The sequence below is a fragment of the Thalassophryne amazonica genome, chromosome 12, assembly GCF_902500255.1.
Source record: "Thalassophryne amazonica chromosome 12, fThaAma1.1, whole genome shotgun sequence".
Taxonomy (NCBI): Eukaryota; Metazoa; Chordata; class Actinopteri; order Batrachoidiformes; family Batrachoididae; genus Thalassophryne; species Thalassophryne amazonica.
This window is the reverse complement of record NC_047114.1, coordinates 98,383,020-98,455,108: the sequence shown is the minus strand read 5'-3', so window position 1 is coordinate 98,455,108 and position 72,089 is coordinate 98,383,020. Positions and strand designations below refer to the sequence as shown.

General features: G+C 42.7%; 1 long non-coding RNA gene across 1 annotated transcript; it reads left to right on the top strand.

Annotated features, from left to right (window-relative positions):
* Window positions 1-46,138: 46,138 nt before the first annotated feature.
* On the top strand, window positions 46,139-63,867 carry LOC117522238. Its single transcript, XR_004564183.1, has 3 exons — window positions 46,139-46,151; window positions 51,212-51,216; window positions 63,748-63,867. It is a non-coding gene; the product is annotated as an uncharacterized LOC117522238 (long non-coding RNA).
* The last annotated feature ends 8,222 nt before the right edge of the window (window positions 63,868-72,089 follow it).

Here is a 72,089-nt window from a genome sequence, read left to right as displayed (position 1 = left end):
GTCTGACTTCTGTCTTGACTCTTGTAGAGAAGAATAAACAGAAGCCACAAACGCTGGAGTTTTAAACCTAACCAGACCCTTCCTACCGGGAGGCAGACTGCTATAGGCTAGTGCCTAAACAATAGTTCTAATTAGCACCTATTGTGCTCGAGTTAGCACCCTCCTAATGACAGGGCAGCTGTCCCTCCTAATGATGGGACAGAAGCCTCTCCTGATGGCTCCCTTGACAACTCTCCTGATGACGTGAATGACTCATTACCATGAACAAAAGACTGAAACTGCTTTGACCTGAGTACCCCATTGTAAACAGGGGACCAGTGTTGCCACATTTACTTTGAAAAAGTAATCTAATTACTGATTACTGATTACTTCTTGAAAAAGTAACTTAGTTACTTTACTGATTACTCAATTGTAAAAGTAACTAAGTTAGATTACTAGTTACTTTTTTAGTTACTTTCCCCAGCTGCCGACAACAACCCTCTGCCACCTCAACATGACAATGATACTTGTTTTGCCAAAACTCACTTTATAGTCACCCTTTCTTGACTTTAATGAAAATAAAAACTTGTTTTATAAAAAGTAAAATAAAGACCTCTTTCTTGACCTCATATTTAACTGTTGACAGCACTGTAACAGTAAAACCTGCAATTTCTAACCTACATTGTTTATAAATGTAACTATTAGATTCTTTCTAACATTTTTCTAACATTTAAATTCTCTGTAAACATTTTACTTGTCGAAATTATTATTATTCTAAGTAGTATTAGTAGTTGTAGTAAAAAAGGCTTCAAAACTGGACCTTTAATCTAGGGGTGTTGTGGGGGGGCACATCCCTGCCCCACACCCCCATTCAATCTGGATTTGCCCTGCTTTGGCGTTTGAGCATGAAGAATGGATAACATTTATTTATGCAGAAAATATGACCAGATTTGCAGGTAAGAAAGTTTTATTGCGTTTTCGCATCATGTGGTCCTCAGAAAGAGAGTTTAGGTGCATTTGAGTGGAAAATAGTTTTAGTTGTTGACGCGTCGCGGAGGATCAGCTGTTTTTAACCAGCAGATATGGAGGGGCTCAGCTCAGAATTCTAAATAAAGGAGAAAAAAGCATAAAAATGTCTTTGTAAAGCTCAGTGCAGGTGTGCTGTTGTCACCGCGCTTTAAGAGGTGAGGACGAGTCGTAGCTGCTGCAAAAAAACGCGGATGAAAAGCTCACAGCTCACTTAAAGTGTGTAGTTCAGTCGAACCCCGACCCCCTGCCCACAGACCAAGTTTAATGCTGCTGTCGACCCACAATGCAAAAATTATAGTAACGCAGAGTGACTTGGAGAAGTAACTTTAATCTGATTACTGATTTGGAAAGATTAACGCGTTAGATTACTCGTTACTAAAAAAGTGGTCAGATTAGAGTAATGCGTTACTAAGTAACAGGTTACCAGCATCACTGCAGGGGACAAAGCGTGTCTCAGACCCCCTCCCCGGTTAAGGCTGGGTTTCAACTGTTTCACAAAGAATGCCTCCTTGACACCTCTCTCAAACCATTTCTTCTCTCTGGCTAAGATTTTAACTTCCTTGTCCTCAAACGTGTGGTTAGTGTTTTTAAGGTGGAGATGAACTGCAGACTGAGGTCCACTGGCGCCCTCTCTGCGGCGCTGGTATAGCCTTTTGTGTAACGGCTGCTTAGTCTCACCTATGTAGTGTTTGTTACAGTTTTCCTGACATCTGATAGAATACACTACATTGCTCCGTTTGTAACTAGGGATCCTGTCCTTAGGGTGAACCAGTTTCTGTCTCAAGGTGTTAACTGGTTTAAAGTAAACTGGGATTTTGTGCTGTCTGAAGATCCTCTGTAGTTTTTCCCCTACTCCTGCTAAATAAGGGAGAGACCCTCCTCTTCTTCTTGTCTCCGTCTCCTGTCTGTCTTGTCTCTTTGTTCTCTGGGACTTCTGCACTTTGTCCAGGGACCATCGTGGGTACCCACATACTGCGAGGGCTTTCCGGACAAGATGTTGTTCTTTAGCCCTTCCCTCTGCAGTTGTGGACACCTATAGGGCTCTGTGTTGAAGCATCCTGATCACCCCGAGCTTGTGCTCAAGGGGGTGGTTTGAGCCAAAGAGCAGATATTGGCCAGTGTGAGTGGGTTTTCTGTAAACCCCTGTCTGGAGCTGCCCGTTCTCTCCAATCGTAACATCACAGTCCAATAAGGCTAAATGGTTGTTTCTGGCATCCTCATGTGTGAACTTGATATTGGAATCCACCGAGTTGATGTGCTCTGTAAAGGCCTCCACTTCCTGTTGATTGATTTTAACCCATGTGTCATCGACATATCTGAACCAGTGACTGGGAGAGATGCCCGTGAACGACTCCAAGGCTGTCTTCTCCACTAGCTCCATGTACAGATTGGCCACAATGGGGAATACCGGAGACCCCATCGCACAACCATGGATCTGCCTGTAGTAATTCCCCCTAAACAGGAAATACGTGGTGTTAAGACAGATCTCCAAGAGTTGGCAGATGTGGTCTGGTGTGAGTTTGGTCCTTTCAGAGTTTCAAACTATGCCATTTTGGAATCTTTGTGATCAGACAAATAATGTGGTATAGTTTTCAATGTCATTGGCGCATTTGTAAATTTTGACCCCTGTGTAATTCTTCAGTTGAAAATTTAGGTGGCTAATGTGCTTTTACAAAAGAGTAATGTCTAAGGAGTGTGTGTGCCAATTTTGGTGCTTGTTTCCAGAAATGAACGATTGTTACAGTTATCTGCTCTACTATTATAGGGTCTTATGATATGGTGAGTTAAAAGATGATAAGATGTATTGTTTCAGAGTTCCTGTCTACACTAACGGGTTAGGATGGATGAACTCACCCACATCTGTGTCGAGCCCGAGGCTGTTGGCACTGCAGGCATTACGGGCTGCGTGTGAGTTTGCGCCACGTACTGTGTGAGAGTTGTGCACACATTAGGACCCGGTGTGCACAAAGGAGTGTGTTTCCCTTGTGACACCTGCTGGGTTCTGCACCGCTGCCGGCGAGAAACGTTTTTTTCTGCATCCTCCTGTCCCCTTTAATAAGCCAATCAACGTCTTCCTCTCTCTCTCTTCTTCCTCCACAGGGTCACGTGACTCTGCCATCCTGCTCGCTCGCCCACAGCTTGTTTTCAGTGTGGATTCAGCAGCACCTCCTTCCTCTCTCTGTCTGCCATCCTGCCTTCCTTTCCATCAGCTCCCATCTCTCTCTCTCTCTCTCTCTCTCTCTCTCTCTCTCTCTCTCTCTCTCCCTCTCTCTATCGATTACCCCGACAAGGACATTAGGCCTCATGTATGATGTTACACACAGGAGCGAGAGAGAGAGAGAGAGAGAGAGAGAGAGAGAGAGAGAGAGAGAGAGAGAGCAATGATAGATTTAAAAAGGATAAAACACCAGCACACACACACACACACACACACACACCACACACACACACACACACACACACACACACACACACACACACACACACACACACACACACACACATAAAATTTCAGTTCCTGTTTGTAAAAATCTTTGTTCCGTCCTCTGAAATGTGCAGCTGTGTTTTGATAAAACGTTCATCCTTTCTGGGATTTTTACAGAATTGTATGAGATTAAAAAAGAAAGAAAAAAAGATGCTCTTTTTCTAGTTAGTGGATAAAAGAATGTTTCTGAATCAACCATCAGATTTTGTCGTTAAGTTATAGCACATCCAGAAAATATTCACAACGCTTCACTTTTCCCACATTTTGTTATATTACAGCTTTATTTCAAAATGGATTAAATAAATATTCTCCCCTCAACATTCGACTGTACCCCATAATGACAAATTTATTAAAAATATAAAACAAAGAAATCACACGTACATATGGATTCACAGCCTTTGTTCAGTACTTTGTTGATGCACCTTTGGCAGCAATTACAGCCTCATGTCTTCTTGAATATGATGCCACAAGCTTGGTGCACCTGTCTGTGGGCACATCGATCCATTCCTCTTTGCAGCACCTCTCAAGCTCCATCAGGTTGGATGGGGAGCGTCGGTGCACAGCCATTTTCAGATCTCTCCAGAGATGTTCAGATTCAGGTCTGAGCTCTGGCTGGGCCACTCAAGGACATTCACAGAGTTGTCCTGAAGACACTTCTTTGATATCTTGGCTGTGTGCTTAGGGTCATTGTCCTGCTGAAAGATGAACCGTCGCCCCAGTCTGAGGTCAAGAGCGCTCTGGAGCAGGTTTTCATCCAGGATGTCTCTGTACATTGCTGCATTCATCTTTCCCTCAATCCTGACTAGTCTCCCAGTTCCTGCTGCTGAAAAACATCCCCACAGCATGATGCTGCCACCACCATGCTTCACTGTAGGGATGGTGCCTGGTTTCCTCCAAACATAACGCCAAAGAGTTCAATCTTTGTCTCATCAGACCAGAGAATTTAGTTTCTCCTGGTCTGAGAGTCCTTCAGGTGCCTTTTGTCTAACTCCAGGTGGGCTGCCATGTGCCTTTTACTAAGGAGTGGCTTCTGTCTGGGCACTCTACCATACAGGCCTGATTGGTGGATTTCTGCAGAGGTGGTTGTCCTTCTGGAAGGTTCTCCTCTCTCCACAGAGGAATGCTGGAGCTCTGACAGAGTGACCATCGGGTTCTTGAGACCCTCCCTGACTAAGGTCCTTCTCCCCCAATCTTTCAGTTCAGACATGCACCAGCTCTAGTTAGAGTTCTGGTGGATCTGAACTTCTTCCATTTACAGATGATGGAGGCCACTGTGCTCATTGGGACCTTCAAAGCAGCAGAAATGTTTCTGTCCCCTTCCCCAGATTTGTACCTCGAGACAATCCTGTCTCAGAGGTCTACAGACAATTCCTTTGACTTCATGCTTGGTTTGTGCTCTGACTGTCAACTGTGGGACCTTATATGTAGACAGGTGTGCATCTTTCCAAATCATGTCCAATCAGCTGAATTTATCCCAGGTGGACTCCAATTAAGTTGTAGAAACATCTCAAGGATGATCAGTGGAAACAGGAGGCACCTGAACTCAATTTTGAGCTTCATGGCAAAGACTGTGGATACTTACGTACATGTGATTTCTTCTTTTTTTTTTTTATAGATAAATTTGCAACAATCTAAAAAAAAAACTTTTTCCACATTGTCATTATGGGGTATTGTGTGTCGAAATTTGAGGAAAAAAGTTAATTTAATCTATTTTGGAGTTAGGGTGTAACATAAGACAATGAGGAAAAAGTGAAATGCTGTTAATACGTTCCCTACAAATGTATAAACTATGACAAGAGCAAGCCAAAGTAAAGGTCAAACAAGGTCGATGTCCATTGGAGTCTATGACATTTGACATATGTTACCCTGTAACATGCTAACTAAGCATGACGGATAATAATTTTTTTTACCAAAATTGGAGCAACTTTAACTTTTGACCCCTGTACAAAAACTGAAACTGACCATTTTTGCTGTTTTTACCTCATAACGCCAGAACATTCAGTCGTAGATATTCCAAACTATACCTTTTTGGAATTGTTATGATCAGACGAATAATGTGGTGTAGTTTTCAACATGATTGGAGCTTTTTTGAAATTTTGACTCCTGTGTAATTCTTTATTGACCCCTGTAGGTCATTAGAGATCAGCTCCAGGATGGCTCCATAGCTGAACATAACATTAGTTAATTTAGAATATGTGTGTCAAATTTGATGCTTTTATCACAAAACACACAACTGTTATGGAAATTTTAGTTAAGCTGCTCCACTACCACTGCTGTACAGCGTCTGCTCAGTTTTAGTCTCCTCACACCTGAGAACATTCTTTCATCTATTCTATGCACAGACTCTTAAATGGCAGCTGTGGCTTCCCTCACTCGTCCCCTTTGTGCAAACTCAGGATTGTATATACAACCCCAATTCCAATGAAGTTGGGATGTTGGGTAAAATGTAAATAAAAACAGAATACAATGATCTTCAAATCCTCTTCAACCTATATTCAACTGAATACACCACAAAGACAAGATATTTAATGTTCAAACTGATAAACTTTATTGTTTTTGTGCAAATACACTAAACAAAAATATAAACGCAACACTTTTGGTTTTGCTCCCATTTTGTATGAGATGAACTCAAAGATCTAAAACTTTTTCCACATACACAATATCACCATTTCCCTCAAATATTGTTCCCAAACCAGTCTAAATCTGTGATAGTGAGCACTTCTCCTTTGCTGAGATAATCCATCCCATCTCACAGGTGTGCCATATCAAGATGCTGATTAGACACCATGATTAGTGCACAGGTGTGCCTTAGATAATCCTTCTGTTCCTCAAGTCATCCTGCATTTCAACAAATACTGACAAAATGCATGTAAACATTTGATCTTCCAAAAATCTGAACAAAGGTGTTCTGTTGATTCAATCCTGAACAATAAAATAACAAAGACACTCTGTTAAGGAAATAACCAGTACATCCAGAAAGTATCACAGCACTTCACTTTTTCCTCCGCGAGGCGAGGCATACAGCATCCATCTGTCCGTCTGTCTGTCCATCCATCCATCCATCCGTCCGTCTGCAATTCATTCGCCACAACGTAGCTCGGCACCTATTGCTCGAAGAAACTTCATATTTGATGGTACATGCCTTGGAGGAGTACTTCACATGGGTTCGAAGGCCAGTGACCTTGACCTACTATTCAAGATCACCAATGGTCACAACTGTCAAATCCTTCGCCTGAAATTTGTTCGCTGCAATGTACCTTGGCACCTATTGCTTGCAAAAACTTCATATTTGATGGTACATGCCTTGGAGGAGTACTTCACATGGGTTCGAAGGCCAGTGACCTTGACCTACTTTTAAAAAATTACCAATAGTTGCATTTGTTCAAAGGCTACTGACTTTTTAAGGTCACTGTTGGCCACATCCTCTAAATAAATATAATGTCAGTCTCCAGTTTTTCCACTGTGTATCCCGGTTTACATCAAACACATGAGGGTTCAACCAAATACCTACCCCACACATGTACATACTGTATTACTGCACTTTACATGGAAAATAGTACTGCGCATGGGGCATTTTGTGATGAATGTCTCCAGTTTTGTATGTTTTTGGTGCCATTTTTTTATTTACTCAAACCTCTACACACAACACCTCATAATGACAGTGTGAAAAAGAAAGAAAAGAAATCACATGCACATAAGTATTCACAGTCTTGAAGCTCAAAATTGAGCTCAGGTGCCTCCTGTTTCCACTGATCATCCTTGAGATGTTTCTACAGCTTAATTGGAGTCCACCTGGGGTAAAGTCACATGATTGGACATGATTTGGAAAGACACACACCTGTCTACATATAAGGTCCCACAGTTGACAGTCAGAGTACAAACCAAGCATGAAGTCAAAGGAATCGTCTGTAGACCTCTGAGACAGGATTGTCTCGAGGTACAAATCTGGGGAAGGGTACAGAAACATTTCTGCTGCTTTGAAGGTCCCAATGAGCACAGTGGCCTCCATCATCTGTAAATGGAAGAAGTTCAGATCCACCAGGACTCTTCCTAGAGCTGGCCGCCCGTCTAAACTGAGCGGTCAGGGGAGACAGGCCTTAGTCAGGGAGGTGACCAAGAACCCGATGGTCACTCTGTCAGAGCTCCAGCATTCCTCTGTGGAGAGAGGAGAATCTTCCAGAAGGACAACCATCTCTGCAGAAATCCACCAATCAGGCCTGTATGGTAGAGTGACCAGACAGAAGCCACTCCTTAGTAAAAGGCACATGGCAGCCCACCTGGAGTTTGACAAAAGACACTGAAGGACTCTCAGACCAGGAGAAACAAAATTCTCTGGTCTGATGAGACAAAGATTGAACTCTTTATATGTGGTTAAGTTTGTTTCCGGTAATTTATATGTGGTTAAGTTTGTATCTGGGTAGATTTTCAGTTTTCTTTTCATAACTTTCCTGAGCAGCCTGGTGGTGCAGTGGTTCGGGCTCTGGTCTTGCAACATAAAGGTGGTGGGTTTGGTTCTGACCGTGTGTGTGTGTGTGTGTGTGTGTGTTGTGTGTTTCCTCAGAGTGCATCTCGTTTTCTTCGGTAATGAAAACATGGACATGAGGTTGATCTTGTACTTGGTAGATTGGGTTTGCCGCTCCAACCTTTTAATAAATAAATAAATACTGCAACTTCAAGTGTTTGCTCAATCAATCAATCAATCAATCAATCAATTCAGAGATTTGCTTTCTCTTTCAGATCAAATAGTACAATTTTTATATTACAGTATAAAGCCAGATTTATTTATTTATTTTCTTTTATGTCATCCAAATAGTTTTCAGACCTGGAAGAGACTTAAAAATACATCCATGGAAATCAATCAATCAATAATTGGAGCTCTGACCATATGCTGTTTGCAGCACCTTATTTGACAAACATCACATTTCACTACTTTTAAGGTGTTACCAGATTTGTGTCAGATGAATCACCATGGACAACAGTCACTTCAGAGTTCCTGCAGCTGTACTGGTGCCAACAGGATGTGGATTGGTTCAAACCCTGGCCGGGGGCTGCTCAGGGGATTAGTAGATGTTCTCAGACTACACCTCAATCTGCTTTAGTTGTTGTACACTCAAATAAGGAGGTTGTCATTAAATTCAGAGCAGATGCTGCGATCTGCTGCTGAAGTATTAAAAAAATTCAGTGTGGCTCTTTAGTATCACCTAGTGACAGCAGGAGGCAACTGCAACTACAACATCCTTACAAATGTCTACAACATGAAATGTAAATTTCTAACTTTGCTAAGATCAGACCCTGAGACACGACATGTCGTTGGCTGAAGCTAAAATCCGTTGAAGTACAACCTCCATGACTTGGACGTCTGACCAGAACTCTGTTGAACTCTGAGCCAGATGATCCTGATCACTTGTCCAGTTTACATTTTGGTGCAATCCTTTTGGAATGGACTCCTGTCCAGAGATCTGACAATCTGTCTGGAGATGTGCTAAACCTCCTGCAGAGGAGGAGGTCTTAGTTTGGTGCGCAGACAAGGGTTGGAGTGGTGTCCACACCATGGTACTTTAGAAGAGCAGGTGGTACTTTAGAAGAGCCGGTATCCTCACGGCACTCGGACCAGGAATGTAGAGGTGCAGGAGTCTTCAATAGTCCAGTGGGTCTCCACTGGAAGACAATCTTCCATGAGATGATAGATCTCCGTAGCAGATGATCCTCTGCCAAATGACTGCTTTATTTTGACCAGTGCAGCTGAAGTCAGTTCTTGTATCTAAATGAAGCACTAAAAGATCAGCTTCCCCCCCTCTCATCTGTCCTCCTCACTGAGAAGGACGGCCCGTTCTGTGTCAGGTTGGAGCTCAAAGGTTTCTCCATTTAGGAAAAACTGGGCTTCTGTTGACTGTAGTCTGACTCCACTGCTGCTCAGAGGGCCATTTTATGCTCTGAATGTTTCTTCTGGAAAGAGAAATTCCTGCAAAGGATGTGGTGATGTGTGGATCGGCACATGGATCAATGAGCCTCACCGGATAGAAAGGAACTGACAACACAACAGACGGCATGACTGATTTAATGCCAGATCCCAGAGTCCCCTCTGAGCACACTGACCCTCCAGCTCCTTCTCACAACCTCAGCAAAGTCAGACCTGAAGGTTCCAATGGAGATCTTCAAAATCGAGCCCACGTCTCACAACCGCAGAGTGGGACTGGAATCATGACGACCACGAAGACTCATCCTCCTGCAAAAATATCAAACTGGACCAAACACCGTCTGTCCGAAGTCAGGTCAGGTCAGGTAGGTCAGGGAACATGTGCTGGTGCCGCAGATCGCCATATCCACCACACAACAGAACCATCTTGGGTCCTGGATGGCAACCATACAGGCAGACAACTGGTCCATTCGCATTTCTCCAAAATAACCATCGATCTGCTGCAGTCAGGTGAAACGTGGGCGTAACCCAGAAACAACCCACGGTGCAAAAGTAAACATCATGTTCAGGGTCACATCATGACATTAACAGGCACTTCTTCTCTTCTTCTTCTTGTTACGATGTCGTGTGATGATCCGTACAAGTCGCCTTAAACTGGATCTGCAGCTGACGCGGGGTGTGTGTGTGTGTGTGTGTGTGTGTGTGTGTGTGTAGATCAGCGTGCCATTCAGAGTCTCGAACCTTGTTACTGTACTGAGCGCACTCAGTGTAAACCCGCCCCTCCTCCACACACACACACACACACACACACCACACACACACACACACACACACACACAACACACACACACCACACACACACACACACACACACACACACCACACAACACGAGTGCAGCCATTAGCCGTGTTGAATTATTGATCTGTGTATAGTGTTATGATGTCATTGTGTGTGTGTTTGTTGATGGATCAGTTGTGATTTTGGGGCACGTGATTTGTATTTACAATAATTCTTTATGTTTTTGCCTCTGGTTGTTTGTTTGTTTGTTTGTGAACAGCCTCTAAACCACAATTTTTCATATATCATTATGAACTTTTTACTGAAGATTCATATCCTGATAGGCAAGAACTGATTCCAATTTCAAGGTCATAGGTCAAAGGGCAAGTCAGGAAAAATCTTGGAAAACTGGAAAAATCCCTTTCTTTAATATTGAACAAATTGTGAAAATTTCATAACTGTCAAAAAAATATCCAATTTCTTTCATATATGAGAGTGTTATTTAGGATGGAATCCTACACTAACAAAGGAGAACAAAGGTCCAAGTCTTAGGGTCCTGGTGCTTCCTGTCTCACTGTGTGGATGTCAGACTTGGAATCTAACCAGTGTCTTAAGTTGATGTCTTTGGTTCCAGGTCTCTGTGGAGGATCTTTGGCTCCTGCTGCAATGACTTTGTGTCCAGTGAACGGTTCCTTCGTGAGGCTGAGCTGAGGAGGATCACTGATGCTGTGAGTGAACATCAGACACCACATTTAGTCCATGTGGTGAGTTTCTCTGGACACCATCTGCGACACAGATGCCTCAGTGTGGAGGACCCCAGAGACTGGAGAAGACACAGAGGTGAAGATGAACTGGTTGCCTACCTGGGTGGTTTCCATTCAGGACCCAGTGTGGTTCTGTGGTGTTGTGGATGGAGCAAAAGCCAAATGCTCCCAGACTCTAAAGTTGGATTCTTAATAAAATAATAATTTTTAATACAATCTCTTTCTCAAATTCAACATATTTAAGAAACAAACAAACAAACAAAAAATGATAGTTTTATTCACGCAGTCCCAAATTTGAAATTCTGAATTTTAGATTTTTTTATTTTTATTTGACAATGTTTCATCAATTTTATTCTTTTTTTTTTTTTTTTTTTTTTAACAGTTTCCCGGGGTTCGTCGGGTCGTCGGTCGGTCTGTGATTCCACTTTGACTGACAGCTGCTGTTTGGAGCCAACCGGGTCATCTTTCATCCTCTGCCGCCCTCTGCTGGCAGAACATGGCTGACAGCTCAGTCAGTTTCAGACCTGAAGATTTGTTCTCGTCTTACAAACAGAAGGTTTTTGTGATAAAACTGTCTGAAATGAGCAAATAACATCTTTATATTTTTGGATATAAATATATATGCGGATTAAATTTTTTTAATATTATTTATTTTATTCTTTTATGGCATCACATGACCACAGCAAAAGCACCTTAAGCTTTTCTTAAAATGTATTTATCTTTAGGTTTTAGGGCTACAAAAACAGTAATAAATACATAATTAAACAAATCCCATATCAGTAAATACTAAGAAATGCAAGTTAAATATGCAATTTTCTTTAAATTGCATTTATTATATTAAGAAATTTTAAAATGCTGCAAATAAAATCAGCAGTGAGTTAAAAATCTAAAATAATAACCTGAATATTGGGGTGTAAATACACAGTAATAACACATGAGAGCAGGTGTGCTGCACATCACCGCATCTACCACATCACAAACCATCTAGGTCCTGGATGGCAACACATGAGCAGACAACCAGTCCATCCACACCTTTCCAAAGTAACCATCAATCTGCTGCAGCCAGGTGACATGTGGACGTGTTCTTGTCCTTCTCCAGTCCTCTGGGGTCCTCCACACTGAGACACCTGTGTCCTGGATCGTGTCCACAGAAACTCATCATATGGACTAAATGTGGTGTCTGATGTTCCCTCACAGCATCAGTGATCCTCTCATCTGAGTCTCACTAAGTAACTGTTCAGTGGACACAAAGTCATTCCAGCAGGACCCAGAGATCCTCCACAGAGACCTGGAACCAAAGACATCCAGTCCTCACCTAAGGTCACTGGTTAGAGTCAAAGTCTCACAACCACACAGTGAGACAAGAAGCGCCAGGACCCTGAAGACTTGGACCTTTGTTCTCCTGCAAAGACATCAGCATCATGAAACACCTTTGACCTTTGACCTTGTGAATGTATAAGCTCCTCCCAGGCGTCTCTGGATCTGAAAGCTCAAGGACCCAGAGACATGAACGTCCCTGCTGAGATCAGTGAATGGCTACAAATTCAACACTTACACCACATATAGAGACACAGGAAGTCCCTGAAAACCCAGATCTTAATCTGGATCCAGGACGAGCACTGAACAGAGCAGAAGCCGGAATACATTCTGGACAAGTGGGAAAATGTCAGAGTTTCTGCTCCGACTTCACAAAGCTGCATCTGATGTCTGAATTCAGGAAGTCATTGAAAACCTGAATCTTGATCCAAATTCAAACAAAAATGACTTTTAGTAGTACTCCGTGAGAATCCTGGACTCTCAGACAGAAATACTGCACAGTATGAGTAAACACTGCACAGTATGAGTAAACACTGCACAGTATGAGTAAATACTGCACAGAATGAGTAAACCTGCACAGTATGAGTAAATACTGCACAGTATGAGTAAACACTGCACAGTATGAGTAAATACTGCACAGAATGAGTAAACACTGCACAGTATGAGTAAATACTGCACAGAATGAGTAAACACTGCACAGTATGAGTAAACACTGCACAGTATGAGTAAACATGCACAGATGAGTAAATACTGCACAGAATGAGTAAACACTGCACAGTATGAGTAAACTGCACAGTATGAGTAAACACTGCACAGTATGAGTAAATACTGCACGAATGAGTAAACACTGCACAGTATGAGTAAATACTGCACAGAATGAGTAAACACTGCACAGAATGAGTAAACACTGACACCGTCATGAGTAAACACGCACAGTATGAGTAATACTGCACAGAAGAGTAAACACTGCACAGAATGAGTAAACACTGCACAGTATGAGTAAACAACTGCACCAGTATGAGTAAATACTGCACAGTATGAGTAAACTACTGCACAGAAGATGTAAACACTGCACAGTATGAGTAAACACTGCACAGTATGAGTAACATACTGCCACAGTATGAGTAACACACGCACAGAATGAGTAAAACACTGCACAGTATAAGTAATTACTGCACCAGAATGAGTAAACACTGCACAGTAGAGTAAACACTGCACAGTATGAGTAACACTGCACAGTATGAGTCGTAAACCACTGCCCAGTATGAGTAACTACTGCACAGAATGAGTAAACACTGCCCAGTATGAGTAAATACTGCACAGAATGAGTAAACTACTGCACAGTATGAGTAAACACTGCACAGTATGAGTAAACACTGCACAGTATGGTAAATACTGCACAGAATGAGATAAACACTGCACGTATGAGTAAATACTGCACAGAATGAGTAAACACTGCACAGTATGAGTAAACACTGCACAGTATGAGTAATACTGCACAGAATGAGTAAACACTGCACAGTATGAGTAAATACTGCACAGAATGAGTAAACACTGCACAGAATGAGTAAACACTGCACAGTATGAGTAAACACTGCACAGTATGAGTAAATACTGCACAGTATGAGTAAACACTGCACAGAATGAGTAACACTGCACAGTATGAGTAAATACTGCACAGAATGAGTAACACTGCCCAGTATGAGTAAATACTGCACAGAATGAGTAAACCACTGCACAGTATGAGTAAATACTGCACAGTATGAGTAAATACTGCACAGAATGAGTAAACACTGCACAGAATGAGTAAACACTGCACAGTATGAGTAACACTGCACAGTATGAGTAATACTGCACAGTATGAGTAATACTGCACAGAATGATAATCACTGCACAGTATGAGTAAATACTGCACAGAATGAGTAAACACTGCACAGTATGAGTAAATACTGCACAGTATGAGTAAATACTGCACAGAATGAGTAAACACTGCAGTATGAGTAAACACTGCACAGTATGAGTAAACACTGCACAGAATGAGTCAACACTGCACAGTATGAGTAAACACTGCACAGAATGAGTAAACACTGCACAGTATGAGTAAACACTGCACAGAATGAGTAAACACTGCACAGTATGAGTAACACTGCACAGTATGAGTAAATACTGCACAGAATGAGTAAACACTGCACAGTATGAGTAAATACTGCACAGTATGAGTAAACACTGCACAGTATGAGTAAACACGCACGCACAGTATGAGTAAATACTGCACAGAATGAGTAAACACTGCACAGTATGAGTAAATACTGCACAGTATGAGTAAACACTGCACAGTATGAGTAAACACTGCACAGTATGAGTAAATACTGCACAGTATGAGTAAACACTGCAATGTGATGAATGAATGAATGAAAATTTATTTCAGCAACACAGCACAGTCACAATGTATCAAAACAAAACCAGAACAAAACCAAAATTTGCACTGTGTCTGAAAGGGGGTGGGAAGAAGCAAGGCTTATCAGTTACCCACCCCCCATACCAAAAGTCCAAGTCCAACTATTAGCACTTATGCTCAAAAACACAGACTCATAATGGTTTCTGCTTGCCTCTACTGGTGGTTGGCTCTCACTGCGGTATTGTATCACTTCCTGTTCCGGAGCACAGCGGTGTTTTTCTGTATCTGTTAGCTGTTTAATCTGCGCAGTTAGATTGATCTAGTTATCTAGATTACGATTTGTTTCCCAGTAATCTTTACGTGCCTTAACTAAAGCACTCCTTCTGCTGAATCACCTATAAATTATTTACACATTATTCACTTTGCGTGTTTTAGGAATCCGCTAGCTTAGCGTAGCTACTAGCTCTTAGCCGATTTAGCATGGCGGCTTCTCCTGTCTCTCCCGCACTTTTCTGCTCTGGGTGTGAAATGTTTAGTTATTCCTCGGCCTCCTTTAGCAGTAACGGTACTTGTAATAGCTTATTCATAGCTTTGGAGGCCAGGCTGGGCGAATTGGAGCTCGGCTCCGCACCGTGGAAAATTCTACAGCTAGCCAGGCCCCTGTAGTCGGTGCGGACCAAGGTAGCTTAGCCGCCGTGTTACCTCCTGGCAGATCCTGAGCAGCCGGGAAACCGTTTTTCCCCACTCGACGACACACCCGCCGAGGATCAAACTCTGGTTATTGGCGACTCGGTTTTGCGAAATGTGAAGTTAGCGACACCAGCAACCATAGTCAATTGTCTTCCGGGGGCCAGAGCAGGCGACATTGAAGGAAATTTGAAACTGCTGGCTAAGGCTAAGCGTAAATTTGGTAAGACTGTAATTCACGTCGACAGTAATGACACCCGGTTACGCCAATCGGAGGTCACTAAAATTAACATTAAATCGTGTGTAACTTTGCAAAACAATGTCGGACTCTGTAGTTTTCTCTGGCCCCCCCAATCAGACCGGGATGACATGTTTAGCCACATGTTCTCCTTGAATTGCTGGCTGTCTGAGTGGTGTCCAAAAAAGAGGTGGGCTTCATAGATAATTGGCAAAGCTTCTGGGGAAAACCTGGTCTGTTAGGAGAGACGGCATCCATCCCCTTTGGATGGAGCAGCTCTCATTTCTAGACATCTGGCCAATTTTCTTAATCCTCCAAACCGTGACTATCCAGCGTTGGGACCAGGAAGGCAGAGTTGTAGTCTTCACACCTCTCTGCAGCTTCTCTCCCCCGGCCATCCCCTCATTACCCCATCCCCGTAGAGACGGTGCCTGCTCCCAGACTACCAATAACCAGCAAAAAGTCTATTTAAGCATAAAATTCAAAAAGAAAAAATAATATAGCACCTTCAACTGCACCACAGACTAAAACAGTTAAATGTGGTCTATAAACATTAGGTCTCTCTCTTCTAAGTCCCTGTTGGTAAATGATATAATAATTGATCACATATTGATTTATTCTGCCTTACAGAAACCTGGTTACAGCAGGATGAATATGTTAGTTTAAATGAGTCAACACCCCGAGTCACACTAACTGTCAAATGCTCGTAGCACGGGGAGGCGGAGGATTAGCAGCAATCTTCCATTCCAGCTTATTAATTAATCAAAAACCCAGACAGAGCTTTAATTCATTTGAAAGCGTGACTCTTAGTCTTGTCCATCCAAATTGGAAGTCCCAAAAACCATTTTATTTGTTATTATCTATCGTCCACCTGGTCGTTACTGTGAGTTTCTCTGTGAATTTTCAGACCTTTTGTCTGACTTAGTGCTTAGCTCAGATAAGATAATTATAGTGGCGATTTTAACATCCACACAGATGCTGAGAATGACAGCCTCAACACTGCATTTATCTATTATAGACTCTACTGGCTTTGCTCAAAAAGTAAAGAGTCCACACCCACCACTTTAATCATATCTTAGATCTTGTTCTGACTTATGGTATGGAAATTGAAGACTTAACAGTATTCCCTGAAAACTCCCTTCTGTCTGATCATTTCTTAATAACATTTACATTTACTCTGATGGACTACCCAGCAGTGGGGAATAAGTTTCATTACACTAGAAGTCTTTCAGAAAGCGCTGTAACTAGGTTTAAGGATATGATTCCTTCTTTATGTTCTCTAATGCCATATACCAACACAGTGCAGAGTAGCTACCTAAACTCTGTAAGTGAGATAGAGTATCTCGTCAATAGTTTTACATCCTCATTGAAGACAACTTTGGATGCTGTAGCTCCTCTAAAAAGAGAGCTTTAAATCAGAAGTGCCTGACTCCGTGGTATAACTCACAAACTCGTAGCTTAAAGATAACCCGTAAGTTGGAGAGGAAATGGCGTCTCACTAATTTAGAAGATCTTCACTTAGCCTGGAAAAAGGTCTGTTGCTCTATAAAAAAGCCCTCCGTAAAGCTAGGACATCTTTCTACTCATCACTAATTGAAGAAAATAAGAACAACCCCAGGTTTCTTTTCAGCACTGTAGCCAGGCTGACAAAGAGTCGAGCTCTATTGAGCTGAGTATTCCATTAACTTAACTAGTAATGACTTCATGACTTTCTTTGCTAACAAAATTTTAACTATTGAGAAAAAAATTACTCATAACCATCCCAAAGACGTATCGTTATCTTTGGCTGCTTTCAGTGATGCCGGTATTGGTTAGACTCTTTCTCTCCGATTGTTCTGTCTGAGTTATTTTCATTAGTTACTTCATCCAACCATCAACATGTTTATTAGACCGCATTCCTACCAGGCTGCTCAAGGAAGCCCTACCATTATTTAATGCTTCGATCTTAAATATGATCAATCTATCTTTGTTAGTGGCTATGTACCACAGGCTTTAAGGTGGCAGTAATTAAACCATTACTTAAAAAGCCATCACTTGACCCAGCTATCTTAGCTAATTATAGGCCAATCTCCAACCTTCCTTTTCTCTCAACAATTCTTGAAAGGGTAGTTGTAAACAGCTAACTGATCATCTGCAGAGGAATGGTCTATTTGAAGAGTTTCAGTCAGGTTTTAGAATTCATCATAGTACAGAAACAGCATTAGTGAAGGTTACAAATGATCTCTTATGGCCTCGGACAGTGGACTCATCTCTGTGCTTGTTCTGTTAGACCTCAGTGCTGCTTTGATACTGTTGACCATAAAATTTATTACAGAGATTAGAGCATGCCATAGGTATTAAAGGCACTGCGCTGCGGTTGGTTTGAATCATATTTGTCTAATAGATTACAATTTGTTCATGTAAATGGGGAATCTTCTTCACAGACTAAAGTTAATTATGGAGTTCCACAAGGTTCTGTGCTAGGACCAATTTATTCACTTTATACATGCTTCCCTTAGGCAGTATTATTAGACGTATTGCTTAAATTTTCATTGTTACGCAGATATACCCAGCTTTATCTATCCATGAAGCCCGAGGACAAGCACAGAACCTTGTGGAACTCCATAATTAACTTTAGTCTGTGAAGAAGATTCCCCATTTACATGAACAAATTGTAATCTATTAGACAAATATGATTCAAACCACCGCAGCGCAGTGCCTTTAATACCTATGGCTTGCTCTAATCTCTGTAATAAAATTTTATGGTCAACAGTATCAAAAGCAGCACTGAGTCTAACAGAACAAGCACAGAGATTATCCACTGTCCGGCCATAAGAAGATCATTTGTAACCTTCACTAATGCTGTTTCTGTACTATGATGAATTCTAAAACCTGACTGAAACTCTTCAAATAGACCAGTCAGTCAGTTAGCTGTTTTACAACTACCCTTTCAAGAATTTTTGAGAGAAAAAAGGCTGAAACTGCTTTGACCTGAGTACCCCATTGTAACAGGGACAAAGCGTGTCTGAGACCCGCTCCCGCGTTTAAGGCTGGTTTTCAACTGTTTTTACAAAGAATGCTTCCTTGACACCTCTCTCAAACCATTTCCTTCGCTGGCTAAGATTTTAACTTCCTTGTCCTCAAACGTGTGTTAGTGTCTTTCAGGTAAGATGAACTGCAGACTGAGGTCCACTGGCGCCCTCTCTGCGGTGCTGGTATAGCCTCTTGTGTAAAAGTTGCTTCGTCTCACCTATGTATGTTCAGTACAGTTTTTCCTGACATCTGATATGATACACCAGCTCTGTTTGTAACTATAGGATCCTGTCCTTAGGGTGAACTAATTTCTGTCTCAAGGTGTTGACTGGTTTAAAAACTGGGATTTTGTGCTGTCTGAAGATCCTCTGTAGTTTTTTCCCCTACTCCTGCTAAATAAGGGAGAGACACTCCTCTTCTTCTTGTCTCCGCCGCCTGTCTATCTGGTCTCTTTGTTCCTGGGACTCTGCACTTTGTCCAGGGACCATCGTGGGTACCCACATACTACTGTGAGGGCTTTCCGTACAAGTTCTTGTTCTTTAGCCCTTCCCTCTGCAGTTGTGGGCACCTGTAGGCTCTGTGTTGAAGAGTCCTGATCACCCCCGAGCTGTGTTCAAGGGGTTTGAGCCAAAGAGCAGATATTGTCAGTGTGAGTGGGTTTTCTGTAAACCTCTGTCTGGAGCTGCCTGTTCTCTCCAATCGTAACATCACAGTCCAAGAAGGCTAAATGGTTGTTTCTGGCATCCTCACGTGTGAACTTGATACTGGAATCCACCGAATTGATGTGTTCTGTAAAGTCCTCGACCTATTGTTTAGTTCCTAGAGCTAGAGCGACCTAGAGCTATTGTTTAGTCACTAGCCTATAGCAGTCAGCCTCTTGGTAGGTGGGGTCTGGTTAGGTTAAAAACTCCAGCTTTGTTGGCTTCTGGTTTATTCTTCTCTACAAGTCAAGACAGAAGTCAGACTACCAAGGAAGAATTTTAGCTGAGGAAGCTTCTGTGATTTGAAGCGAAACGTCCTCAATCAAGCACCCAGTCCAGTCGAAGATTCAAGCTTCTCTACTATGTTTAATGCAAATAATCACTTTTGCAGCCAGTTTTCTTCAACTATTCAGGGGATGAACACATGAACATTCCCATCAATGGTTAAGAAATACAAACACTATAGTTCGTGTATCATAGATCGGTGTGGAGAAGGCAGTTTGAAGGAGTTGTCGTCTTCTGTGACTGTGACTGGAGGAACTGCGCATTGTGCAGCTTCTGTCTGTTGCATCACCATTCGCACCTTCACTGACACTCTAAGACACCCGATTGTAACCGTCTGACACATCTCTGTTGCTTCAGTGGGGTTCAAACACTCTTGAGACCACTGGACTCCCAGTTCAGCCAAGGAGGAATTCCCACTAGCCAAGCTGCCATGGAGTTCACCTTGCTGCACTAATCTGTGAGCCTTCCAGCTAGCAATCAATAGTAAAGTGCCAAAATATAAGGACTCAATACAAATGTAAGGTCTCAGACATAAACGAGCGAAGCTTTTCAGCATCTCAACATCTCATTTAGGTCCTTCAGACTTTTTTTTTTTTGTTAAATGCTTCGGGGCAGAATTAGCATGGCTAAAACCATCAGCTTCTGGGGGGGGGTGTCTGGGGAGCAAACCCCCCCCTATAGCCCTCTTAGCCCCCTGTCATTGTAAGCATTTTTCTTTCTTTGCATCTCACATGCCTGGAAAGTCCTCACCACAGTGGCGGCTCCAGGGATTTTTATTATGATGTCATCATGGCAGGTGGCGTTACTGACATCCTTCAAATATGAACGAATTCCACAGACCTGTTGCTGAGATATTGAACAAAGACCTGAAAAGGTTCCAGTTTTGTGAGCATACTGTTGATATTAGAAACATGGTGTCTAACCAGATCCTTACTCTGGATGGCATTACCCTGACCTCTAGTAATACTGTGAGAAATCTTGGAGTCATTTTTGATCAGGATATGTCATTCAAAGCGCATATTAAACAAATATGTAGGACTGCTTTTTTGCATTTACGCAGTATCTCTAAAATTAGAAAGGTCTTGTCTCAGAGTGATGCTGAAAAACTAATTCATGCATTTATTTCCTCTAGGCTGGACTATTGTATTCATTATTATCAGGTTGTCCTAAAAGTTCCCTGAAAGCCTTCAGTTAATTCAAAATGCTGCAGCTAGAGTACTGACGGGACTAGAAGGAGGAGCATATCTCACCCATATTGGCCTCTCTTCATTGGCTTCCTGTTAATTCTAGAATAGAATTTAAAATTCTTCTTCTTACTTATAAGGTTTTGAATAATCAGGTCCCATCTTATCTTAGGGACCTCGTAGTACCATATCACCCCAATAGAGCGCTTCGCTCTCAGACTGCAGGCTTACTTGTAGTTCCTAGGGTTTGTAAGAGTAGAATCGGAGGCAGAGCCTTCAGCTTTCAGGCTCCTCTCCTGTGGAACCAGCTCCCAATTCAGATCAGGGAGACAGACACCCTCTCTACTTTTAAGATTAGGCTTAAAACTTTCCTTTTGCTAAAGCTTATAGTTAGGGTTGGATCAGGTGACCCTGAACCATCCCTTAGTTATGCTGCTATAGACTTAGACTGCTGGGGGGTTCCCATGATGCACTGAGTGTTTCTTTCTCTTTTTGCTCTGTATGCACCACTCTGCATTTAATCATTAGTGATTGATCTCTGCTCCCCTCCACAGCATGTCTTTTTCCTGGTTCTCTCCCTCAGCCCCAACCAGTCCCAGCAGAAGACTGCCCCTCCCTGAGCCTGGTTCTGCTGGAGGTTTCTTCCTGTTAAAAGGGAGTTTTTCCTTCCCACTGTAGCCAAGTGCTTGCTCACAGGGGGTCGTTTTGACCATTGGGGTTTTACATAATTATTGTATGGCCTTGTCTTATAATATAAAGCGCCTTGGGGCAACTGTTTGTTGTGATTTGGCGCTATATAATTAAAATTGATTGATTGATGATTGATATTGTGCCATCCCTTACCAAAAAATAGTATATGCATATATGTTTCAAGTATACTTCTAATTTACTTTTTATATACTTATCAGTACTATTTTTGGTAAGGGATCTCTTCCAGTCCTGATGTGATGAACGTCCTGCCAGGGTTCAGTACATGAACAAAACCCACTGACGGGTTTTTGAGGTCTAGCTCTGGTACGACACGCAGTACTCCACTATCCCCACGTGAGCCTAGTGTCCTGGTGCCACTTGGAAATGAACAATCTGAGTGGTTAAACGTCATTCATGGTAAAAGTTTAAATTGTCCCTTAAATTGCAGAAATAACAGATCGGACACTGAACCAAGTTTGGAGTGAATCCTGACCAAGGTTGGGTAGGATTACTTTGAAAGAATACATGTGGATCACATGTAATCTGATTACTTTGGATTACATTTCAAAGTAATCTTACCCAACCTTGATCCTGACCGCCTTCAGAGAGGAGAACTGAATTTCAGTCATCATTACTTGAAGTTGCTGAAAGAAGAAGCGACCCTTCACACGTGTTTTATTCCAGGTTTTACGACTCTCTTCCACCAAGAATCCTCTGCAGGAAATATATGCTGAGATAAAAGGAGACTTCAGACGACTGAAGTGATCACTCAGTCAGCGAGTGGCCGACACGCTCAGACCTGTCACAGAACGACCAACGTGGACATTTACAAGCACAAAAATCACAAACCAGAGGAGAAGTCGAAGAGTAAATTCTTCCAGACTGCTTCTGCTGCTGCAGAATCCGGAGCGCGTCCTCGGCTCATAATCTCTCTTCACTGTCACTGAAGGTGGCAGCTCCCCCAACTCAGTGCAATAACATGAAATAAAATAAAATAAAGGCTCCAGCCCGAGTAAGCAGGTACAGCAAATGAATGAATGAAGATTAAAAATTAAAAGGCCACGTAAGATAAAATTTACACAATGATAAAATATGGAATAAAAATTTACACTATAAGAAGTCAACTGGTTTATTAGTGCATGATCCAGTACACAATTTACACCTAATCAGTACCACTTAAGGGGACTAAACAACACCTTACAGTGCAGCCTCAGTGCACCATGACCTACATAAAACTGTATGGTGGCCATCCAGGGTGGTGGTAGCTGTAGTCAGGCAGGGGTCACTGAAGAACTACACAGGGGTCAAAATTACAAAATGCTCCAGTCATATTGAAAAGTACATCACATTATTTGTCGGATTGTAACGTTTTTAAAAAGGTGTAGTTTGGACTATCTGTGACTGAATGTTCTGGAGTTATGGGGCAAAAAACAGCAAAAATGGTGACAAAGGTCAGTTTGGTGGCCAAACACTTAAGTGCGCTTGTTTCCCATGTTGACGGTTCCTGGTTCAAACCCCACCCCTGCACATTCTCCGTTTATTATGGAGTTGTGTCAGGAAGGGCATCTGGTGTTAAACTTGTGCCAAATCTACATGCAGATTAATCTCAGATCAGCTGTGGTGACCCCGAGTAGAAAAACAACAGAGCAGCTGAAGAGGCTTATTTACAGGGGTCAAAAGTAAAACTTCCTCCAATTTTGCTAAAAAGCAATAAAAATTATGTCAGTGTCATTTTCCCAAATTTCATGGAGCAGAGAACCTTTTGACTAATTCTCATAAAAGACAAATGCTGGTGATCACAGGACCACTTTGGTGCCAGGAAACCGGTTTTAAGGACGACTGCAGTATCTGGAAATAGATCCATGTTCGTGCAGCTATAAAGGAAGCAACAAACCCAGCTGGGAGCATGTTCTCCCTAATCTGTGTGGAAACACGCAGCTACGGCAACAACAAAAAAAGGAAAGATGTTTTCATGCCACACACGAGTTTGAGCTTTGAAGGAGAAACTAGTTTCAGATGAGGTCTCTCTGTTGTGTTCTGTTGACTTCGGACGCTGCAGCAGATCCTCACTGGGATTTGGCAGAAGTTTTACACTGGATGCTCCTAAAAAGAAATCAGGTGTACCCAGAGCAGGACGACTGTAAAAAGAGGTTGTTGTTTTAAATGATGTTTAAAGGTTCTGTTTTTGTCCCTGTTTGTTTGTTTGTTTGTGAACAGCCTGGAGCCCACAATTTTTTCATAAATCATTATGAAATCTTTAGTGAAGATTTATATCCTGATAAGCAAGAACTGATTAAATTTTCAAGGTCATAGGTTAAAGTCAGGAAAAATCTTGGAAAACTCTTGGAGTGTCATCATCCTGGCTGAGGAGTGTGTGCGACTGGGTGTGTGTTGTGCTCTGCATGCTGCTACACCCTATGATTATGTAGTGTGTGTGTGTGTGTGCTTGTGAGGGGCATTTTATGTGCGATACATAGTGTTGCTATATGTCTGTACCAGTTTGTGTGTGTTGTATTTATTTGTGATGCTTGATGTTTTAATATGTGTTATATTTTTCTGTGTCTAGGGACTGCAGATGCTAATGAGCCTAATGGCTAACTCTGGTGCAATGCATCAAATGGTTACACTTATGTTTTAATTGCACATGTTCCCTTTTAAATAAATTAAATTGATTGATTGAAAACTGGAAAAAATCTCTATCTTTAACATTGAATGAATTTTCAAAAATTCATAACTCTGTCAGAAAAGATCAAAGTTCTTTCATATTTGAGGGCATTATGTAGGATGGTATCCTTTATCAACTGATCCAGATCTGATCCAGATTACAGATTTTGTGGGCATTTAAATTTAACATTGAAAACCCCATTTAAAGTATATTTACCAGAGGCCATCAAATATGGCCATTGGGTATTGTGAGGGCTTTGAGTCTGTCTGTCTGTCTGTCTGTCTTCAGCATAAGTCCAGTCCTCTTACTGCCAGGGTCTTCAAATTCACAGGGAACATTCTTGGGACACAGACCTTGGACAAGTTCAGAGATGACTAAACTTGACCTATTTTAAGAGGTTCAGTTCAGTTCAGTTTTGTTTTTGAGTGGCAGGCATGACAGCCAATCAGAGTAGAGCTGCACCGTGACGTCAGTCGCTGGTCTCTCCAAAACCGTTTGTTTTGTGTTTATATACATGTTTCTCATATATTTTGTAGAAGCTAGTGAGAAATAAACACTTCTAAAACTGAAAATGCTGTTTTTGCAACCTAATAACATGTCTGAACTTATTTACAAGACATTTCGCGGACGTTAGCATGGTGATGTCACAGTGTGGTAGCTAGCTGCAAAACTCGTTTGTCTGTAAATTATATCCTCTTTGTCATATATTATGTAAAAGCTAGTGAGAAATAAACACTTCTAAAACTGAAAATGCTATTTTGTAACCTGGTAACACCACTGGAGTCATTTACAAGATATTTTGCAAATGTTAGCATACCTGCTAACTTCGGCTAACTCAAAGCTAACTTCCTATGGCTTTAAATTTGTCTCATGAATACCAGAAAATGCACAGAGGGTGATCTACAAATATTCCTTGATTTGCACAACTTTTGCTCTTAAAACGTAAATATTGTTTTTGATTGATTGATAGAGGGACTTTATTGAACATGTGCAAATTGTATGTAAGACAAGAGGATCTTAATAAAATTAACAACTGCAAATTATAAAGAACATAACGCTCATATACCTCTCCGAGAACTATCACCTTATTGTCGTGGAGAGGTTTGTGTGCCGCTATGAACCTGAGAGCTGTGTTGTCTGGAGCCTTTGTGCTCCTGGTAAGGTGTCCCATGGCAAATTGGTCTCAAGCGAGAGGTCAGACTAAGAATGGTTCATAAGACACCATGACAAAATGAGGTAAAGGAAATGTGACACAGCTCGGAGGAAGCCCGGGGCCCCCATCTGGAGCCAGCCCTGGATGTAGGGCCCATCAGCTAGCACCTGGTGGCTTAGCTTGCCACAGAGCCCAGCCGGGCACAGCACAAAAAGGCAATGTGGACCTTCCATCTCCACCCTGTGGGATCACCACCCGGAGGGGGAACCGCTGGTATCGGGTGCGCTGTCCCATGGGTGGCAGTGAAAGTCGAGGGCCTCAGCGGACCAGAACCGGGCAGCAGGGGCTAGCTCTGGGGATGTGGAACGTCACCTCGCTGTGGGGAAAGGAGCCGGAACTTGTGCGGGAGGTGGAGCAATACCAGTTAGATCTGGTGGGCCTCACCTCCCCACACAGCCTTGGCTCCAGAACCACTCTCCTTGACAGGGTTAGACTTTATTCTTCTCTGGAGTTGCCAGGGTGTGAGGCGCCGGGCGGGTGTGGGGATACTCACAAGTCCCCAGCTGAGCGCTGCTACGTTGGAGTTTACCCCGGGAATGAGAGGATTGCCTCCCTGTGCCTTTGGGTGGCGGGAGGAAATGACTGTTGTTTGTGCGTATGCACCGAACAGCAGTTTGGAGTATTCAGCCTTCTTGGAGTCCCTGAATGGAGTCCTGAATGGAGTCCTGTATGGGGCTCTGATGGGGAACTCCATTGTTCGGCTGGTGGACTACAACACACATGTGGGCAATGACAGAGACACCTGGAGAGGCGTGATTGGGATGAATGGCCTCCGCAATCTAAACCCGAATGGTTGTTTGCTATCGGGCATGAGTGCTAGTCACGGACTGTCCATAACGAACACCATGTTCGAACATAAGTATGATCGTAAGTGTACGAGGTACCACAGCACCCTAGGCCGAAGATCGATGATCGATTTTGTGATCGATATTGAGCTGAGGTCTGGAACAGTGCCTAAGGAGTGGCAACTGGTGTGGTGGTGCCCATATTTAAAAAGGGGGACCAGAGAGTGTGTGCCAACTACAGGGGCATCACACTACTCAGCCTCCCTGGTAAAGTCTACTCCAGGGTGCTGGAAAGGAGGGTTCAGCCAGTAGTTGAACCTCTGATTGAAGAGGAACAATGCGGGTTCCATCCTGGTCATGGAACAACCGACCAGCTCTTCACTCTCACAAGGATCCTGGAGGGTGCCTGGGAGTATGCCCATCCAGTCTACATGTGTTTTGTGGACTTGGAGAAGGCGTATGATTGGGTACCCTGGGAGATACTGTGGGAGGTGCTGCGGGAGTATGGAGTGAGGGGATCCCTTCTTAGGGCCATCCAATCTCTGTACTCACAAAGCGAGAGCTGTGTTCAGGTGCTCAGCAGTAAGTCAGACTCATTTCCATGGGGGTTGGCCTCCGCCAGGGCTGCACCTTGTCACCAATCCTGTTTGTGATATTCATGGACACGATATCGATGCGTAGTTGTGGGGAGGAGGGTTTCCAGTTTGGTGGGCTCAGGGTCTCATCACTGCTTTTTGCAGATGATGTGGTCCTGTTGGCTTCAACGGCCTGTGATCTCCAACACTCAGTAGATCAGTTCACAGCTGAGTGTGAAGCGGCTGGGATGAGGATCAGCACCTCTAAATCTGAGGCCATGGTTCTCAGCAGGAAACTGATGGATTACCTACTTCGGGTAGCTAATACGGCCTTGCCCCAAGTGAAGGAGTTCAAGTACCTCGGGGTCTTGTTCACAAGAGAGGAGACAATGGCGCGTGAAATTGGCCGGAGAACTGGTGCAGCAGGGGCGGTGTTGCATTCACTCTACCGTACTGTTGTGACGAAAAGGGAGCTGAGCCAAAAGGCAAAGCTCTTGATCTACTGGTCAGTCTTCGTTCCTACTCTCACCTATGGTCATGAGGGTTGGGTCATGACCATAAGAACTAGATTGCGGGTACAAGCAGCCGAAATGGGCTTCCTCAGGAGGGTGGCTGGTGTCTCCCTTAGAGATAGGGTGAGAAGTTCGGTCATCCGTGGAGATCTTGGAGTAGAGCCAATGCTCCTTCATGTTGAAAGGAGCCAGCTGAGGTGGTTCAGGCATCTGGTAAGGATGCCTCCTGGGCACCTTCCGGGGGAGGTGTTCCAGGCACATCCAACTGGGAGGCGACCCCAGGGAAGAACCAGGACTACTTGGAGAGATTATATCTCCACACTGGCCTGGGAACGCCTCAGGATCACCCAGTCAGAGGTGGTCAATGTAGCATGGGAGATGGAAGTCTGGGAAGTCTGGGGATTTTGGATAAGGCCTAGTTCAAAAATAATGAAGCCAAAGTGTGACATAACCATCAAAATTTAAAAGTGGTCTTTTTTGTGAAATCAATCAATCAATTTTTTATATAGCGCCAAATCACAACAAACAGTTGCCCCAAGGCGCTTTATATTGTAAGGCAAGGCCATACAATAATTACGTAAAACCCCAACGGTCAAAACGACCCCCTGTGAGCAAGCACTTGGCTACAGTGGGAAGGAAAAACTCCCTTTTAACAGGAAGAAACCTCCAGCAGAACCAGGCTCAGGGAGGGGCAGTCTTCTGCTGGGACTGGTTGGGGCTGGGGAGAGAACCAGGAAAAAGACATGCTGTGGAGGGGAGCAGAGATCGATCACTAATGATTAAATGCAGAGTGGTGCATACAGAGCAAAAAGAGAAAGAAACAGTGCATCATGGGAACCCCCCAGCAGTCTACGTCTATAGCAGCATAACTAAGGGATGGTTCAGGGTCACCTGATCCAGCCCTAACTATAAGCTTTAGCAAAAAGGAAAGTTTTAAGCCTAATCTTAAAAGTAGAGAGGGTGTCTGTCTCCCTGATCTGAATTGGGAGCTGGTTCCACAGGAGGGAGCCTGAAAGCTGAAGGCTCTGCCTCCCATTCTACTCTTACAAACCCTAGGAACTACAAGTAAGCCTGCAGTCTGAGAGCAAAGCGCTCTATTGGGGTGATATGGTACTACGAGGTCCCTAAGATAAGATGGGACCTGATTATTCAAAACCTTATAAGTAAGAAGAAGAATTTTAAATTCTATTCTAGAATTAACAGGAAGCCAATGAATAGAGGCCAATATGGGTGAGATATGCTCTCTCCTTCTAGTCCCCGTCAGTACTCTAGCTGCAGCATTTTGAATTAACTGAAGGCTTTTTAGGGAACTTTTAGGACAACCTGATAATAATGAATTACAATAGTCCAGCCTAGAGGAAATAAATGCATGAATTAGTTTTTCAGCATCACTCTGAGACAAGACCTTTCTGATTTTTAGAGATATTGCGTAAATGCAAAAAAGCAGTCCTACATATTTGTTTTATATGCGCTTTGAATGACATATCCTGATCAAAAATGACTCCAAGATTTCTCACAGTATTACTAGAGGTCAGGGTAATGTTATGTGTCGGACGCAGCTCGGAGAACCGACCAGCGTTTGAAGGACCCAGTATGAAATAAGCAGAGCACGTACAAAGGCTAACTGAATTTAATACATAACAGTGATACAAAAATACAAAAGAAAGTGCGGGTCTGGCGTGGTGCGCTCCCAGCAGCGCTAACGGTCCGGAGCCAGAAGCTGTTCGGACCCAAGGACCCCGCCGCACCCCCCCCAGGTGGCCGCAACAAACCGAGTCTGTGAAAGAAGGAACCATTATCTGAGTCCCACCTCTACACACAGAGAGAACACTTAAGGTGTACAAACAGCAAACACTTCCTGGCTTGATTACTAATCAGCTTCCCAACCTGCAGGCATGGAACATCCAGTTCACAAAACTCCACTGCAGTGGAAGCCGATACATGACTAACATACAGCTCAATATAATAAAGGTGTGAGGGACACCACATTTACTGACTGTATAAATGTTAGTCACAAAATCTAACGTACCTCAGGAAGTGTGCTGACGAGCGTGAGACCTCACCCCCTCCTCTTTCACAGACCGTGCATCAAACCCTGGACGTTCTCTGCATCCACTGATGATGAGATGGCTCCCGAGACGATCTGACCCGTCTGGTCACAAGGTCGAGTCTCTGGCAAATACACACTGTATACTCCAGTCTTAAATGCCACCATGTTCCAATCCATATAGATGCACCACAGCTGTGAGTCCTGACGAGCCGCAGGTGATCAGGGTGAGGTCCTGATAACCTCAGCAACACAGCCACTCAGTCCCAAATGCAAGCCACCTGGAAGGAAAAACAAAAGACAGAAACAAAAGGCAGCCAGGCCCCCCAGCCATACAACAGTACCCCACCCTCACGGGAAGCCTCCCGGCGACCACACAAACCTGGCCCAGGAGAAACACCCCCCTCCAGGGACCATGGCTGGAAACCGCATCTGCATTCGTCTTCCAACAGAGTGGTTGATGTCCTCTCCTCTGGCTGCATCCTTGCCTTTGTTTCAGTCAGTCACTTAGCACAGGTGTGGCCAGGAGTTCTTAAACCTGTGCGGTCAGCCTTTATCCAACCATGTGCGGTCATTAGTCATAAAACAAAAAAGACAAACACAAACAACCAAACCACCCCCCCCCCTCCCCAGGGGACCGTCCTATCAAACCCGTAATGAGGAGAAAAGAAAACCCAAACTTAAGCTTACAAATAAAAGCGCTAACCCCCCCCCCCCCCAAACGACATGTAGGGACCAACACCCCCCAGAGACTTCCCGCCAGCTCCAGGAGTAATAACCACAGCCGAGGTCCCTCTGGGATCCAACGTCACCCACGGGGACTCCCAGCGCCTCCCAGAGGACCACTCGTCAACCCCAGGAGACGCCTCCCCTCATGACCAACGGACCCAGCCCCAGCCGTCTATGGCTAGATGGACCCACAGCCCTTTCCCCCCCAGAGGACACCACAGTCAAACCCTGAGGGCGGAAACTGGGGGGAAAAACAAGAAGAGAGAAAAAAAAACATACAAACAAACAACCCCAACCCCCCCCATTGGCGCAGTGGAAACTGGAAGCATGTCCAGTGTCACCAACCGTGACTATACCCCAGAAGCCAACCGGGAGGAGTGGAACAGCGGTTATGGCAAACGGCACAAAACGGCGCCACTCCTCCGACTTCTACACCAGCCACTAGCTGCGGGTATCCCACTGCCCCAAACCTCAGCCACGCCGATGGCAGACGGCCAAAGGCGTGCTGAAGCCGGAGGTGGAACAGGGAATCAAAAAACACCCCCCCCCCCCCCCAGGTGCAGAGGTTACCCGGGAAACGCCCAGTATAACCAAACTGCACCACTCCAGCAACGCCGACACTACGGCTCACCCGGCTGGAGCCAGAGGAGAAGAGAGGGAAGAAAAAGAAAATACCCCAAACCCCCCCCCCCCCGGGTGCAGAGGCTACCTGGGAAATGCCCAGCACAACCAAACTGCACCCCTCCGCAACGCCGACACTACGGCTCACCCGCTGGAGTCAGAGAGAAGAGAGGGCATAAGAAAAAAAACAAAACAAAAAAAAAGAAAAAACAACCCAATTACCCCCCCCATGACCCCCCAGGGGACCGTCCCATCAAACCCTGGGAGTCGAAACCGAAAGAAATAAAAAAAGACTAACATAAGGTTGCTTTGGGTCCTTTTTTTTTTTTTTTTTTGACAGAACGCAGGGTCCGACCCAGACACTAAATAGTGTAAAACAAAAAATAAAAATCCCACACAAAAACCACTCAAAAAACACCACACAAAATGAACTAACACAAAACAAATCAGTGACGTATACGTTAAGCTCAAACAAGTCGAACACACCTGTTCTAACTTAAGAGCTAACGGTAATGTGACTAGTCACCAAAGGAGGGAGCCAAAGTGCTAACAATGAAAAAACCCCCTTTGGTGACAAAAAAACAAACGAGCTGCATCTCCGTGCGCAGCTGTGTGCAACACACAACCAAAATGTGCTCAACTAAAATAACGCCGGAGCTGATACAACAGACGCAGTAGTTATCTTTATCCGGGGAAACGGGGCTACAACTGTAACACAGGAAGCTCAGCGACCCGTGCACAGAGCTCCGCCGTGTGCATCACCCATTACAGACACACTCTTGCAGCTCCCGTTTAAACCTCTTATCCGGTCGGAGCGTGACGCGAAGCCGTCGCCAGTCACACTCCACCACGACCCACGGATAAGGCACAAACACAGGAACACGGCTGCAAGAGAGCACAAATCAGTATTCAGTAATGGGTCTCAAACACGCACCATCCGGGCGGAGAGCACCCGCAACTGATCCGGATAACTACTGAACGTCTGCTGCCGCCTTCCCAGCGCGTTACCGTCTCTGCTACCAGCTGGGTCCGTGATGTTTGGCCAGAGACTACTGTTATGTGTCGGACGCAGCTCGGAGAACCGACCAGCGTTTTGAAGGACCCAGTATGAAATAAGCAGAGCACGGTACAAAGGCTAACTGAATTTAATACATAACAGTGATGTGATACAAAACAACAAAAGAGTGTGCGGTCTGGCGTGGTGGTGATACGGTGCGCTCCCAGCAGTGCTAACGGTCCGGAGCCAGAAGCCGTTCGGACCCAAGGACCCCGCCGACACCGCCCAGGTGGCCGCAACAAGCCGAGTCTGTGAAAGAAGGAACCATTATGTGAGTCCACACTCTACACACAGAGAGACCACTCAAAGGTGTACATAAACAGCAAACACTTCCTGGCTTAATTACTAATCAGCTTCCCAACCTGCAGGCATGGAACATCCAGTTCACAAAACTCCACTGCAGGTGGAAGCCGATACATGACTAACGAACAGCTCAATATAATAAGGTTGAGGGACACCACATTTACTGACTGTATAAACGTTAGTCACAAAATCTAACGTACCTCAGGAAGTGTGCTGACGAGCGTGAGACCTCACCCCCTCCTCTTTCACAGACCGTGCATCAAACCCTGGACGTTCTCTGCATCCACTGATGATGAGATGGCTCCCGAGACGACGATCTCACCCGTCTGGTCACAAGGTCGAGTCTCTGGCAAATATACACTGTATACTCCAGTCTTAAATGCCACCATGTTCCAATCCATATAGATGCACCACAGCTGGTGAGTCTGAAGAGCCGCAGGTGATCAGGGTGAGGTCCTGATAACCTCAGCAACACAGCCACTCAGTCCAAATGCAAGCCACCTGGAGGAAAAACAAAAGACAGAAACAAAAAGGCAGCCAGGCCCCCCAGCCATACAACAGGTAATGCCATCCAGAGTAAGGATCTGGTTAGACACCATGTTTCTAAGATTTGTGGGGCCAAGTACAATAACTTCAGTTTTATCTGAGTTTAAAAGCAGGAAATTAGAGGTCATCCATGTCTTTATGTCTGTAAGACAATCCTGCAGTTTAGCTAATTGGGTGTGTGTCCTCTGGCTTCATGGATAGATAAAGCTGGGTATCATCTGCGTACAATGAAAATTTAAGCAATACCGTCTAATAATACTGCCTAAGGGAAGCATGTATAAAGTGAATAAAATTGGTCCTAGCACAGAACCTTGTGGAACTCCATAATTAACTTTAGTCTGTGAAGAAGATTCCCCATTTACATTAACAAATTGTAATCTATTAGACAAATATGATTCAAACCACCGCAGCGCAGTGCCTTTAATACCTATGGCATGCTCTAATCTCTGTAATAAAATTTATGGTCAACAGTATCAAAAGCAGCACTGAGGTCTAACAGAACAAGCACAGAGATGAGTCCACTGTCCGAGGCCATAAGAAGATCATTTGTAACCTTCACTAATGCTGTTTCTGTACTATGATGAATTCTAAAACCTGACTGAAACTCTTCAAATAGACCATTCCTCTGCAGATGATCAGTTAGCTGAAATGTTATCATTTTCGGTATGGTTATATATCAGAGTTTTTGTGTAGGCTCTCAGTTGTCCAGGTGGTTTCCATAGTAGAGAAGCTTGAATCTTCGACTGGACTGGGTTGCTTGACGCGAGGACGTTTCGCTTCAAATTGCAGAAGCTTCCTCAGCTAAAATTCTTGCTCTGGTAGTCTGACTTCTGTCTTGACTCTTGTAGAGAAGAATAAACAGAAGCCACAAACGCTGGAGTTTTAAACCTAACCAGACCCTTCCTACCGGGAGGCAGACTGCTATAGGCTAGTGCCTAAACAATAGTTCTAATTAGCACCTATTGTGCTCGAGTTAGCACCCTCCTAATGACAGGGCAGCTGTCCCTCCTAATGATGGGACAGAAGCCTCTCCTGATGGCTCCCTTGACAACTCTCCTGATGACGTGAATGACTCATTACCATGAACAAAAGACTGAAACTGCTTTGACCTGAGTACCCCATTGTAAACAGTGGGACCAGTGTTGCCACATTTACTTTGAAAAAGTAATCTAATTACTGATTACTGATTACTTCTTGAAAAAGTAACTTAGTTACTTTACTGATTACTCAATTGTAAAAGTAACTAAGTTAGATTACTAGTTACTTTTTTAGTTACTTTCCCCAGCTGCCGACAACAACCCTCTGCCACCTCAACATGACAATGATACTTGTTTTGCCAAAACTCACTTTATAGTCACCCTTTCTTGACTTTAATGAAAATAAAAACTTGTTTTTATAAAAGTAAAATAAAGACCTCTTTCTTGACCTCATATTTAACTGTTGACAGCACTGTAACAGTAAAACCTGCAATTTCTAACCTACATTGTTTATAAATGTAACTATTAGATTCTTTCTAACATTTTTCTAACATTTAAATTCTCTGTAAACATTTACTTGTCGAAATTATATTATTCTAAGTAGTATTAGTAGTTGTAGTAAAAAAGGCTTCAAAACTGGACCTTAATCTAGGGGTGTTGTGGGGGGGCACATCCCTGCCCCACACCCCCATTCAATCTGGATTTGCCCTGCTTTGGCGTTTGAGCATGAAGAATGGATAACATTTATTTATGCAGAAAATATGACCAGATTTGCAGGTAAGAAAGTTTTATTGCGTTTTCGCATCATGTGGTCCTCAGAAAGAGAGTTTAGGGTGCATTTGAGTGGAAAATAGTTTTAGTTGTTGACGCGTCGCTGAGGATCAGCTGTTTTTAACCAGCAGATATGGAGGGGCTCAGCTCAGAATTCTAAATAAAGGAGAAAAAAGCATAAAAATGTCTTTGTAAAGCTCAGTGCAGGTGTGCTGTTGTCACCGCGGCTTTAAGAGGTGAGGACGAGTCGTAGCTGCTGCAAAAAACGCGGATGAAAAGCTCACAGCTCACTTAAAGTAGTGAGTTCAGTCGAACCCCGACCCCCCTGCCCACAGACCAAGTTTAATGCTGCTGTCGACCCACAATGCAAAAATTATAGTAACGCAGAGTGACTTGGAGAAGTAACTTTAATCTGATTACTGATTTGGAAAGATTAACGCGTTAGATTACTCGTTACTAAAAAAGTGGTCAGATTAGAGTAATGCGTTACTAAGTAACAGGTTACCAGCATCACTGCGGGGACAAAGCGTGTCTCAGACCCCCTCCCCGGTAAGGCTGGGTTTCAACTGTTTCACAAAGAATGCCTCCTTGACACCTCTCTCAAACCATTTCTTCTCTCTGGCTAAGATTTTAACTTCCTTGTCCTCAAACGTGTGGTAGTGTTTTTAAGGTGGAGATGAACTGCAGACTGAGGTCCACTGGCGCCCTCTCTGCGGCGCTGGTATAGCCTTTTGTGTAACGGCTGCTTAGTCTCACCTATGTAGTGTTTGTTACAGTTTTCCTGACATCTGATAGAATACACTACATTGCTCCGTTTGTAACTAGGGATCCTGTCCTTAGGGTGAACCAGTTTCTGTCTCAAGGTGTTAACTGGTTTAAAGTAAACTGGGATTTTGTGCTGTCTGAAGATCCTCTGTAGTTTTTCCCCTACTCCTGCTAAATAAGGGAGAGACCCTCCTCTTCTTCTTGTCTCCGTCTCCTGTCTGTCTTGTCTCTTTGTTCTCTGGGACTTCTGCACTTTGTCCAGGGACCATCGTGGGTACCCACATACTGCGAGGGCTTTCCGGACAAGATGTTGTTCTTTAGCCCTTCCCTCTGCAGTTGTGGACACCTATAGGGCTCTGTGTTGAAGCATCCTGATCACCCCGAGCTTGTGCTCAAGGGGGTGGTTTGAGCCAAAGAGCAGATATTGGCCAGTGTGAGTGGGTTTTCTGTAAACCCCTGTCTGGAGCTGCCCGTTCTCTCCAATCGTAACATCACAGTCCAATAAGGCTAAATGGTTGTTCTGGCATCCTCATGTGTGAACGTGATATTGGAATCCACCGAGTTGATGTGCTCTGTAAAGGGCCTCCACTTCCTGTTGATTGATTTTAACCCATGTGTCATCGACATATCTGAACCAGTGACTGGGAGAGATGCCCGTGAACGACTCCAAGGCTGTCTTCTCCACTAGCTCCATGTACAGATTGGCCACAATGGGGAATACCGGAGACCCCATCGCACAACCATGGATCTGCCTGTAGTAATTCCCCCTAAACAGGAAATACGTGGTGTTAAGACAGATCTCCAAGAGTTGGCAGATGTGGTCTGGTGTGAGTTTGGTCCTTTCAGAGTTTCAAACTATGCCATTTTGGAATCTTTGTGATCAGACAAATAATGTGGTATAGTTTTCAATGTCATTGGCGCATTTGTAAATTTTGACCCCTGTGTAATTCTTCAGTTGAAAATTTAGGTGGCTAATGTGCTTTTACAAAAGAGTAATGTCTAGGAGTGTGTGTGCCAATTTTGGTGCTTGTTTCCAGAAATGAACGATTGTTACAGTTATCTGCTCTACGATTATAGGGTCTTATGATATGGTGAGTTAAAAGATGATAGATGTATTGTTTCAGAGTTCCTGTCTACACTAACGGGTTAGGATGGATGAACTCACCCACATCTGTGTCGAGCCCGAGGCTGTTGGCACTGCAGGCATTACGGGCTGCGTGTGAGTTTGCGCCACGTACTGTGTGAGAGTTGTTGCACACATTAGGACCCGGTGTGCACAAAGGAGTGTGTTTCCTTGTGACACCTGCTGGGTTCTGCACCGCTGCCGGCGAGAAACGTTTTTTTCTGCATCCTCCTGTCCCCTTTAATAAGCCAATCAACGTCTTCCTCTCTCTCTCTTCTTCCTCCACAGGGTCCACGTGACTCTGCCATCCTGCTCGCTCGCCCACAGCTTGTTTTCAGTGTGGATTCAGCAGCACCTCCTTCCTCTCTCTGTCTGCCATCCTGCCTTCCTTTCCATCAGCTCCCATCTCTCTCTCTCTCTCTCTCTCTCTCTCTCTCTCTCTCTCTCTCTCTCTCTCCCTCTCTCTATCGATTACCCCGACAAGGACATTAGGCCTCATGTATGATGTTACACACAGGAGCGAGAGAGAGAGAGAGAGAGAGAGAGAGAGAGAGAGAGAGAGAGAGAGAGCAATGATAGATTTAAAAAGGATAAAACACCAGCACACACACACACACACACACACACACACACACACACACACACACACACACACACACACACACACACACACACACACACACACACACACACACACATAAAATTTCAGTTCCTGTTTGTAAAAATCTTTGTTCCGTCCTCTGAAATGTGCAGCTGTGTTTTGATAAAACGTTCATCCTTTCTGGGATTTTTACAGAATTGTATGAGATTAAAAAAGAAAGAAAAAAAGATGCTCTTTTTCTAGTTAGTGGATAAAAGAATGTTTCTGAATCAACCATCAGATTTTGTCGTTAAGTTATAGCACATCCAGAAAGTATTCACAACGCTTCACTTTTCCCACATTTTGTTATATTACAGCTTTATTTCAAAATGGATTAAATAAATATTCTCCCCTCAACATTCGACTGTACCCCATAATGACAAATTTATTAAAAATATAAAACAAAGAAATCACACGTACATATGGATTCACAGCCTTTGTTCAGTACTTTGTTGATGCACCTTTGGCAGCAATTACAGCCTCATGTCTTCTTGAATATGATGCCACAAGCTTGGTGCACCTGTCTGTGGGCACATCGATCCATTCCTCTTTGCAGCACCTCTCAAGCTCCATCAGGTTGGATGGGGAGCGTTGGTGCACAGCCATTTTCAGATCTCTCCAGAGATGTTCAGATTCAGGTCTGAGCTCTGGCTGGGCCACTCAAGGACATTCACAGAGTTGTCCTGAAGACACTTCTTTGATATCTTGGCTGTGTGCTTAGGGTCATTGTCCTGCTGAAAGATGAACCGTCGCCCCAGTCTGAGGTCAAGAGCGCTCTGGAGCAGGTTTTCATCCAGGATGTCTCTGTACATTGCTGCATTCATCTTTCCCTCATCCTGACTAGTCTCCCAGTTCCTGCTGCTGAAAAACATCCCCACAGCATGATGCTGCCACCACCATGCTTCACTGTAGGGATGGTGCCTGGTTTCCTCCAAACATGTCGCCAAAGAGTTCAATCTTTGTCTCCTCAGACCAGAGAATTTAGTTTCTCCTGGTCTGAGAGTCCTTCAGGTGCCTTTTGTCTAACTCCAGGTGGCTGCCATGTGCCTTTTACTAAGGAGTGGCTTCTGTCTGGGCACTCTTACCATACAGGCCTGATTGGTGGATTTCTGCAGAGGTGGTTGTCCTTCTGGAAGGTTCTCCTCTCTCCACAGAGGAATGCTGGAGCTCTGACAGAGTGACCATCGGGTTCTTGAGACCCTCCCTGACTAAGGTCCTTCTCCCCCAATCTTTCAGTTCAGACATGCACCAGCTCTAGTTAGAGTTCTGGTGGATCTGAACTTCTTCCATTTACAGATGATGGAGGCCACTGTGCTCATTGGGACCTTCAAAGCAGCAGAAATGTTTCTGTCCCCTTCCCCAGATTTGTACCTCGAGACAATCCTGTCTCAGAGGTCTACAGACAATTCCTTTGACTTCATGCTTGGTTTGTGCTCTGACTGTCAACTGTGGGACCTTATATGTAGACAGGTGTGCATCTTTCCAAATCATGTCCAATCAGCTGAATTTATCCCAGGTGGACTCCAATTAAGTTGTAGAAACATCTCAAGGATGATCAGTGGAAACAGGAGGCACCTGAACTCAATTTTGAGCTTCATGGCAAAGACTGTGGATACTTACGTACATGTGATTTCTTCTTTTTTTTTTTATAGATAAATTTGCAACAATCTAAAAAAAAAAACTTTTTCCACATTGTCATTATGGGGTATTGTGTGTCGAAATTTGAGGAAAAAAGTTAATTTAATCTATTTTGGAGTTAGGGTGTAACATAAGACAATGAGGAAAAAGTGAAATGCTGTTAATACGTTCCCTACAAATGTATAAACTATGACAAGAGCAAGCCAAAGTAAAGGTCAAACAAGGTCGATGTCCATTGGAGTCTATGACATTTGACATATGTTACCCTGTAACATGCTAACTAAGCATGACGGATAATAATTTTTTTTACCAAAATTGGAGCAACTTTAACTTTTGACCCCTGTACAAAAACTGAAACTGACCATTTTTGCTGTTTTTACCTCATAACGCCAGAACATTCAGTCGTAGATATTCCAAACTATACCTTTTGGAATTGTTATGATCAGACGAATAATGTGGTGTAGTTTTCAACATGATTGGAGCTTTTTTGAAATTTTGACTCCTGTGTAATTCTTTATTGACCCCTGTAGGTCATTAGAGATCAGCTCCAGGATGGCTCCATAGCTGAACATAAACATTAGTTAATTTAGAATATGTGTGTCAAATTTGATGCTTTTATCACAAAACACACAACTGTTATGGAAATTTTAGTTAAGCTGCTCCACTACCACTGCTGTACAGCGTCTGCTCAGTTTTAGTCTCCTCACACCTGAGAACATTCTTTCATCTATTCTATGCACAGACTCTTAAATGGCAGCTGTGGCTTCCCTCACTCGTCCCCTTTGTGCAAACTCAGGATTGTATATACAACCCCAATTCCAATGAAGTTGGGATGTTGGGTAAAATGTAAATAAAAACAGAATACAATGATCTTCAAATCCTCTTCAACCTATATTCAACTGAATACACCACAAAGACAAGATATTTAATGTTCAAACTGATAAACTTTATTGTTTTTGTGCAAATACACTAAACAAAAATATAAACGCAACACTTTTGGTTTTGCTCCCATTTTGTATGAGATGAACTCAAAGATCTAAAACTTTTTCCACATACACAATATCACCATTTCCCTCAAATATTGTTCCCAAACCAGTCTAAATCTGTGATAGTGAGCACTTCTCCTTTGCTGAGATAATCCATCCCATCTCACAGGTGTGCCATATCAAGATGCTGATTAGACACCATGATTAGTGCACAGGTGTGCCTTAGATAATCCTTCTGTTCCTCAAGTCATCCTGCATTTCAACAAATACTGACAAAATGCATGTAAACATTTGATCTTCCAAAAATCTGAACAAAGGTGTTCTGTTGATTCAATCCTGAACAATAAAATAACAAGACACTCTGTTAAGGAAATAACCAGTACATCCAGAAAGTATCACAGCACTTCACTTTTTCCTCCGCGAGGCGAGGCATACAGCATCCATCTGTCCGTCTGTCTGTCCATCCATCCATCCATCCGTCCGTCTGCAATTCATTCGCCACAACGTAGCTCGGCACCTATTGCTCGAAGAAACTTCATATTTGATGGTACATGCCTTGGAGGAGTACTTCACATGGGTTCGAAGGCCAGTGACCTTGACCTACTATTCAAGATCACCAATGGTCACAACTGTCAAATCCTTCGCCTGAAATTTGTTCGCTGCAATGTACCTTGGCACCTATTGCTTGCAAAAACTTCATATTTGATGGTACATGCCTTGGAGGAGTACTTCACATGGGTTCGAAGGCCAGTGACCTTGACCTACTTTTAAAAAATTACCAATAGTTGCATTTGTTCAAAGGCTACTGACTTTTTAAGGTCACTGTTGGCCACATCCTCTAAATAAATATAATGTCAGTCTCCAGTTTTTCCACTGTGTATCCCGGTTTACATCAAACACATGAGGGTTCAACCAAATACCTACCCCACACATGTACATACTGTATTACTGCACTTTACATGGAAAATAGTACTGCGCATGGGGCATTTTGTGATGAATGTCTCCAGTTTTGTATGTTTTTGGTGCCATTTTTTTATTTACTCAAACCTCTACACACAACACCTCATAATGACAGTGTGAAAAAGAAAGAAAAGAAATCACATGCACATAAGTATTCACAGTCTTGAAGCTCAAAATTGAGCTCAGGTGCCTCCTGTTTCCACTGATCATCCTTGAGATGTTTCTACAGCTTAATTGGAGTCCACCTGGGGTAAAGTCACATGATTGGACATGATTTGGAAAGACACACACCTGTCTACATATAAGGTCCCACAGTTGACAGTCAGAGTACAAACCAAGCATGAAGTCAAAGGAATCGTCTGTAGACCTCTGAGACAGGATTGTCTCGAGGTACAAATCTGGGGAAGGGTACAGAAACATTTCTGCTGCTTTGAAGGTCCCAATGAGCACAGTGGCCTCCATCATCTGTAAATGGAAGAAGTTCAGATCCACCAGGACTCTTCCTAGAGCTGGCCGCCCGTCTAAACTGAGGCGGTCAGGGGAGACAGGCCTTAGTCAGGGAGGTGACCAAGAACCCGATGGTCACTCTGTCAGAGCTCCAGCATTCCTCTGTGGAGAGAGGAGAATCTTCCAGAAGGACAACCATCTCTGCAGAAATCCACCAATCAGGCCTGTATGGTAGAGTGACCAGACAGAAGCCACTCCTTAGTAAAAGGCACATGGCAGCCCACCTGGAGTTTGACAAAAGACACCTGAAGGACTCTCAGACCAGGAGAAACAAAATTCTCTGGTCTGATGAGACAAAGATTGAACTCTTTATATGTGGTTAAGTTTGTTTCCGGTTAATTTATATGTGGTTAAGTTTGTATCTGGGTAGATTTTCAGTTTTCTTTTCATAACTTTCCTGAGCAGCCTGGTGGTGCAGTGGTTCGGGCTCTGGTCTTGCAACATAAAGGTGGTGGGTTTGGTTCTGACCGTGTGTGTGTGTGTGTGTGTGTGTTGTGTGTTTCCTCAGAGTGCATCTCGTTTTCTTCGGTAATGAAAACATGGACATGAGGTTGATCTTGTACTTGGTAGATTGGGTTTGCCGCTCCAACCTTTTAATAAATAAATAAATACTGCAACTTCAAGTGTTTGCTCAATCAATCAATCAATCAATCAATCAATTCAGAGATTTGCTTTCTCTTTCAGATCAAATAGTACAATTTTTATATTACAGTATAAAGCCAGATTTATTTATTTATTTTCTTTTATGTCATCCAAATAGTTTTCAGACCTGGAAGAGACTTAAAAATACATCCATGGAAATCAATCAATCAATAATTGGAGCTCTGACCATATGCTGTTTGCAGCACCTTTATTTGACAAACATTCACATTTTCACTTAACTTTTTAAGGTGTTACCAGATTTTGTGTCAGATGAATCACCATGACAACAGTCACTTTCAGAGTTCCTGCAGCTGTACTGGTGCCAACAGGATGTGATTGGTTCAAACCCTGGCCGGGGGCTGCTCAGGGGATTAGTAGATGTTCTCAGACTACACCTCAATCTGCTTTAGTTGTTGTACACTCAAATAAGGAAGTTGTCATTAAATTCAGAGCAGATGCTGCAGATCTGCTGCTGAAAGTATTAAAAAAATTCAGTGTGGCTCTTTAGTATCACCTAGTGACAGCAGGAGGCAACTGCAACTACAACATCCTTACAAATGTCTACAACATGAAATGTAAATTTCTAACTTTGCTAAGATCAGACCCTGAGACACGACATGTCGTTGGCTGAAGCTAAAATCCGTTGAAGTACAACCTCCATGACTTGGACGTCTGACCAGAACTCTGTTGAACTCTGAGCCAGATGATCCTGATCACTTGTCCAGTTTACATTTTGGTGCAATCCTTTTGGAATGGACTCCTGTCCAGAGATCTGAACATCTGTCTGGAGATGTGCTAAACCTCCTGCAGAGGAGGAGGTCTTAGTTTGGTGCGCAGACAAGGGTTGGAGTGGTGTCCACACCATGGTACTTTAGAAGAGCAGGTGGTACTTTAGAAGAGCCGGTATCCTCACGGCACTCGGACCAGGAATGTAGAGGTGCAGGAGTCTTCAATAGTCCAGTGGGTCTCCACTGGAAGACAATCTTCCATGAGATGATAGATCTCCGTAGCAGATGATCCTCTGCCAAAATGACTGCTTTATTTTGACCAGTGCAGCTGAAGTCAGTTCTTGTATCTAAATGAAGCACTAAAAAGATCAGCTTCCCCCCCTCTCATCTGTCCTCCTCACTGAGAAGGACGGCCCGTTCTGTGTCAGGTTGGAGCTCAAAGGTTTCTCCATTTAGGAAAAACTGGGCTTCTGTTGACTGTAGTCTGACTCCACTGCTGCTCAGAGGCCATTTTATGCTCTGAATGTCTTCTTCTGGAAAGAGAAATTCCTGCAAAGGATGTGGTGATGTGTGGCATCGGCACATGATCAATGAGCCTCACCGGATAGAAAGGAACTGACAACACAACAGACGGCATGACTGATTTAATGCCAGATCCCAGAGTCCACTCTGAAGCACACTGACCCTCCAGCTCCTTCTCACAACACTCAGCAAAGTCAGACCTGAAGGTTCCAATGGAGATCTTCAAAATCGAGCCCCAAGTCTCACAACCGCAGAGTGGGACTGGAATCATGACGACCCCGAAGACTCATCCTCCTGCAAAAATATCAAACTGGACAAACACCGTCTGTCCAGAAGTCAGGTCAGGTCAGGTCAGGTCAGGGAACATGTGCTGGTGCCGCAGATCGCCATATCCACCACACAACAGAACCATCTTGGGTCCTGGATGGCAACCATACAGGCAGACAACTGGTCCATTCGCATTTCTCCAAAATAACCATCGATCTGCTGCAGTCAGGTGAAACGTGGGCGTAACCCAAGAACAACCCACGGTGCAAAAGTAAACATCATGTTCAGGGTCACATCATGACATTAACAGGCACTTCTTCTTCTTCTTCTTCTTGTTACGATGTCGTGTGATGATCCGTACAAGTCGCCTTAAACTGGATCTGCAGCTGACGCGGTGTGTGTGTGTGTGTGTGTGTGTGTGTGTGTGTGTGTGTAGATCAGCGTGCCATTCAGAGTCTCGAACCTTGTTACTGTACTGAGCGCACTCAGTGTAAACCCGCCCCTCCTCCACACACACACACACACACACACACACACACACACACACACACACACACACACACACACACACACACACACACACACACACACACACACACACACACACACGAGTGCAGCCCATTAGCCGTGTTGAATTATTGATCTGTGTATAGTGTTATGATGTCATTGTGTGTGTGTTTGTTGATGGATCAGTTGTGATTTTGGGGCACGTGATTTGTATTTACAATAATTCTTTATGTTTTTGCCTCTGGTTGTTTGTTTGTTTGTTTGTGAACAGCCTCTAAACCACAATTTTTCATATATCATTATGAACTTTTTACTGAAGATTCATATCCTGATAGGCAAGAACTGATTCAATTTTCAAGGTCATAGGTCAAAGGGCAAAGTCAGGAAAAATCTTGGAAAACTGGAAAAATCCCTTTCTTTAATATTGAACAAATTGTGAAAATTTCATAACTGTCAAAAAAATATCCAATTTCTTTCATATATGAGAGTGTTATTTAGGATGGAATCCTACATAACAAAGGAGAACAAAGGTCCAAGTCTTTAGGGTCCTGGTGCTTCCTGTCTCACTGTGTGGATGTCAGACTTGGAATCTAACCAGTGTCTTAAGTTGATGTCTTTGGTTCCAGGTCTCTGTGGAGGATCTTTGGCTCCTGCTGCAATGACTTTGTGTCCAGTGAACGGTTCCTTCGTGAGGCTGAGCTGAGGAGGATCACTGATGCTGTGAGTGAACATCAGACACCACATTTAGTCCATGTGGTGAGTTTCTCTGGACACCATCTGCGACACAGATGCCTCAGTGTGGAGGACCCCAGAGACTGGAGAAGACACAGAGGTGAAGATGAACTGGTTGCCTACCTGGGTGGTTTCCATTCAGGACCCAGTGTGGTTCTGTGGTGTTGTGGATGGAGCAAAAGCCAAATGCTCCCAGACTCTAAAGTTGGATTCTTAATAAAATAATAATTTTTAATACAATCTCTTTCTCAAATTCAACATATTTAAGAAACAAACAAACAAACAAAAAATGAAGTTTTATTCACGCAGTCCCAAATTTGAAATTCTGAATTTTAGATTTTTTTTATTTTTATTTGACAATGTTTCATCAATTTTATTCTTTTTTTTTTTTTTTTTTTTTAACAGTTTCCCGGGGTTCGTCGGGTCGTCGGTCGGTCTGTGATTCCACTTTGACTGACAGCTGCTGTTTGGAGCCAACCGGGTCATCTTTCATCCTCTGCCGCCCTCTGCTGGCAGAACATGGCCTGACAGCTCAGTCAGTTTCAGACCTGAAGATTTGTTCTCGTCTTACAAACAGAAGGTTTTGTGATAAAACTGTCTGAAATGAGCAAATAACATCTTTATATTTTTGGATATAAATATATATTGCGGATTAAATTTTTTTAATTATTATTTATTTTATTCTTTTATGGCATCACATGACCACAGCAAAAGCACCTTAAGCTTTTCTTAAAAATGTATTTATCTTTAGGTTTTAGGGCTACAAAAACAGTAATAAATACATAATTAAACAAATCCCATATCAGTAAAATACTAAGAAATGCAAGTTAAATATGCAATTTTCTTTAAATTGCATTTATTATATTAAGAAATTTTAAAATGCTGCAAATAAAATCAGCAGGAGTTAAAAATCTAAAATAATAACCTGAATATTGGGGTGTAAATACACAGTAATAACACATGAGAGCAGGTGGTGCTGCACATCACCGCATCTACCACATCACAAAACCATCTTAGGTCCTGGATGGCAACCACATGAGCAGACAACCAGTCCATCCACACCTTTCCAAAGTAACCATCAATCTGCTGCAGCCAGGTGACATGTGGACGTGTTCTTGTCCTTCTCCAGTCTCTGGGGTCCTCCACACTGAGACACCTGTGTCCTGGATCGTGTCCACAGAAACTCATCATATGGACTAAATGTGGTGTCTGATGTTCCCTCACAGCATCAGTGATCCTCCTCATCTGAGTCTCACTAAGTAACTGTTCAGTGGACACAAAGTCATTCCAGCAGGACCCAGAGATCCTCCACAGAGACCTGGAACCAAAGACATCCAGTCCTCACCTAAGGTCACTGGTTAGAGTCAAAGTCTCACAACCACACAGTGAGACAAGAAGCGCCAGGACCCTGAAGACTTGGACCTTTGTTCTCCTGCAAAGACATCAGCATCATGAAACACCTTTGACCTTTGACCTTGTGAATGTATAAGCTCCTCCCAGGCGTCTCTGGATCTGAAAGCTCAAGGACCCAGAGACATGAACGTCCCTGCTGAGATCAGTGAATGGCTACAAATTCAACACTTACACCACATATAGAGACACAGGAAGTCCCTGAAAACCCAGATCTTAATCTGGATCCAGGACGAGCACTGAACAGAGCAGAAGCCGGAATACATTCTGGACAAGTGGGAAAATGTCAGAGTTTCTGCTCCGACTTCACAAAGCTGCATCTGATGTCTGAATTCAGGAAGTCATTGAAAACCTGAATCTTGATCCAAATTCAAAACAAAAATGACTTTTAGTAGTACTCCGTGGAGAATCCTGGACTCTCAGACAGAAATACTGCACAGTATGAGTAAACACTGCACAGTATGAGTAAACACTGCACAGTATGAGTAAATACTGCACAGAATGAGTAAACACTGCACAGTATGAGTAAATACTGCACAGTATGAGTAAACACTGCACAGTATGAGTAAATACTGCACAGAATGAGTAAACACTGCACAGTATGAGTAAATACTGCACAGAATGAGTAAACACTGCACAGTATGAGTAAACACTGCACAGTATGAGTAAACACTGCACAGTATGAGTAAATACTGCACAGAATGAGTAAACACTGCACAGTATGAGTAAATACTGCACAGTATGAGTAAACACTGCACAGTATGAGTAAATACTGCACAGAATGAGTAAACACTGCACAGTATGAGTAAATACTGCACAGAATGAGTAAACACTGCACAGAATGAGTAAACACTGCACAGTATGAGTAAACACTGCACAGTATGAGTAAATACTGCACAGAATGAGTAAACACTGCACAGAATGAGTAAACACTGCACAGTATGAGTAAACACTGCACAGTATGAGTAAACACTGCACAGTATGAGTAAATACTGCACAGTATGAGTAAACACTGCACAGTATGAGTAAACACTGCACAGTATGAGTAAATACTGCACAGTATGAGTAAACACTGCACAGAATGAGTAAACACTGCACAGTATGAGTAAATACTGCACAGAATGAGTAAACACTGCACAGTATGAGTAAACACTGCACAGTATGAGTAAACACTGCACAGTATGAGTAAACACTGCACAGTATGAGTAAATACTGCACAGAATGAGTAAACACTGCACAGTATGAGTAAATACTGCACAGAATGAGTAAACACTGCACAGTATGAGTAAACACTGCACAGTATGAGTAAACACTGCACAGTATGAGTAAATACTGCACAGAATGAGTAAACACTGCACAGTATGAGTAAATACTGCACAGAATGAGTAAACACTGCACAGTATGAGTAAACACTGCACAGTATGAGTAAATACTGCACAGAATGAGTAAACACTGCACAGTATGAGTAAATACTGCACAGAATGAGTAAACACTGCACAGAATGAGTAAACACTGCACAGTATGAGTAAACACTGCACAGTATGAGTAAATACTGCACAGTATGAGTAAACACTGCACAGAATGAGTAAACACTGCACAGTATGAGTAAATACTGCACAGAATGAGTAAACACTGCACAGTATGAGTAAATACTGCACAGAATGAGTAAACACTGCACAGTATGAGTAAATACTGCACAGTATGAGTAAATACTGCACAGAATGAGTAAACACTGCACAGAATGAGTAAACACTGCACAGTATGAGTAAACACTGCACAGTATGAGTAAATACTGCACAGTATGAGTAAATACTGCACAGAATGAGTAATCACTGCACAGTATGAGTAAATACTGCACAGAATGAGTAAACACTGCACAGTATGAGTAAATACTGCACAGTATGAGTAAATACTGCACAGAATGAGTAAACACTGCACAGTATGAGTAAACACTGCACAGTATGAGTAAACACTGCACAGAATGAGTCAACACTGCACAGTATGAGTAAACACTGCACAGAATGAGTAAACACTGCACAGTATGAGTAAACACTGCACAGAATGAGTAAACACTGCACAGTATGAGTAAACACTGCACAGTATGAGTAAATACTGCACAGAATGAGTAAACACTGCACAGTATGAGTAAATACTGCACAGTATGAGTAAACACTGCACAGTATGAGTAAACACTGCACAGTATGAGTAAATACTGCACAGAATGAGTAAACACTGCACAGTATGAGTAAATACTGCACAGTATGAGTAAACACTGCACAGTATGAGTAAACACTGCACAGTATGAGTAAATACTGCACAGTATGAGTAAACACTGCAATGTATGAATGAATGAATGAATGAAATTTATTTCAGCAACACAGCACAGTCACAATGTATCAAAACAAAACCAGAACAAAACCAAAATTTGCACTGTGTGTCTGAAAGGGGGTGGGAAGAAGCAAGGCTTATCAGTTACCCACCCCCCATACCAAAAGTCCAAGTCCAACACTATTAGCACTTATGCTCAAAAAACACAGACTCATAAATGGTTTCTTGCTTGCCTCTACTGGTGGTTGGCTCTCACTGCGGTATTGTATCACTTCCTGTTCCGGAGCACAGCGGTGTTTTTCTGTATCTGTTAGCTGTTTAATCTGCGCAGTTAGATTGATCTAGTTATCTAGATTACGATTTGTTTCCCAGTGTAATCTTTACGTGCCTTAACTAAAGCACTCCTTCTGCTGAATCACCTATAAATTATTTACACATTATTCACTTTGCGTGTTTTAGGAATCCGCTAGCTTAGCGTAGCTACTAGCTCTTAGCCGATTTAGCATGGCGGCTTCTCCTGTCTCTCCCGCACTTTTCTGCTCTGGGTGTGAAATGTTTAGTTATTCCTCGGCCTCCTTTAGCAGTAACGGTACTTGTAATAAGTGTAGCTTATTCATAGCTTTGGAGGCCAGGCTGGGCGAATTGGAGACTCGGCTCCGCACCGTGGAAAATTCTACAGCTAGCCAGGCCCCTGTAGTCGGTGCGGACCAAGGTAGCTTAGCCGCCGTGTTACCTCCTGGCAGATCCTGAGCAGCCGGGAAACCGTTTTTCCCCACTCGACGACACACCCGCCGAGGATCAAACTCTGGTTATTGGCGACTCGGTTTTGCGAAATGTGAAGTTAGCGACACCAGCAACCATAGTCAATTGTCTTCCGGGGGCCAGAGCAGGCGACATTGAAGGAAATTTGAAACTGCTGGCTAAGGCTAAGCGTAAATTTGGTAAGACTGTAATTCACGTCGACAGTAATGACACCCGGTTACGCCAATCGGAGGTCACTAAAATTAACATTAAATCGGTGTGTAACTTTGCAAAAACAATGTCGGACTCTGTAGTTTTCTCTGGGCCCCTCCCCAATCAGACCGGGAGTGACATGTTTAGCCACATGTTCTCCTTGAATTGCTGGCTGTCTGAGTGGTGTCCAAAAAATGAGGTGGGCTTCATAGATAATTGGCAAAGCTTCTGGGGAAAACCTGGTCTTGTTAGGAGAGACGGCATCCATCCCACTTTGGATGGAGCAGCTCTCATTTCTAGAAATCTGGCCAATTTTCTTAAATCCTCCAAACCGTGACTATCCAGCGTTGGGACCAGGAAGCAGAGTTGTAGTCTTACACACCTCTCTGCAGCTTCTCTCCCCCTGCCATCCCCTCATTACCCCATCCCCGTAGAGACGGTGCCTGCTCCCAGACTACCAATAACCAGCAAAAATCTATTTAAGCATAAAAATTCAAAAAGAAAAAATAATATAGCACCTTCAACTGCACCACAGACTAAAACAGTTAAATGTGGTCTATTAAACATTAGGTCTCTCTCTTCTAAGTCCCTGTTGGTAAATGATATAATAATTGATCAACATATTGATTTATTCTGCCTTACAGAAACCTGGTTACAGCAGGATGAATATGTTAGTTTAAATGAGTCAACACCCCCGAGTCACACTAACTGTCAGAATGCTCGTAGCACGGGCCGAGGCGGAGGATTAGCAGCAATCTTCCATTCCAGCTTATTAATTAATCAAAAACCCAGACAGAGCTTTAATTCATTTGAAAGCGTGACTCTTAGTCTTGTCCATCCAAATTGGAAGTCCCAAAAACCAGTTTTATTTGTTATTATCTATCGTCCACCTGGTCGTTACTGTGAGTTTCTCTGTGAATTTTCAGACCTTTTGTCTGACTTAGTGCTTAGCTCAGATAAGATAATTATAGTGGGCGATTTTAACATCCACACAGATGCTGAGAATGACAGCCTCAACACTGCATTTAATCTATTATTAGACTCTACTGGCTTTGCTCAAAAAGTAAATGAGTCCACCCACCACTTTAATCATATCTTAGATCTTGTTCTGACTTATGGTATGGAAATTGAAGACTTAACAGTATTCCCTGAAAACTCCCTTCTGTCTGATCATTTCTTAATAACATTTACATTTACTCTGATGGACTACCCAGCAGTGGGGAATAAGTTTCATTACACTAGAAGTCTTTCAGAAAGCGCTGTAACTAGGTTTAAGGATATGATTCCTTCTTTATGTTCTCTAATGCCATATACCAACACAGTGCAGAGTAGCTACCTAAACTCTGTAAGTGAGATAGAGTATCTCGTCAATAGTTTTACATCCTCATTGAAGACAACTTTGGATGCTGTAGCTCCTCTAAAAAAGAGAGCTTTAAATCAGAAGTGCCTGACTCCGTGGTATAACTCACAAACTCGTAGCTTAAAGCAGATAACCCGTAAGTTGGAGAGGAAATGGCGTCTCACTAATTTAGAAGATCTTCACTTAGCCTGGAAAAAGAGTCTGTTGCTCTATAAAAAAGCCCTCCGTAAAGCTAGGACATCTTTCTACTCATCACTAATTGAAGAAAATAAGAACAACCCCAGGTTTCTTTTCAGCACTGTAGCCAGGCTGACAAAGAGTCAGAGCTCTATTGAGCTGAGTATTCCATTAACTTTAACTAGTAATGACTTCATGACTTTCTTTGCTAACAAAATTTTAACTATTAGAGAAAAAAATTACTCATAACCATCCCAAAGACGTATCGTTATCTTTGGCTGCTTTCAGTGATGCCGGTATTTGGTTAGACTCTTTCTCTCCGATTGTTCTGTCTGAGTTATTTCATTAGTTACTTCATCCAAACCATCAACATGTTTATTAGACCGCATTCCTACCAGGCTGCTCAAGGAAGCCCTACCATTATTTAATGCTTCGATCTTAAATATGATCAATCTATCTTTGTTAGTTGGCTATGTACCACAGGCTTTTAAGGTGGCAGTAATTAAACCATTACTTAAAAAGCCATCACTTGACCCAGCTATCTTAGCTAATTATAGGCCAATCTCCAACCTTCCTTTTCTCTCAACAATTCTTGAAAGGGTAGTTGTAAAACAGCTAACTGATCATCTGCAGAGGAATGGTCTATTTGAAGAGTTTCAGTCAGGTTTTAGAATTCATCATAGTACAGAAACAGCATTAGTGAAGGTTACAAATGATCTTCTTATGGCCTCGGACAGTGGACTCATCTCTGTGCTTGTTCTGTTAGACCTCAGTGCTGCTTTTGATACTGTTGACCATAAAATTTTATTACAGAGATTAGAGCATGCCATAGGTATTAAAGGCACTGCGCTGCGGTGGTTTGAATCATATTTGTCTAATAGATTACAATTTGTTCATGTAAATGGGGAATCTTCTTCACAGACTAAAGTTAATTATGGAGTTCCACAAGGTTCTGTGCTAGGACCAATTTTATTCACTTTATACATGCTTCCCTTAGGCAGTATTATTAGACGGTATTGCTTAAATTTTCATTGTTACGCAGATGATACCCAGCTTTATCTATCCATGAAGCCAGAGGACACACACCAATTAGCTAAACTGCAGGATTGTCTTACAGACATAAAGACATGGATGACCTCTAATTTCCTGCTTTTAAACTCAGATAAAACTGAAGTTATTGTACTTGGCCCCACAAATCTTAGAAACATGGTGTCTAACCAGATCCTTACTGTGGATGGCATTACCCTGACCTCTAGTAATACTGTGAGAAATCTTGGAGTCATTTTTGATCAGGATATGTCATTCAAAGCGCATATTAAACAAATATGTAGGACTGCTTTTTTGCATTTACGCAATATCTCTAAAATCAGAAAGGTCTTGTCTCAGAGTGATGCTGAAAAACTAATTCATGCATTTATTTCCTCTAGGCTGGACTATTGTAATTCATTATTATCAGGTTGTCCTAAAAGTTCCCCAAAAAGCCTTCAGTTAATTCAAAATGCTGCAGCTAGAGTACTGACGGGGACTAGAAGGAGAGAGCATATCTCACCCATATTGGCCTCTCTTCATTGGCTTCCTGTTAATTCTAGAATAGAATTTAAAATTCTTCTTCTTACTTATAAGGTTTTGAATAATCAGGTCCCATCTTATCTTAGGGACCTCGTAGTACCATATCACCCCAATAGAGCGCTTCGCTCTCAGACTGCAGGCTTACTTGTAGTTCCTAGGGTTTGTAAGAGTAGAATGGGAGGCAGAGCCTTCAGCTTTCAGGCTCCTCTCCTGTGGAACCAGCTCCCAATTCAGATCAGGGAGACAGACACCCTCTCTACTTTTAAGATTAGGCTTAAAACTTTCCTTTTTGCTAAAGCTTATAGTTAGGGCTGGATCAGGTGACCCTGAACCATCCCTTAGTTATGCTGCTATAGACGTAGACTGCTGGGGGGTTCCCACGATGCACTGTTTCTTTCTCTTTTTGCTCTGTATGCACCACTCTGCATTTAATCATTAGTGATCGATCTCTGCTCCCCTCCACAGCATGTCTTTTTCCTGGTTCTCTCCCTCAGCCCCAACCAGTCCCAGCAGAAGACTGCCCCTCCCTGAGCCTGGTTCTGCTGGAGGTTTCTTCCTGTTAAAAGGGAGTTTTTCCTTCCCACTGTAGCCAAGTGCTTGCTCACAGGGGGTCGTTTTGACCGTTGGGGTTTTACATAATTATTGTATGGCCTTGCCTTACAATATAAAGCGCCTTGGGGCAACTGTTTGTTGTGATTTGGCGCTATATAAAAAAATTGATTGATTGATTGATTGATAAATACATATTCATTTTTGCTCACACTCCTATATATACATATATACACCACAGATACATACCATACATTAACAAGGTTATACATCATATTTATACATTATTTAATTCAATTATATTTTTCATTATATCCGGAAATTATTAAATTTTTATAATGTTTCTTAAAACAAACTAAAGAACCACATAATCTAATTTCAACAGGACATTCGTTCCAAACCTTAACCCTTTTAACTGAAACGCAAAAACCCTTTACATTGGTGCGTATAGGAGGCTTCTTGAATACAGCACATCCTCGTAAACTATATTCAGAGTCCCTCATCTTGAACAGGTTCTGGACATGAAGTGGTAAGGCTTGGTTGTTAGCTTTGTACAAAGTTTGTATTTTGATGTAATCCACTAAATCTCTGAATTTCAATAAATTTAAAGTCGTAAACAGGGAATGCGTTGACTCAAGATAATGTTTGTTACAGATGATTCTAATGGCACGTTTTTGTAAGAGAAATATTTGATTGGTGTTTGATTTGTAAGTGTTACCCCAAGACTCAATACAATATGTCATATATGGTGCTATTAAAGAATGATATAAAGTAAGTAACCCTTCCTGTGACAGTATGTCCTTGGCCCTGTACATGATGGCAACAGATTTTGACATTTTCGATTTTATGTAAGTTATATGTGGTTTCCAGCTGAGTTTATTATCAATTATAACACCTAGGAATTTATTCTCAGTTACTGTCTCTATTTCCATATTGTTAATGGTTACATTTTTATATTTAGGTACAAGTTTATTTCCAAATATAATACATTTAGTTTTTCCAAGGTGGAGTGACAATTTGTTAGCGTCAAACCAAGCCTTGAATTTATCCAATTCATTTTCCACAGTGTCCAGAAGCTGTTCAAGATTATCACCACTGCAGAACACAGTTGTGTCATCTGCAAAAAGGACACACCTCAGTGCTCTTGACACCCAACTTATATCATTTATATACAGTATAAATAACAAAGGACCTAACACCGAACCCTGGGGTACCCCGCACGTAATTTCCTGGAGTTCAGAGTCAATGTTGTTATATTGAACATACTGAGACCGACCATGTAAATAACTATTTATCCAGTCATATGCCAGTCCTCTGATTCCATATTTCTGTAATTTGGTTAGTAATATTTCATGGTTAACAGTGTCAAACGCTTTCTGTAAATAAAAAAAAAATACCTACTGTATATTGTTTATTATCAACTGCAGTCGCTATATTTTCCACAAAATCTATCAGTGCATGTGAAGCATAGATTATCTAAATCCATATTGTTCGAGTATCTCATGCTTTAGTAAGTAATTATTCAGTCTTTTTACAATTTTTTTTCTAGTATTTTGGAAAATTGTGGTAAAAGTGAGATAGGTCTGTAATTGGAAATGGTGTGTTTGTCACCAGTTTTAAACAGAGGTATTACTTTAGCTATCTTCATTTGAGAAGGAAATTTACCAGAACTTAATGATATATTACAAATGTAGCAGAAAGGTTTTACTATACAATCAATATTTTTTTTCAAAAAAGCCATATCCAGATTGTTGAAGTCGGTTGATTTCTTGCTTTTGGAATTATGCACCAGATCAATTATTTGTTTTTCATTAATTCCACCAATAAACATTGACACAGATTTATTGAATGTTATCTTATTTTCCCAAGAGTTGGCGCTCGATGAATCAATATTACTAGCAAGATTTTTCCCCACATTGACAAAATATTCGTTGAAATGGTCAGCAATGGACTCATTATCATCAATCACAGTATTATTCAGAAGAAAAAAAGAAGGATAATCTCTAACATTTTTGTTCTTTTTTTTGTGAGTAAACACTGCACAGTATGAGTAAACACTGCACAGTATGAGTAAATACTGCACAGTATGAGTAAACACTGCACAGTATGAGTAAATACTGCACAGTATGAGTAAATACTGCAGATTATGAGTAAATACTATAGAGTGATATTATGTAGAGCAGAGCATTAGTACTACAGGATAGTGGAAGCTGTGTTTCTGTGCCCTCTAGTGGTCAACATCATATCATAGCAGATGTAAAAGATGAAGGAAGTCAGACAGACACAGAAAGAAAGAAAGAAAGAAAGAAAGAAAGAAAGAAAGAAAGAAAGAAAGAAAGAAAGAAAGAAAGAAAGAAAGAAATGAATTTACTGCTCTTGATGAAAAATACCAGACAAACATGCTTCATAACAGCCAATCAAGAACTCAGATTTTTAACTGTTACAGTGAAATGTACAACAAGGATGATGGTAATGAAGTGGACTCACTCTAACAGACAGGACAAAGAGTTCCAGACTCACTCTAACGGACAGGATGAAGAGTTCCAGACTCACTCTAACGGACAGGATGAAGAGTTCCAGACTCACTCTAACACACAGGACAAAGAGTTCCAGACTCACTCTAAGACATAGGGCAAAGAGTTCCAGACTCACTCTGACAGACAGGATGAAGAGTTCCAGATTCACTCTAACACACAGGGCAAAGAGTTCCAGACTCACTCCAACAGACAGGACAAAGAGTTCCAGACTCACTCTAACGGACAGGATGAAGAGTTCCAGACTCACTCTAACACACAGGACAAAGCGTTCCAGACTCACTCTAAGACACAGGGCAAAGAGTTCCAGACTCACTCCAACAGACAGGACAAAGAGTTCCAGACTCACTCTAAGACACAGGGCAAAGAGTTCCAGACTTACTCCAACAGACAGAACAAGGTGTTCAAGACTCACGCTGACAGCCAGGACAAAGAGTTCCAGAATCACTCTAACAGAAAGGACAAGGAGTTCCAGACTCACTCTAACAGACAGGAGGAAGAGTTCCAGACTCACTGTAACACACGGGACAAAGAGATCCAGACTCACTCTAACAGACAGGAGGAAGAGTTCCAGACTCACTGTAACACACGGGACAAAGAGATCCAGACTCACTCTAACAGACAGGAGGAAGAGTGCCAGACTCACTCTAACAGACAGGAGGAAGAGTTCCAGACTCACTCTAACACACAGGACAAAGAGATCCAGACTCACTCTAACAGACAGGAGGAAGAGTTCCAGACTCACTCTAACACATGGGACAAAGAGATCCAGACTCACTCTAACAGACAGGAGGAAGAGTTCCCGAGTCACTGTAACACACAGGACAAAGAGATCCAGAGTTACTCTAACAGACAGGAGGAAGAGTTCCAGCCAGGACAAGGAGTTGCAGACTTCACCCTTACAGAGAGGGCGAGCAGTTCCAGACTCACTCTAACGGACTGGAGGAAGAGTTCTAGTCACACTCTAACAGGCAGGACAAGATGTTCCAGACTTACTCTAACAGAGACAATTCCAGACTCATGCTGTCAGCTAGTACAAGGAGTTCCACCCAGGACAAGGAGCTCTGGATTCACAAAGAGTTCCAGACTCACGCTGACAGTCAGGATAAAGACTTCCAGGGTCACAGTGACAGCTAAGATGAAGAATTCCAGCCAGGATGAGGAGTTCCAGACTCACTCTTACAGCCAGGATGAGGAGTTCCAGACTCACTCTAATGGACAGGATGAGGAGTTCAAGGCTCACTCTTACAGCCAGGATGAGGAGTTCCAGACTCACTCTAATGGACAAGATGAGGAGTTCAAGACTCACTATTACAGCCAGAATGAGGAGTTCCAGACTCACTCTAATGGACAGGATGAGGAGTTCCAGACTCACTCTTACAGCCAGGATGAGGAGTTCCAGACTCACTCTTGCAGCCAGGATGAGGAGTTCCAGACTCACTCTCGCAGCCAGGGGGAGGAGTTTCAGAGTCCGCCCTTACAGAGAGGACAAGGAGTTCCAGACTCACCCTTACAGACAGGATGAAGAGCGCCAGACTCCCTCGATCAGACAGGAGAAGGCCTTCCAGACTCACTCTAACAGACAGGCTGAAAAGTTCCAGACTCACACTGACAGCTAGGAGGAGGAGTTCCAGCCAGGATGATTAGTTCCAGACTCACTCTTATAGAGAGGACAAGGAGTTCCACACTTACCCTTACAGACAGGACAAGGAGTTCCAGACTCACACTGACAGCCAGGACAAGGTGTTCCAGACTCACACTGACAGGCAGAATGAAGAATTCCAGACAGGACAAGGAATTCCAGACTCACACTACCAGACAGAATGAGGAGTTCCAGACTCCACATTTACAGCCAGGATGAGGAGTTCCATACTCACTCTAACAGATAGAACGAGGAATACCAGACTCACTCTAACAGCCAGGATGAAGAGTTCCTGACAGAATGAGGAGTTCCAATCTCATGCTTAGCGATAGGACAAGGAGTTCCAGATTCCGCCCTTAGAGAGAGGACGAGGAGTTCCAGACTCACTCTAACACACAGGACAAAGAGTTCCAGAGTCACTCTAACACACATTGACAAAGAGTTCCAGACTCACCCTAACATACAGGACAAGGAGTTCCAGATTCACTCTAACAGACAGGACAAGGTGTTCCAGACTCACACTGATGGGCAGGATGACGAGTTCCAGCCAGGACAAGGAGTTGCACACTCCACCCTTACAGAGAGGGCGAGCAGTTCCAGACTCACTCTAACAGACAAGACAAAGGGTTCCAGACTCACTCTAACGGACAGGAGGAAGAGTTCCAGTCTCACTCTAACAGGCAGGACAAGCCGTTCCAGACTCACTCTAAAAGACACAATTCCAGACTCATGCTGGTGGCTAGTACGAGGAGTTCCACCCAGGACAAGGAGTTCTGGATTCACTCATACAAATAGGACAAAGAGCTCCAGACTCATGCTGACAGCCAGGATAAAGACTTCCAGACTCACAGTGACAGCTAGGATGAAGAATTCCAGCCAGGATGAGGAGTTCCAGACTCACTCTTGCAGCCAGGATGAGGAGTTCCAGACTCACTCTTGCAGCCAGGATGAGGAGATCCAGACTCAGTCTTGCAGCCAGGATGAGGAGTTCCAGACTCTCTCTAATGGACAGGATGAGGAGATCCAGACTCAGTCTTACAGACAGGACAAAGAGTTCCAGACTTACTCTAACAGAAAGAATGAAGAGTTCCAGACTCACTCTAACACACAGGGCAAAGAGTTCCAGACTCACTCCAACAGACAGGACAAGGAGTTCCAGACTCACACTGACTGACAGGGCAGAGTTCCAGGCTCACTCTAACACACAAGGCAAAAAGTTCCAGACTCACTCCATCAGACAGGGCAAGGAGTTCCAGACTCACAATGACAGCCAGGACAAAGAGTTCCAGACTGACACTGACAGCCAGGAGGAAGAGTTCCAGACTCACTCTAACATACAGGGCAAGGAGTTCCAGACTCACTCTAACAGACAGGACAAGGTGTTCCAGACTCACACTGACAGCCAGCATGAAGAGTTCCAGTCAGGATGAGGAGTTCCAGACTCACTGTTACAGCCAGGATAAAGAGTTCCAGACTCAATCTTGCAGCCAGGATGAGGAGTTCCAGACTCACTCTAACAAGGAGGACAAGATGTTACAGACTCACTCTAACAGACACAATTCCAGACTCATGCTGACAGCTAGTACGAGGAGCTCCACCCAGGAGAAGGAGTTCTGGATTCACTCATACAGAGTTCCAGACTCACGCTGACAGCCAGGATAAAGACATCCAGACTCACACTGACAGCTAAGATGAAGAATTCCAGCCAGGATGAGGAGTTCCAGACTCACACTTACAGCCAGGATGAGGAGTTCCAGACTCACTCTTGCAGCCAGGATGAAGAGTTCCAGACTCACTCATACAGACAGGACAAGGACTTCCAGACTCACACTTACAGACAGGGCAAATAGTCAGGGTAAGGACTTCCAGACGCACTTTCACTCTGAAAGTCTCCACTTTCACAACCATTAGGAGGAGTTCCTGACTCACACTGACAGCCCGGACAAGGAATTCCAGACGTTCCTTAGAGCCAGGATGAAGAGTTCCAGACTCCACCCCTACAGCCAGGACAAAGAGTTCCAGACTCCACCCTTACAGAAAGGAAGGAGAGTTCCAGACAGGATGAGGACTTCCAGTCTCATGCTTACAGACAGGATGCAGAGTTCCAGATGGGATCAGGAGCTCCAGTCTCATGTTTACAGACAGCACAAAGAATTCCAGACTCATGCTGAAGCTAGGGAAAGGAATTCCATCCAGGTCGAGAAGTTCCAGACTCACTCTTACAGTCAGAATGAGAAGTTCCAGACTCACACTTACAGTCAGAATGAGAAGTTCCAGACTCACACTGAGAGCCAGGACGAAGAGCTCTCCAGACAGGATGAGGAGTTCTAGACTCATGCTTACAGAGGGGACAGAGAGTTCCAGACTCCCTCTGAGAGCCAGGATGGGGAGTTCCAGACTCACGCTTACAGACAGAGCAAACAGTTCCAGACTCATGCTGACAGCCAGGACAAAGAAATCCAGACTCACCTTTAGAGCAGGAGGAATAGTTCTAGACTCCACCCTTACAGCCAGAATGAGTAGTTTCAGACCTAACCTTACAGACAAGACAAAGACTTCCAGACTCCAAAGAGGCACTCAACTGCCACCAGAGCCTTAGAAGGTCCTCTCCGTATCCGCTCACAAACAGCCATGATCAGAGTGACATGAGTTTAGACATGAGCTCAGAAAAAAAAGCAATATCATTTCAATATTGGGTGATTCTTTAACTACGGGCACTATTGGACTTGTAAATGTAATTTCCACCACACCATTGCCTTACAATATAAAGCGCCTTGGGGCAACTGTTTGTTGTGATTTGGCGCTATATACATGTGCTCTGATGTCACTGTTTATCTCCATAGAAACTACCCAAACAGTCTTTCATACAAACTGTTTAAAGGGACATTAGTGTTGTGGTGGAAATTACGGCAATAGTGTGGGACAACTACATTTTGTTTAAAAATTCACAACAGTTGTATGACATTGAATACCCCAATTATGTTTTGATTATTTTACTGATATTTTATTCAGAGATATTTTAAAACATTAGAAAAAACGTTTCTTTACCATTCATTTTTATCATTGAAGATCAAAAGTCTGGGTGTGGGACAAGCACAAAACGGCAATATTTGCATATACTGATGCTGAAAAAAGGTGAAAAAGTCATCATAGACTACTAGAACAAATTTCTTAACACACTTTCATTGTAAAGATAACTATAAAAGTGTGAAATTTCCCCTTTTTTCTGTTTTTCATACAATATGATCAAAGGACATAGTAAGTGCCCGTAGTCTAAGAATCACCCTATTACAGCCAACAGGTGCACAATGAAGAGGACAACAGTCATGTGACTTTTTCAGTTCCTGCAATGTCTTTTTTTTTTAATCTTTTTTTATTTTTCATGGCTGTCAGTTGTTTTCCCGCCATAAAAAGTCCAGTGAAAGGTGTTAATTATACAATGATGTCATTCTTATGCAGATTTAACTGATGCTGCTTGTGAATGATAAATTCAAACTGACGTGTGAAAAATGAACCATTTAATATTTAGCTTGATTTGCCTCTCTCTCTCTCTCTCTCTCTCTCTCTCTCTCTCTCTCTCTCTCTCTCTCAGTGAACACACCCAGTGAAGAAATATGACAGCAAACGGCCCAAAATCCAGCATATATGTCAAAAAAAGTGGCAGCTCTCCAGGGAAATGTGATGTCATCTATAGCGCACAAACTCCATATGAGACAACAACACACACAAGAACTGCTGAAGCAGTTACAATCCCAATTCCATTGAAATTAGGATGTTGTGTAAAATGTAAATAAAAACAGAAAACAATGATTTGCAAATCTTCTTCAACCTATATTCAATTGAATACACCACAAAGACAAGATATTTAATGTTCAAACTGATAAACTTTATTGTTTTTGTGCAAATATTTGCTTATTTTGAAATGGATGCCTGCAACATGTTTCAAAAAAGCTGGGACAGTGGTATGCTTACCACTGTGTTACATCACCTTTCCTTCTAACAACACTCAATAAGCGTTTGGGAACTGAAGACACTAATTGTGAGTGTCATGATTGGGTATAAAAGAAGCATCCCCAAAAGTCTCAGCCGTTCGCAAGCAAAGATGGGGTGAGGATCACCACTTTGTGAACAACTGCATGAAAAAATATTCCAACAGTTTAAGAACAATGTTTCTCAATGTTCAATTGTAAGAAATTTAGGGATTCCATCATCTACAGTCCATAATATAATCAGAAGATTCAGAGAATCTGGAGAACTTTCTACACGTAAGCAGCAAGGCCAAAAACCAACATTGAATGCCTGTGACCTTCGATCCCTCAGGCAGCACTGCATTAAAAACTGACATCATTGTGTAAAGGATCTTACCACGTGGGCTCAGGAACACTTCAGAAAACCATTGTCAGTTAACACAGTTCGTCGCTACATCTACAAGTGCAAGTTAAAACTCTACCATGCAAAGTGAAAGCCAAACATCAACAACATCCATAAACACTGCTGCCTTCTCTGGGCCCGAGATCATTTGATATGGACAGACGCAAAGTGGAAAAGTGTGTTGTGGTCTGATGAATCCACATTTCAAATTGTTTTTGGAAATCATGGACGTCGTGTCCACCAGACAAAAAAGGAAAAAGACCATTCAGATTGTTACCAGCACAAAGTTCAAAAGCCAGCATCTGTGATGGTATGGGAGTGTGTTAGTGCCCATGGCATGGGCAACTTACACATCTGTGATGGCACCATCAATGCTGAAAGGTACATCCAGGTTTTGGAGCAACACATGCTGCCATCCAAGCAACATCTTTTTCAGGGACGTCCCTGCTTATTTCAGCAAGACAATGCCAAGCCACATTCTGCACGTGTTACAACAGTGTGGCTTCGTAGTAAAAGAGTGCGGGTACTAGACTGGCCTGCCTGCAGTCCAGACCTGTAGCCCATTGAACATGTGTGGCGCATTATGAAGTGCAAAATACAACAACGGAGACCCCGGACTGTTGAACAACTGAAGTCGTACATCAAGCAAGAATAGGAAAGAATTCCACCTACAAAGCTTCAACAATTATTGTCCTCAGTTCTCAAATGCTTACTGAGTGTTGTTAGAAGGAAAGGTCTTTTTGCGTCAGCTCTGTGGATCGGGTGCATTTTAAGCCTCATGACAGATGCACAGCTGCAGCCACCCTGTGTAAGGGGGCCTAACAGACATGAGGAAGATTTGTAGACTAGAACATAACTCTTGCAGAGGCACTTCACATTCATTCACTGTTTTTTGACAGTTTCCTTCATTCTTACTTCATGCGCTTTTGTTCAGTTGTGGAGGACAGGCTCCTCAGTTTAGTGCAATATCACGCTTCATGTTTTTTTTTTTTTTTTTAAATAATTAAGACTTGAAATCAACCTTTGACTTCTGGCCAGCCTGGGAACCCCCCACAACCCTATAAATTTGGTATCATTAGAAACGTTAGGATATCTAGATTACATTACACTCTATGGAAACGGCTCTTCTGAAAGTGTCCAGTGACATTATGATGTCTGCTGATGCTGGGAAATGCACTGTGCTAGTTCTCTTGGATTTGTCCTTAGCCTTTGATACTGTTGACCACCAGGTCCTGCTGAGTAGATTGAGGGAACTTGTTGGACTGTCGTGGTCAGTTCTTCGTTTTTTTTTTCTCATATCTGTCCGGGCGTAGCTTTAGCGTTTCTCAGAGTCTGCGGATTTGTTATGTGGAGTCCCTCAAGGTTCCATTTTGGGCCCCATTTTGTTTTTATTGTATTTGATCCCTTTAGGTAAGATCATTCAAAGATTCACTGATGTTTCTTACCAGTTATTTGCAGATGACATCCAGCTTTACTGCTCCTTTAAGCCGCCTGAGATCAAGAGGCTCAATTCCTTTCTCCATTGTTTAGTGGAAATAAAACAATGGCTAAGGAATAACTTTCTTCAGCTCAATGCAGACAAAACAGAGACATTGGTTATCGCCCCTGATGCCCATATTCCAGGTATTCAACAGTACTTGGGTGACCTGGGCCAGTCTGCAAAATCAAGTCTTCGAAACTTGGGTGTCATCTTTGACAAAGACATGTCTTTAGTACAGCATTGTAAACAGCTGACGAGGAACTGCTTCTTTCAACTAAGAAACATCTCTAAGCTCAGGAAAATGGTGTCACGAAATGATTTAGAGCTTATTATTCATGCCTTTGTGTCAACACGTTTAGACTATTGTAACAGTTTGTTTTCATGTCTAAACAAGAAGGAGATGCGTCGACTGCAGTTAGTACAGAACTCTGCAGTGAGAATTCTGACACAAGCTAACAGGAGGACTCACATTTCCCCAATTTTAAAGGAGCTTCATTGGCTGCCAGTGTCCTATAGGATCAATTTTAAAATTTTGCTTTTAACCTTTAGAGCTCTACATAGTCAGGCGCCTTCCTATATCTGTGACCTCATCCAGCCTTATGCCCCTGCCAGGGCGCTGAGGTCTGTGGATCAAAATCTGTTGATGGTTCCACGCACCCGTTTTTCAACCAGAGGAGAGCGATCCTTCCAGGCTGTGGCTCCCAGGCTTTGGAATGGTCTCCCGTTCTCTCTGCACTTGCTGGACTCTGTTGACACTTTTAAAAGCCAACTTAAGACTTTCTTTTTTACACAAGCCTTTGCTTAGTTTTTTGGGCTGCTATGCTATGTTTTTAAAAGTCTCGGCCATTGTGTGGTGTATTGTGTTGTCTGTTTTTTTTTGTTTGTTTGTTTGTTTGTTTTTTATGTTGTGAAGCACCTTGTGGCTCTTGTCTGTGAAAGGTGCTATACAAATAAAGCTTACTTACTTACTTACTTACAAAAATAACTGGTAACAGTAAAAATACCGGATCTCACTATTAAATACCATGATCATGATCCACCCTGTTATGGAATACAAAACTGTCAAATAATGTCTGTGAGTAGCAGATGAGGCCACACATGAAGTAGATCAAGAGTGTGTCATTACAACCTTTGACATGGGGCTTTGACTGAAGGCAAACCCTCTGATCTGAACAAGAAAGCTGTGCACATAATTCAAAATGTAGTCGATTCTATATGAAGACACCAAATCACAAAAACACACCTAAAATTTAAACGCCATGAATGAGACTTTAAAATGAATTCTAAAATTAACTTAAAGCCTACATTATGTGTTAGTCTCTTTCTAGCTAGTTAACATTTTTTCTTGATAAATTTATTTTCAAAAAATGGCTTTCTGACCCACAAACACTGTTAATATAGCTGTAAACTAGCATGCAGCTGCTAGAAGATTGTCAAAAATTGTGTCCAATGCAGCAAACTCTGAATCTGATTGGTTAAAGAAAATGACAATCCACAAAGCCATCACATTTTCTTTTAACAGCAGAGACAATCACGTTGAAGGCCTCAGAGAAGAGTTCTCACCCGGAGACAACAGGGAGGAATCCGATTGGATAAAATAAAGCACTCACCAGTACTGACCAGTACTATAAATGTCAAAGAACAAATAATAAAAAAAAATGACTGGATTTTTTTCTGTAAAAATACATATGACATGAATGGAAATATTACATTTTGAAAATAAATTCTAATTCTAACAACTTCTAAGCCAGCACAGAAAGCCTTGTTGGCCCTGGCAGACCAACACTGACACGTCATCCTGACACGACCTTGAATCGGGGGAAAGTTCATTTCCAGCTGTTGAGGTGCACAAAACTCATTGCTAATCTGCCCAACTGGCAGAAAAAACTTTTAATCAACTCCACCAAAGGTAAATACTGAGCAGTGACACTTGTGAAGAATTGATTTTGATTTCTGTCATATAATGAAGGACAACTCATCACATCTCTGCAAAGGTAAGTCTAGAGCACCTCATCCCCATTCCAACGAGCCCAGGGCTCATCGTTAGCATAGGGACTAGGAACTCTGGGTTCATCGGTATGTAGTGGGATGAAGGTCCCGGGTCCTGATTGGAGAGACGTTCCCGCTAGCTTGGCTAATGGGGAATTTCCATTTGGCTGACCTAGTAAAGGAATGGTCTTTAGTGCCAGCCGTCCGGGTTTAATCCCACCGCCGTCCCGACCACAAAGGTCCTGCAGTCACAATCTGGCGTCATGAACAGGATGTGGGTAGTCACAGAACATGCTTAAATGCACCTGTGACTTCGGGACGAAGTCAAAAATGGTGGGGAGATATGTAGCAGGATGAAGGTCCTGGGTCCTGATTGAAAACATGTTCCCGCTAGCTTGGCTAATGGGGAATTCCCCTTTGGTTGACCTAGTAAAGGAATGGTCTTTAGTGCGAGCCATCCGGGTTCGATCCCACCACCGTCCCGGCCACAAAGGTCCTACGGTCACAGTAGGATGGGGACTAGGAACCCAGGGCTCATCGGTAGGATGGGGACTAGGAACTCAGGGCTCATAAGGTAGGATGGGGACTAGGAACTCAGGGCACATAAGGTAGGATGGGGACTAGGAACCCTGGGCTCATCAGTAGGATGGGGACGAGGAGCCCTGGGCTCATCTTTAGAATGACACTCCTGGAACGCAGGGCTCATCAGCAGGATGGGGACTAGGACTCCTGGGCTCATTGTTACGATAGGGACGAGGAGTCCTGGGCTCATCGTTAGGATGGGGACTAGGAGTCCTGGGCTCATCACAATGGTGAATCCAGTGCTCATTAACGATGACAGCGCTCATTACTCCTTATACTCACACTTATCTACAGCTGCTCCCTCTTAGTGCAACAGATAAATTCATTTTTTCACTAGAACACTTTAGTTAATGATGCAAGCATAAAAAATGGTACAGATATTCTTCATAGTCTAATTTGGAAAAATCATTGGGTAGCCACTCAAAATTTCTAAATGGCTGCTGTTTTTCAAGATGGCCACCAGTCAGCTTTCTATGTCATAACTCACATGGTTTTGGTCATATTTGTAAGCATTTGTGTGGGTGTTTCCTGATTTATCTAGAGCCCTTAGGCAAAAATATGCCAGTTATTTGCAAAATGTTTCATATAGAATGTGTATACATATATATTAAAACAAATATGACTGCCAAAATGACGCCCCAAATCCTTGAATTATTGCTTTATGATTCAGCAGGCTCTGGATTATGTGTTATTTTCTATGCCATAGTCTTCATTGCCATGAATATCTCGGACTTTGTCAATTCAAATGTCCATGTGAGGTTGAGGTGCTGAATTTATATATAGATTTATGTAAAAGAGTGGAAGTCAATACTGGTGACTGACACACTGGTGACTTCACTGCTGTGCAACTCAGCATGGGGTTCAGTGTCAGCTAGTCTTGCTTTACTAAAGCCATACTTAGCCATCCAAAATGATAGACTAGTACAAGCTGTAGTGTAGTTTAGTTTAGATTAGTATTGCACATGCTGTCTAATAGCCCCATATCAATTAACTGGTAGAAAGCAGTTGGTAGATTTAGTTAGACAGCCGTGCCTGAATTCACAGGGTGTGCCAGCGCGGGAGAGCCGAGCCAAGGGTGAGTGGGGCTATACATGGGTTACCCATGTACTTACCCAGATGGTGTACAGATCACACGGGACTTAAATGACATTGGATGAATGATCGGGCTAGGTGTAGGGTGACTGAACCTAGCTGTATCCCATACATCAATGTGCATATCAGACAAAGGTGGTAAAAGGATAGTCCCCCGGTCTTAGTCAAGAGCTCACAATATTTTTCAATTTCAATTTATTTTCATTTATATAGCGCCAAATCACAACAGAGTTGCCTCAAAGCGCTTCACACAGGTAAGATCTAACCTTACCAGCCCCCAGAGCAACAGTGGTAAGGAAAAACTCCCTCTGAGGAAGAAATCTCAAGGAGACCAGACTCAAAGGGGTGACCCTCTGCTTGGGCCATGATACAAACATAAATTACAGAACAATTCACAGAATAATTCACGGACAAATATACAAAAAATGCTATTGGCGCACAGGACAGGAGGATCGCCAACACGAATACAACTCCCATCTCTGGATGGAGCTGCACCTTAGAGAGAAAAAACAGAATCAGGCATCAGAAAGACAAAAAAAATACTGTATAATTTGCCAGCATTAAACAACAAGAAAAACAGAGAAATACTAAGGTGATCGCCGGCCACTAGCCCTAAACTTCACTAAAAGACCCAGAATTTAGGTAAAGTTGAGGCCGCGGCCCGCTCCAATTACTAATAAATGGATGGATGGATGAATTAAAAGAGTAAAAAGCATAAAAGAAAACTGTACCAGTATGCTAGCCAAAAGAAAGGGAAAATATGTGTGTCTTAAGTCTGGACTTGAAAGTCTCCACAGAATCTGACTGTTTTATTGACACAGGGAGCTCATTCCACAGAACAGGGGCACGATAAGAGAAAGCTCTGTGACCCGCAGACTTCTTATTCACCTTAGGGACACAAAGTAGTCCTGCACCCTGAGAATGTAAAGCCTGGGCCGGTACGTAAGGTTTAGTTAGGTCAGCTAGGTAGGGAGGTGCCAGTCCATGAATAATTTTATAGGTTAGTAGCAGAACCTTAAAATCTGATCTCACTGGGACAGGAAGCCAGTGAAGGGATGCTAAAATGGGTGTAATGTGGTCGAACTTTCTGCTTCGTGTCAAAAGTCTGGCTGCAGCATTTTGAACCAATTGGAGACCCCTAATGCTAGACTGCGGTAAACCAGAAAATAGAACATTGCAGTAGTCTAATCTGGAAGAGATAAATGCATGGATCAGGGTCTCAGCATCAGCCATAGACAGGATGGGACGAATCTTCGCTATATTTCGCAGGTGGAAGAAAGCAGTCCTAGTAATATTTCTAATGTGGAGGCCAAAGGACAACGAAGGATCAAAAATTACCCCAAGGTTCCTCACTTTGTCAGTGTGATGTATGACACACGAGCCGAGGCTGAGTGTTAACTGGTCAAATTGATGCCGATGTCTCACTGGACCAAGAACCATCATTTCAGTCTTATCAGAGTTTAAAAGTAAGAAGTTTCTAGACATCCAACTTCTCACTGCTGCAAGGCAATCTTCTAAGGATTTTATGTGAACGAGATTACCAGCAGTTATCGGCATGTATAACTAAGTATCATCTGCATAGCAGTGAAAGGTAATCCCAAAATGCCGCAATATGTGCCCAAGGGGTGCTATATAAAGGGAGAAAAGCAGGGGGCCTAAGACAGACCCCTGTGGAACCCCAAATTTCATGTCACTAAGGTTAGAGGTAGTGTTACTGTACAAAACACAGTGAGAACGACTGGTCAAGTATGACATCAGCCATGCAAGGGCACTCCCAGTAATCCCAAAATGATTTTCCAGCGTATCAAGTAGAATATGATGATCCACGGTATCAAATGCAGCACTGAGATCTAACAGCAACAGAATCGTAGTGGTATCCGAATCCATTGTAAGCAGAAGATCATTCACCACTTTAGTGAGAGCCGTCTCTGTGGAATGATATTTTCTAAAAGCAGACCGCAGTGGCTCAACGAGATTATTCGTTCATTTACATTTACTCTGATGGACTACCCAGCAGTAGGGAATAAGTTTCATTACACTAGAAGTCTTTCAGAAAGCGCTGTAACTAGGTTTAAGGATATGATTCCTTCTTTATGTTCTCTAATGCCATATACCAACACAGTGCAGAGTAGCTACCTAAACTCTGTAAGGGAGATAGAGTATCTCGTCAATAGTTTTACATCCTCATTGAAGACAACTTTGGATGCTGTAGCTCCTCTGAAAAAAAGAGCTTTAAATCAGAAGTGTCTGACTCCGTGGTATAACTCGCAAACTCGTAGCTTAAAGCAGATAACCCGTAAGTTGGAGAGGAAATGGCGTCTCACTAATTTAGAAGATCTTCACTTAGCCTGGAAAAAGAGTCTGTTGCTCTATAAAAAAGCCCTCCGTAAAGATAGGACATCTTTCTACTCATCACTAATTGAAGAAAATAAGAACAACCCCAGGTTTCTTTTCAGCACTGTAGCCAGGCTGACAAAGAGTCAGAGCTCTATTGAGCTGAGTATTCCATTAACTTTAACTAGTAATGACTTCATGACTTTCTTTGCTAACAAAATTTTAACTATTAGAGAAAAAATTACTCATAACCATCCCAAAGACGTATCGTTATCTTTGGCTGCTTTCAGTGATGCCGGTATTTGGTTAGACTCTTTCTCTCCGATTGTTCTGTCTGAGTTATTTTCATTAGTTACTTCATCCAAACCATCAACATGTTTATTAGACCCCATTCCTGCCAGGCTGCTCAAGGAAGCCCTACCATTATTTAATGCTTCGATCTTAAATATGATCAATCTATCTTTGTTAGTTGGCTATGTACCACAGGCTTTTAAGGTGGCAGTAATTAAACCATTACTTAAAAAGCCATCACTTGACCCAGCTATCTTAGCTAATTATAGGCCAATCTCCAACCTTCCTTTTCTCTCAAAAATTCTTGAAAGGGTAGTTGTAAAACAGCTAACTGATCATCTGCAGAGGAATGGTCTATTTGAAGAGTTTCAGTCAGGTTTTAGAATTCATCATAGTACAGAAACAGCATTAGTGAAGGTTACAAATGATCTTCTTATGGCCTCGGACAGTGGACTCATCTCTGTGCTTGTTCTGTTAGACCTCAGTGCTGCTTTTGATACTGTTGACCATAAAATTTTATTACAGAGATTAGAGCATGCCATAGGTATTAAAGGCACTGCACTGCGATGGTTTGAATCATATTTGTCTAATAGATTACAATTTGTTCATGTAAATGGGGAATCTTCTTCACAGACTAAAGTTAATTATGGAGTTCCACAAGGTTCTGTGCTAGGACCAATTTTATTCACTTTATACATGCTTCCCTTAGGCAGTATTATTAGACGGTATTGCTTAAATTTTCATTGTTACGCAGATGATACCCAGCTTTATCTATCCATGAAGCCAGAGGACACACACCAATTAGCTAAACTGCAGGATTGTCTTACAGACATAAAGACATGGATGACCTCTAATTTCCTGCTTTTAAACTCAGATAAAACTGAAGTTATTGTACTTGGCCCCACAAATCTTAGAAACATGGTGTCTAACTATATCCTTACTCTGGATGGCATTACCCTGACCTCTAGTAATACTGTGAGAAATCTTGGAGTCATTTTTGATCAGGATATGTCATTCAAAGCGCATATTAAACAAATATGTAGGACTGCTTTTTTGCATTTACGCAATATCTCTAAAATCAGAAAGGTCTTGTCTCAGAGTGATGCTGAAAAACTAATTCATGCATTTATTTCCTCTAGGCTGGACTATTGTAATTCATTATTATCAGGTTGTCCTAAAAGTTCCCTAAAAAGCCTTCAGTTAATTCAAAATGCTGCAGCTAGAGTACTGACGGGGACTAGAAGGAGAGAGCATATCTCACCCATATTGGCCTCTCTTCATTGGCTTCCTGTTAATTCTAGAATATAATTTAAAATTCTTCTTCTTACTTATAAGGTTTTGAATAATCAGGTCCCATCTTATCTTAGGGACCTCGTAGTACCATATCACCCCAATAGAGCGCTTCGCTCTCAGACTGCAGGCTTACTTGTAGTTCCTAGGGTTTGTAAGAGTAGAATGGGAGGCAGAGCCTTCAGCTTTCAGGCTCCTCTCCTGTGGAACCAGCTCCCAATTCAGATCAGGGAGACAGACACCCTCTCTACTTTTAAGATTAGGCTTAAAACTTTCCTTTTTGCTAAAGCTTATAGTTAGGGCTGGATCAGGTGACCCTGAACCATCCCTTAGTTATGCTGCTATAGACGTAGACTGCTGGGGGGTTCCCATGATGCACTGTTTCTTTCTCTTTTTGCTCTGTATGCACCACTCTGCATTTAATCATTAGTGATCAATCTCTGCTCCCCTCCACAGCATGTCTTTTTCCTGGTTCTCTCCCTCAGCCCCAACCAGTCCCAGCAGAAGACTGCCCCTCCCTGAGCCTGGTTCTGCTGGAGGTTTCTTCCTGTTAAAAGGGAGTTTTTCCTTCCCACTGTAGCCAAGTGCTTGCTCACAGGGGGTCGTTTTGACCGTTGGGGTTTTACATAAGTATTGTATGGCCTTGCCTTACAATATAAAGCGCCTTGGGGCAACTGTTTGTTGTGATTTTGCGCTATATAAAAAATTGATTGATTGATTGATTATTCTCAGTAAGATAGTCTACGAGCTGCCGTGACACCACTTTTTCCAGAATTTTAGAGAAAAATGATAGATTTGATATCGGCCAATAGTTTTTCAATACAGTAGGGTCAAGATTAGGTTTCTTAAGTAATGGTTTAATCACTGCAGATTTGAAACATTTAGGAACAGATCCAGAAGTTAAAGAAAGATTAATCATTTCCAGCACAGTCGGCCCAAGAGTGGGCCACAGGTCCTTAAACAGTTTTGTTGGTATAGGATCAAATAAACAGATTGTGCTTTTTGTTGACATTACAAGTTTCGTCAGCATGTCTAGTGAGATACTGTCAAATTCTGTAAATCTAGGTAATACCTCAGTAGTGGCGCCCACCTCAATAGCAGGGTGTAGTGGCTGGATTAAGGCATGCAGGGATATGTTTAACCTGATGTCTTCTATTTTCTTCCCAAAGTAATCCAGGAAATCTTGTGCTGTAAAAGGAGAGCGAACTACAGGTGGTTGTCCATGCATAAGTGTTGCCACCATGTCGAACAAGAACTTTGAGTTATGCTTGTTTTTGTTGATTAAATCAGAGTCGTAAGTCTGCTTTGTAGCCAGTAATGCATGCTTACAGTCTAAGATAGCATCATGCCACGCAAGGTGAAATACTTCTAATTTTGAACGACGACATTTCCATTCTAGACCTCTTGCTTTATGCTTGAGGTGACGCAGATAATCATTGAACCAAGGTGACTGTGATTTGGGGGAGACCGGTTTTAACACAGGTGGTGCAATCATGTCGAGTGGAGTTTTGAGCACTGAGTTTAAACTATCCACAAGTCTGTCTACTGAGTGGGTATTTGTCAAATGTGAAGCTAAGACATCAGGCAGTCTAGCTTTGAGTTCAGTCTTAGTTGAGGAGTTGATGCATCGCCATAATGATATATAAGGTTGTTGTTCCACTAAACGGGGTAGCGAAATTGTAAACTTAATAAGTGAGTGATCAGACACCACTGATGTAAGAGGCATGATGTCAATATTCGTGACAGCAATACCACGTGCGAGAACCAGATCCAGGGTATTTCCACTAATGTGCGTTGAATCCTGAATGCATTGTCGAAATCCTAATGCATCCACAATTTCCATAAATGATTTGCA